We start from the raw sequence: 72089 nt of genomic DNA on the forward strand, positions 1-72089 counted from the left end.
CAGGTAGAGACAACTTTTTGAAAATACACAGCTAAAACTGTCCGTGCTTTGAATGCTAGACATGTTTTTCAGAATACACAGCTAAAACGGTCCCCGCTTTAAGTGCTAAAGCATTTAAAGCGGGGACCGTTTTAGCTGTGTATTTTGAAAAAGTTGTTTGCTCTTCAAAGAGAAAGCTACTTTTGCTGTGTCTTTGGGTTCGAGGGGAAATGGGAGTCCTCTTCAGTCAGCAGGGACGACACCTGAGTCCTTTGCAGTCCTCTTGTCTGCCTCTGAGGGTGAAATGAGAGTGGTCCCTGTCATCATGAGCCATGTCTGAAAGAATTATTCACATTCCCTACGAGAATAGACGGGTGAAATAGCAAAAGGTGTGTCTTCCTTTGGAGCATGGACGGGTTCAAAGACCACCTCATACCACTAAGTATTTTGCTGAACACGAGCAGTTGTGTGTGCGGCCTGTGTTTGGGTGATTTTTGTGTCATCTGTGTGTGTGTGAGTGTGTGTGTGTGTGTGTGTGTGTCTGTGTGTGTGTGTCTGTATTTCTGTCTCCATTCCTGAGCAGCAAATCTTTTTTCCTCTTTTAGCATGTTACTCACAACTGTGGATGAAGCCCAGCACTCCTGAAAACACAATCCATGTCTGGTTGAAGGAAATTTTCTTGGTGATGAGTGAGAGGTTGGTGACTGAAACCAGCTCATTTCCCATTGACCACTGAGGTCACATCTCTAAGGTGAGAAGCAAAGTGAGAATTTGAACCAGGCACATTCTCCTTAGAGACAATGGGCCAAAGACAGGTCCGATGGAATCGAATGTCTTTTCATGTTGACATCCATCCCGTCAAGCCCTCGTTAATCCATTGAAGTGTCACATTGGGCCTGGGGGAGGCGGTGCACCCTGTGAAATTACACGTCCGAAGATTTGGATTTGATTTCCAGCCCTCTGCCAGTCAGTCTGCCAGGCACTTTCATGTGACAAGACTTAGGCGAGTCCCTTTCTGTCTCTGATTCCCGATTCCTTCACAGGGATTTATGTGGGCCTTAACGCCCACTGGGAAAAGATCCCTCTGCCAGCTCAGTGCCTGCTTTCTTGGTTTGACTTGTCAATCTGGACTTGAATACACCTTTGGTTTTGGATTGACTCTATTACCTCTCCTAGAAATTAACACACAAAACTGACAGCTGATTGACAAGATGAGAAGCAGTTTTCCAAAATTCAAATTGAACTTAATCCTTTCTTCCTAAAAGAATGCTCAAATCAAGGGGACACAGCTCACTCGTTTTGACTTCATGAGCTATGGCAGGTAGAGACAACTTTTTGAAAATACACAGCTAAAACTGTCCGTGCTTTGAATGCTAGACATGTTTTTCAGAATACACAGATAAAACGGTCCCCGCTTTAAGTGCTTTTAAACGGGGTCCGTTTTAGCTGTGTATTTTGAAAATGTTGTGTGCTCTTCAAAGAGAAAGCTACTTTTGCTGTGTCTTTGGGTTCGAGGGGAAATGGGAGTCCTCTTCAGTCAGCAGGGACGACACCTGAGTCCTTTGCAGTCCTCTTGTCTGCCTCTGAGGGTGAAATGAGAGTGGTCCCTGTCATCATGAGCCATGTCTGAAAGAATTATTCACATTCCCTACGAGAATAGACGGGTGAAATAGCAAAAGGTGTGTCTTCCTTTGGAGCATGGACGGGTTCAAAGCCCACCTCATACCACTAAGTATTTTGCTGAACACGAGCAGTTGTGTGTGCGGCCTGTGTTTGGGTGATTTTTGTGTCGTGTGTGTGTGTGTGTTTGTGTGTGTGTGTGTGTGTCTGTGTGTGTGTGTCTGTATTTCTGTCTCCATTCCTGAGCAGCAAATCTTTTTTCCTCTTTTAGCATGTTACTCACAACTGTGGATGAAGCCCAGCACTCCTGAAAACACAATCCATGTATGGTTGAAGGAAATTTTCTTGGTGATGAGTGACAGGTTGGTGACTGAAACCAGCTCATTTCCCAGTCACCACTGAGGTCACATCTCTCAGGTGAGAAGCAAAGTGAGAATTTGAACCAGGCACTTTCTCCTTAGAGACAATGGGCCAAAGACAGGTCCGATGGAATCGAATGTCTTTTCATGTTGACATCCATCCCGTCAAGCCCTCGTTAAGCCGTTGAAGTGTCACATTGGGCCTGGGGGAGGCGGTGCACCCTGTGAAATTACACGTCCGAAGATTTGGATTTGATTTCCAGCACTCTGCCAGTCAGTCTGCCAGGCACTTTCATGTGACAAGCCTTAGGCGAGTCCCTTTCTGTCTCTGATTCCCGATTCCTTCACAGGGATTTATGTGGGCCTTAACGCCCACTGGGAAAAGATCCCTCTGCCAGCTCAGTGCCTGCTTTCTTGGTTTGACTTGTCAATCTGGACGTGAATACACCTTTGGTTTTGGATTGACTCTATTACCTCTCCTAGAAATTAACACACCAAACTGACAGCTGATTGACAAGATGAGAAGCAGTTTTCCAAAATTCAAATTGAACTTAATCCTTTCTTACTAAAAGAATGCTCAAATCAAGGGGACACAGCTCACTCGTTTTGACTTCATGAGCTATGGCAGGTAGAGACAACTTTTTGAAAATACACAGCTAAAACTGTCCGTGCTTTGAATTCTAGACATGTTTTTCAGAATACACAGCTAAAACGGTCCCCGCTTTAAGTGCTTTTAAACGGGGACCGTTTTAGCTGTGTATTTTGAAAATGTTGTGTGCTCTTCAAAGAGAAAGCTACTTTTGCTGTGTCTTTGGGTTCGAGGGGAAATGGGAGTCCTCTTCAGTCAGCAGGGACGACACCTGAGTCCTTTGCAGTCCTCTTGTCTGCCCCTGAGGGTGAAATGAGAGTGGTCCCTGTCATCATGAGCCATGTCTGAAAGAATTATTCACATTCCCTACGAGAATAGACGGGTGAAATTGCAAAAGGTGTGTCTTCCTTTGGAGCATGGACGGATTCAAAGCCCACCTCATACCACTAAGTATTTTCCTGAACACGAGCAGTTGTGTGTGCGGCCTGTGTTTGGGTGATTTTTGTGTCGTGTGTGTGTGTGTGTGTGTCTGTGTGTGTGTGTCTGTATTTCTGTCTCCATTCCTGAGCAGCAAATCTTTTTTCCTCTTTTAGCATGTTACTCACAACTGCGGATGAAGCCCAGCACTCCTGAAAACACAATCCATGTATGGTTGAAGGAAATTTTCTTGGTGATGAGTGAGAGGTTGGTGACTGAAACCAGCTCATTTCCCAGTCACCTCTGAGGTCACATCTCTCAGGTGAGAAGCAAAGTGAGAATTTGAACCAGGCACATTCTCCTTAGAGACAATGGGCCAAAGACAGGTCCGATGGAATCGAATGTCTTTTCATGTTGACATCCATCCCGTCAAGCCCTCGTTAAGCCGTTGAAGTGTCACATTGGGCCTGGGGGAGGCGGTGCACCCTGTGAAATTACACGTCCGAAGATTTGGATTTGATTTCCAGCACTCTGCCAGTCAGTCTGCCAGGCACTTTCATGTGACAAGCCTTAGGCGAGTCCCTTTCTGTCTCTGATTCCCGATTCCTTCACAGGGATTTATGTGGGCCTTAACGCCCACTGGGAAAAGATCCCTCTGCCAGCTCAGTGCCTGCTTTCTTGGTTTGACTTGTCAATCTGGACGTGAATACACCTTTGGTTTTGGATTGACTCTATTACCTCTCCTAGAAATTAACACACCAAACTGACAGCTGATTGACAAGATGAGAAGCAGTTTTCCAAAATTCAAATTGAACTTAATCCTTTCTTACTAAAAGAATGCTCAAATCAAGGGGACACAGCTCACTCGTTTTGACTTCATGAGCTATGGCAGGTAGAGACAACTTTTTGAAAATACACAGCTAAAACTGTCCGTGCTTTGAATGCTAGACATGTTTTTCAGAATACACAGCTAAAACGTCCCCCGCTTTAAGTGCTAAAGCACTTAAAGCGGGGACCGTTTTAGCTGTGTATTTTGAAAAAGTTGTGTGCTCTTCAAAGAGAAAGCTACTTTTGCTGTGTCTTTGGGTTCGAGGGGAAATGGGAGTCCTCTTCAGTCAGCAGGGACGACACCTGAGTCCTTTGCAGTCCTCTTCTCTGCCTCTGAGGGTGAAATGAGAGTGGTCCCTGTCATCATGAGCCATGTCTGAAAGAATTATTCACATTCCCTACGAGAATAGACGGGTGAAATAGCAAAAGGTGTGTCTTCCTTTGGAGCATGGACGGGTTCAAAGCCCACCTCATACCACTAAGTATTTTGCTGAACACGAGCTGTTGTGTGTGCGGCCTGTGTTTGGGTGATTTTTGTGTCGTGTGTGTGTGTGTGTGTGTGTGTGTGTGTGTGTGTCTGTGTGTGTGTGTCTGTATTTCTGTCTCCATTCCTGAGCAGCAAATCTTTTTTCCTCTTTTAGCATGTTACTCACAACTGTGGATGAAGCCCAGCACTTCTGAAAACACAATCCATGTATGGTTGAAGGAAATTTTCTTGGTGATGAGTGAGATGTTGGTGACTGAAACCAGCTCAATTCCCATTGACCACTGAGGTCACATCTCTCAGGTGAGAAGCAAAGTGAGAATTTGAACCAGGCACATTCTCCTTAGAGACAATGGGCCAAAGACAGGTCCGATGGATTCGAATGTCTTTTCATGTTGACATCCATCCCGTCAAGCCCTCGTTAAGCCATTGAAGTGTCACATTGGGCTTGGGGGAGGCGGTGCACCCTGTGAAATTACACGTCCGAAGATTTGGATTTGATTTCCAGCCCTCTGCCAGTCAGTCTGCCAGGCACTTTCATGTGACAAGCCTTAGGCGAGTCCCTTTCTGTCTCTGATTCCCGATTCCTTCACAGGGATTTATTTGGGCCTTAACGCCCACTGGGAAAAGATCCCTCTGCCAGCTCAGTGCCTGCTTTCTTGGTTTGACTTGTCAATCTGGACTTGAATACACCTTTGGTTTTGGATTGACTCTATTACCTCTCCTAGAAATTAACACACAAAACTGACAGCTGATCGACAAGATGAGAAGCAGTTTTCCAAAATTCAAATTGAACTTAATCCTTTCTTACTAAAAGAATGCTCAAATCAATGGGACACAGCTCACTCGTTTTGACTTCATGAGCTATGGCAGTTAGAGACAACTTTTTGAAAATACACAGCTAAAACTGTCCGTGCTTTGAATGCTAGTCATGTTTTTCAGAATACACAGCTAAAACGGTCCCCGCTTTAAGTGATAAAACACTTAAAGCGGGGACCGTTTTAGCTGTGTATTTTGAAAAAGTTGTGTGCTCTTCAAAGAGAAAGCTACTTTTGCTGTGTCTTTGGGTTCGAGGGGAAATGGGAGTCCTTTTCATTCAGCAGGGACGACACCTGAGTCCTTTGCAGTCCTCTTGTCTGCCTCTGAGGGTGAAATGAGAGTGGTCCCTGTCATCATGAGCCATGTCTGAAAGAATTATTCACATTCCCTACGAGAATAGACGGGTGAAATAGCAAAAGGTGTGTCTTCCTTTGGAGCATGGACGGGTTCAAAGCCCACCTCATACCACTAAGTATTTTGCTGAAGACGAGCAGTTGTGTGTGCGGCCTGTGTTTGGGTGATTTTTGTGTCGTGTGTGTGTGTGTGTGTGTGTGTGTGTCTGTGTGTGTGTGTCTGTATTTCTGTCTCCATTCCTGAGCAGCAAATCTTTTTTTCCTCTTTTAGCATGTTACTCACAACTGTGGATGAAGCCCAGCACTTCTGAAAACACAATCCATGTATGGTTGAAGGAAATTTTCTTGGTGATGAGTGAGAGGTTGGTGACTGAAACCAGCTCATTTCCCATTGACCACTGAAGTCACATCTCTCAGGTGAGAAGCAAAGTGAGAATTTGAACCAGGCACAGTCTCCTTAGAGACAATGGGCCAAAGACAAGTCCGGTGGATTCGAATGTCTTTTCATGTTGACATCCATCCCGTCAAGCCCTCGTTAAGCCATTGAAGTGTCACATTGGGCCTGGGGGAGGCGGTGCACCCTGTGAAATTACACGTCCGAAGATTTGGATTTGATTTCCAGCCCTCTGCCAGTCAGTCTGCCAGGCATTTTCATGTGACAAGCCTTAGGCTAGTCCCTTTCTGTCTCTGATTCCCAATTCCTTCACAGGGATTTATGTGGGCCTTAACGCCCACTGGGAAAAGATCCCTCTGCCAGCTCAGTGCCTGCTTTCTTGGTTTGACTTGTCAATCTGGACTTGAATACACCTTTGGTTTTGGATTGACTCTATTACCTCTCCTAGAAATTAACACACAAAACTGACAGCTGATCGACAAGATGAGAAGCAGTTTTCCAAAATTCAAATTGAACTTAATCCTTTCTTACTAAAAGAATGCTCAAATCAAGGGGACACAGCTCACTCGTTTTGACTTCATGAGCTATGGCTGGTAGAGTCAACTTTTTGAAAATACACAGCTAAAACTGTCCGTGCTTTGAATGCTAGACATGTTTTTCAGAATACACAGCTAAAACGGTCCCCGCTTTAAGTGCTTTTAAACGGGGACCGTTTTAGCTGTGTATTTTGAAAATGTTGTGTGCTCTTCAAAGAGAAAGCTACTTTTGCTGTGTCTTTGGTTTCGAGGGGAAATGGGAGTCCTCTTCAGTCAGCAGGTACGACACCTGAGTCCTTTGCAGACCTCTTGTCTGCCTCTGAGGGTGAAATGAGAGTGGTCCCTGTCATCATGAGCCATGTCTGAAAGAATTATTCACATTCCCTACGAGAATAGACGGGTGAAATAGCAAAAGGTGTGTCTTCCTTTGGAGCATGGACGGGTTCAAAGCCCACCTCATACCACTAAGTGTTTTGCTGAACACGAGCAGTTGTGTGTGCGGCCTGTGTTTGGGTGATTTTTTGTCGTGTCTGTGTGTGTGTGTGTGTGTGTGTGTGTGTGTGTGTGTGTGTGTGTGTCTGTATTTCTGTCTCCATTCCTGAGCAGCAAATCTTTTTTCCTCTTTTAGCATGTTACTCACAACTGTGGATGAAGCCCAGCACTCCTGAAAACACAACCCATGTATGGTTGAAGGAAATTTTCTTGGCGATGAGTGAGAGTTTGGTGACTGAAACCAGCTCATTTCCCATTGACCACTGAGGTCACATCTCTCAGGTGAGAAGCAAAGTGAGAATTTGAACCAGGCACATTCTCCTTAGAGACAATGGGCCAAAGACAGGTCCGATGGATTCGAATGTCTTTTCATGTTGACATCCATCCCGTCAAACCCTCGTTAAGCCATTGAAGTGTCACATTGGGCCTGGGGGAGGCGGTGCACCCTGTGAAATTACACGTCCGAAGATTTGGATTTGATTTCCAGCCCTCTGCCAGTCAGTCTGCCAGGCACTTTCATGTGACAAGCCTTAGGCGAGTCCCTTTCTGTCTCTGATTCCCGATTCCTTCACAGGGATTTATGTGGGCCTTAACGCCCACTGGGAAAAGATCCCTCTGCCAGCTCAGTGCCTGCTTTCTTGGTTTGACTTGTCAATCTGGACTTGAATACACCTTTGGTTTTGGATTGACTCTATTACCTCTCCTAGAAATTAACACACAAAACTGACAGCTGATCGACAAGATGAGAAGCAGTTTTCCAAAATTCAAATTGAACTTAATCCTTTCTTACTAAAAGAATGCTCAAATCAAGGGGACACAGCTCACTCGTTTTGACTTCATGAGCTATGGCAGTTAGAGACAACTTTTTGAAAATACACAGCTAAAACTGTCCGTGCTTTGAATGCTAGTCATGTTTTTCAGAATACACAGCTAAAACGGTCCCCGCTTTAAGTGATAAAGCACTTAAAGCGGGGACCGTTTTAGCTGTGTATTTTGAAAAAGTTGTGTGCTCTTCAAAGAGAAAGCTACTTTTGCTGTGTTTTTGGGTTCGAGGGGAAATGGGAGTCCTCTTCAGTCAGCAGGGACGACACCTGAGTCCTTTGCAGTCCTCTTGTCTGCCTCTGAGGGTGAAATGAGAGTGGTCCCTGTCATCATGAGCCATGTCTGAAAGAATTATTCACATTTTCTACGAGAATAGACGGGTGAAATAGAAAAAGGTGTGTCTTCCTTTGTAGCATGGACGGGTTCAAAGCCCACCTCATACCACTAAGTATTCTGCTGAACACGAGCAGTTGTGTGTGCGGCCTGTGTTTGGGTGATTTTGTGTCATGTTCGTGTGTGTGTGTGTATGTGTGTGTGTGTGTGTCTGTGTGTGTGTGTCTGTATTTCTGTCTCCATTCCTGAGCAGCAAATCTTTTTTCCTCTGTTAGCATTTTACTCACAACTGTGGATGAAGCCCAGCACTCCTGAAAACACAATCCATGTATGGTTGAAGGAAATTTTCTTGGTGATGAGTGAGAGTTTGGTGACTGAAACCAGCTCATTTCCCATTGACCACTGAGGTCACATCTCTCAGGTGAGAAGCAAAGTGAGAATTTGAACCAGGCACATTCTCCTTAGAGACAATGGGCCAAAGACAGGTCCGATGGATTCGAATGTCTTTTCATGTTGACATCCATCCCGTCAAGCCCTCGTTAAGCCATTGAAGTGTCACATTGGGCCTGGGGGAGGCGGTGCACCCTGTGAAATTACACGTCCGAAGATTTGGATTTGATTTCCAGCCCTCTGCCAGTCAGCCTGCCAGGCACTTTCATGTGACAAGCCTTAGGCGAGTCCCTTTCTGTCTCTGATTCCCGATTCCTTCACAGGGATTTATGTGGGCCTTAACGCCCACTGGGAAAAGATCCCTCTGCCAGCTCAGTGCCTGCTTTCTTGGTTTGACTTGTCAATCTGGACTTGAATACACCTTTGGTTTTGGATTGACTCTATTACCTCTCCTAGAAATTAACGCACAAAACTGACAGCTGATTGAGAAGATGAGAAGCCGTTTTCCAGAATTCAAATTGAACTTAATCCTTTCTTACTAAAAGAATGCTCAACTCAAGGGGGCACAGATCACTCGTTTTAACATCATGAGCTATGGCAGGTAGAGAGAACTTTTTGAAAATACACAGCTAAAACTGTCCGTGCTTTGAATGCTAGACAAGTTTTTCAGAATACTCAGCTAAAACGGTCTTTTTTTTTTTTTTTTTTTTTTTTTTATATATACTGAATCTTGCTCTGTTACCTAGGCTAGAGTGCAGTGGCATGATAGCTCACTGTAACCTCTGCCTCATTGGTTCAAGGGATTCTCCTGCCTCAGCCACCCAAGTATCTGCGATTACAGGCACCTGCCACCACACCCAGCTAATTTTTGTATTTTTCATAGAGATGGGGTTTCTTTTTTTCTTTTTCTTTGAGACGGAGTTTCTCTCTTGTTACCCAGGCTTGAGTGCAGTGTCATGATCTCAGCTCACCACAACCTCTGCCTCCTGGGTTCAGGCAATTGTCCTTCCTCTGCCTCCCGTGTAGCTGGGATTACAGGCATGCGCCACCATGCTTAGCTAATTTTTTGTATTTTTTGTAGAGACGGGGTTTCACCATGTTGTCCAGGATGGCCTCGATCTCTTGACTTTGTGATCCGCCCACCTCGGCCTCCCAAAGTGCTGGGATTACAGGCTTGAGCCACCGTGCCCGGCCCAGAGATGGTGTTTCACCATATTGGCCTGTCTGGTCTTGAACTGACCTAGTGATCTGCCCACCTTGGCCTCTGATAGTGCTTGGATTGCAGGCATGAGCCACCACGCCTTGTACCTAATTCCTATTCACTGGTCGTGGATGGGAGCTATGGAATCTCTTCCTACAAAACATCCTGGCCGCATCAGAATGTGAGAGTTAAGTTTTCTAAGAGATGGTTCCTCTGTTTGTGCTCCACACCCAAATAATCGATCTTACTTCACTTTCAGACAACTTCCAGTTATTACAGTGGCTGTAGTCTAGCTGGAAAAACGCTAAGTAGACCCCCGGGACTCTCTTGACTCAGCCACTAAAAACTTAGTGTGGCTCTGGGAAACAAAGAAGCTGGAGCAACCACGCCTGCAATCCCAGCACTTTGGGAGGTCGACGTGGGAGGATTGCTTGAGCCCAGGAGTTTGACAGCAGCCTGGGCAACACAGCAAGACCCCATCTCTACAAAAAAAAAATCAAAAAAATTATTGCAGTGTGGTGGTGTCACCCTGTAGTCCCAGCTATTCAGGAGGCTAAAGTGGGAGGATCACTTGAGTCCCAGAGGTCAAGACTGCAGTGAGCCAAGATCATGCCACTGCCCTCAAGCTTGGGCTTCAAAGTGAGACACTGTCTCAGGAGGGAAAAAACAAAACAAAACAAAACAAAAAAACTGGAGCTTTTGTTTTCTCATTTGTTAAAGGTGGATGATATTATCTCCTTCATGGAATTACTGTGAGGATGGAAGTACAATTTTTTTCCCCTTTCCTTTTAGAAATACAATGAGATAGGCATAGTGGCCAGGTGAGGTGGCTCATGCCTGTAATCCCAGCACTTTGGGAGCCTGAAGCAGGTGGATCACCTGAGGTCAGGAGTTCAAGACCATCCTGGCCACCATGGTGAAACCCTGACTCCACTAAAATTACAAAAATTAGCCTAGCGTGGTGGCACGTGCCTACAATCGCAGCTACTCAGGAAGCTGAGGCAGGAGAATGGCTTGAACCTGGGAGGTGGAGGGTGTAGTGAGCAGAGATCATCCCATGGCACTCCAGTCTGGACGACAGAGTGAGACTCCATCTCAAAAAAATAAAATGCCAGATGTGGTGGCTCATGCCTGTAAACCCAGCACTTTGGGAGGCAGAGGAAGGTGGATCACCTGAGGTCAGGAGTTCAAGACCAGCCTGACCAACATGCAGAAACCCCATCACTAATAAACATATAAAATTCGCCAAGCATGGTGGCACATGCCTGTAATCCCAACTATTTGGGAGGCTGAGGCAGGAGAATCGCTTGAACCTGGGAAGTGGAGGTTGCAGTGAGCCAAGATTGCACTCCTGCATGGACGAGAAGAAGGAAACTGTGTCTCAAAAACAATAATTAGATAGGCATAGTGCACAAGATAATGTCAGGTGACACGTGCACTACCACTTAGTACCACTGTGAGTCCGGACAGATGACATAGGTCTCCGTGCCTCAGTTTTTCCACCTGTCAAATAGGAACCATATGAGGATGTACTCGTAAGATGATGCTCAAGGCTAAATAATGTAATCCATGAACGTGCTTAGACCAGCACCTCCTGCATTTTAAATACTCTTCCCTTTTGGCTGCTGTTGCTACTATTTTACTAACTGGGTTGATTTCTAGCCTGCAAAAAAAAAGGATCACAAGTTTGTGAACAAGACCATTATTCCTTACCAAATGATTCATAACCCCAATTTTTCTTTTGCTTTTTTTGTTTGTTTGTTTGTTTGTGTTTTTGGAAACAGAGTCTCACTCCCACTCCCAGGCTCAAGTGATTCTCCTGCTCAGTCTCATGAGTAACTGGGATTAAAGGTACCCACAACTAGGCCCAGCTAATTTTTGTATTTTTAGTACAGATGGGGTTTCACCATGTTGGCCAGGCTGATCTCAGACTCCTGACCTCACGTAATCCATCCACCTCGGCCTCCCAAAGTGCTGGGATTATAGGCGTGTGCCACCCCACCAGCCTATAACCCCAGTTTCTTTTTACCAACTTAGATTATGGAACTTGGCATGATGCCCAGATTCCCATAATGCAAATTGTCCTCCCCAATTATAACTACCAGTTTTTTTCATCTAAGAAAAACAAAACAAAAATTGAAATGCTGGTCATTTTTGTGGACAAAAAGATAAGTATGGCCAGGGGTAGTGGCTCAGGCCTGTAATTCCAGCACTTTGAGAGGCTGAGGCGGGAACATCACTGGAAGCCAGAAGTTCGAGACCAGCCTGACCAACACGGTGAATCCCCCTCTCTACTAAAACTACAAAAATGAGCCACGTGGGCTGGTGTGCGCCTGCAGTCCCAGCTACTCAGGAGGCTGAGACAGGAGAATCACTTAACCCAGGAGGCAGAGGTTGCAGTGAAAAGAGATCATGCCACTGCAGTCCAGCTTGGGCAACAAGATCAGAACTCCATCTCAAAAAACAAACAAAAACAAGTAATGCGACTGCTATTTTCTGGTTATAATCACAGAGTTCATGTAGAAAAGCTAAGCAATATGAAAAAATACAGAGTTAAAGTTTTTAAAAATTACCCCAAATTGGATCAGCAAACTTTTTTTTTTTTTTTCCCTCTTGAGACAGACTAGGTCTTGCTGCTGCCCAAGCTGGTGTACAGTGACACAATCACAGATGACTGCAGCCTCGACCTCCTGGACTGGCTCTGTGCTCCTGCCTCCCAAGGAGCTGGGACTACAGGTGCATATTCCTATACCCAGCTAATTTTTTTTTAAATTGGTTTTGTAGAGGTGAAGTCTCACTATGTTGCTCAGGCTGGTCTCGAGCTCTGGCCTCAAGTAATCCTCCCGCTTCAGCCTTCCAAAGTGCTGGAATTACAAGCATGAACTTATTTGGAGACTGGGTCATTACAGAGGTCATCAAGTTAAAATGGGTCATGAATGTGGGGCCCTGATGCTATATAACTGTTGTCCTTACTAAAAGAAAACTTTGTTGCCTGTGAAAGAAAAAGAAAGAATAAAATATTTTTTCCTTGAGACAGGTCTTGTTCTGTCACCCAGGCTGGAGTGAAGTGGTGTGATCTCAGCTCACTGCAGCCTCATCCTCCCTGACTCAAGCAATCCTCCAGCCTCAGCCTCCTGAGTAGCTTGGGAACACAGGTACATGCAACCATACCTGGCTTTTTTTTTTTTTTCCCGAGATGGATTCTTGCTCTTTCCTCCAGTCTGGAGTGCAGTGGTGCAATCTCAGCTCACTGCAACCTCCACCTCTGGGTTCAAGCAGTTCTCCTGCCTCAGCCTCCTGAGTAGCTAGGATGGCAGGCGTGCACCACCACAGCCAGCTAATTTTTATATTTTTAGTAAAGATGGGGTTTCACCATGTTGGCTATGCTGGTCTCAAACTCCTGACCTCTTGATCTTCCAACCTCAGCCTCCCAAAGTGCTAGGATTACAGGTGTGAGCCACCACTCCCGGCTGTATTGTTTTTAGTACAGGTGGGGTTTCATCCTGTTGGCCTGGCTGGTATTGAACTCCTGACCTGAAGTTATCCTCTCACTCATGCTCCCAAAGTACAGGGATTACAGACATGAGCCACGGCATCTGGCCTGAGACAATAAATTTGTCTTATTCTAAGCCACTTAGTTGGTGGCACTTTGTTACAGCATCCCCAGCAAAGTTATATCCAACGAATAATCCATTTCATTGTTGTTGTTGTTGTTGTTGTTGTTGTTGTTGTGGTTGTGGTTGTGGTTGTTGTTGTTTTTGAGACGGAGTTTCGCTCTTGTTACCCAGGCTGGAGTGCAATGGCACGATCTCGGCTCACCGCAACCTCTGCCTCCTGGGTTCAGGCAATTATCCTGCCTCAGTCTCCTCAGTAGCTGGGATTACAGGCACGCACCACCATGCCCAGCTAATTTTTTGTATTTTTAGTAGAGAGGGGATTTCACCATGTTGACCAGGATGGTCTCGATCTCTTGACCTCGTGATCCACCCGCCTCAGCCTCCCAAAGTGCTGAGATTACAGGCTTGAGACACCACGCCCGGCCGTCGTTGTTGTTTTTAAGGAAAAAAAAAAGGAAAGAAAGAAAGAAAAAAGAATAATTAAAAAGAATGAAGGAGAGGAAGAAAGAGGAAGAGGGAGAGAGAACGGGAGTGTTGCTTTATTGCCCAGGCTAGAATGCAGTCTAAAAACGGGTATTGAAAACATCTTTTATGCCAGTAGTTTTGCTTAATAATGGAGACAGGAAAAAAATGAGGAAAGAAAATAACAAACAAGCAGCCAACCAATAATTCATTTAAACCTGTAAGTAGGTATGATGTGGTACTGATAAGAGTGTATATTTTTGTGTATTTAAAATGGAGAGTTCTATAAATGTTTATTAAGTTTACTTGTTCCGGATGTGAGTTCAAGTCCTGGATATCCTTGTTAATTTTCTGTCTCGTTGATCTGTCTAATATTGATGTTGAAGTCTCCCCCTATTATTGTGTGGGAGTCTGTCTCTTTATAAGTCTTACGTAATCTGGGTGTTCCTGTATTGGGTGCGTATATATTTAGGATCGTTAGCTCTTCTCGTTGCATTGATCCTTTGACCATTATGTAATGTCCTTCTTTGCCTCTTTTGATCTTTGTTGCTTTAAAGTTTATTTTATCAGAGGCGAGATTTGTAACTCCTGCTTTTTATTAATTAACTTATTTTTGCTCTCAAGTTGGTTGGTAAATCTTTCTCCATCCATTTATGTTGAGTCTTTGTGTATCCCTGCATGTGAGATGGGTCTGGATGCAGCATACCGATGGATTTTGCATTTCATTGTTAAAGGACACAGAAGCTCATGCTCTCTGTCATTCCCGAATGTGTAATTAGGTTTTGGCCAGGAGCAGAGGCTCATACCTGTAATCCCAGGACTTTGGAAGGCTGAGATGGGAGGATCACTTGAAGCTCAGAGTTTGAGGCCAGCCTGGCCAACATGGTGAGACCCCATCTCCACACACACACACACAAATATTAGTTGGGCATGGTAGCATTCACCTGTAATCCCAGCTACTCAGGAGGCTAAGGTGGGAGGACTGCTTGATCCTGGGAGTAAGAGGCTGCAGTGGGCTATGATTATACCACTGCACTGTAGGCTGAACAACACAGGAAGTCCCTATCTATCTCTTAAAAAAGAAAAAAAAAAAAAAAAAAAGGGCTGGAGTTTGAGTTTGTGTTTTTGTTGTTGTTACTGTTGTTGTTGTTGTCGTCTTTTTTTTAGTCGGAGTTTCACTCTTGTTACCCAGGCTGTAGTGCAATGGCACGATCTCGGCTCACTGCAACGTCCGCCTCCTGGGTTCAGGCAATTGTCCTGCCTCAGCCTCCTGAGTAGCTGGGATTACAGGCATGTGCCACCATGCCCAGCTATTTTTTTATATTTTTTATTAGAGACGGGGTTTCACCATGTTGACCAGGATGGTCTCAATCTCTTGACCTCGTGATCCACCCGCCTTGGCTTCCCAAAGTGCTGGGGTTACAGGCGTGAGCCACCGGGCCCAGCCTCGTTACTGTTGTTTTTTGAGATGGAGTGTCATGCTCTGCCCGGGCTGGAGTGCGGTGGTTCAATCTCAGCTCATTGCAACTCCACCTCCTGTGTTCAAGTGATTCTCCCACTTCAGCCTCCCAAGTAGCTGGGATTACAGGTGTGCACCCCCACACCTGGCTCATTTTTATATTTTCAGTAGAGATGGGATTTCACCATGTTGGCCAGGCTGGTCTCAAACTCCTGACCTCAGGAGATCCACCGGCCTCGGCCTCCCAAAGTGATGGGATTACAGGTGTGGGTCACTGCGTTCAGTCGATTTAGTGTTTTGGCTGGGTTGGGTCTGGCAGGTGTATGGTTAATAAACCAGGTCTAAATATTTCCAGGAAACTGGTGGGTCAGGCATGCACTGACAGCAATGTTGTGGATGGTGATACTGGCTGTGAACATGGAAGAAAACAAGGTCTGGTCTCCTTTTTTCACCCAGACGGTGTCGATGAGCTGACCTAGGAGATAACATGACAGGTACATGAGACCCCGTGTACATCCTGGGAAAGGCGGTGGCAACTGCTTGGGACCCCAGCCCACCTGGCCAGTGGCTCTTCCATGTTCCTTACAGCTTTTGAGAGGTTCGCTATTCAAAGGAGGATGAATCAAGGAAAGTACAGGGCTGGGGCACAATTTTGTTAAACATGACAAGGAATATGCCTTGGTTCAAGAAAACCCATGGCTCAGCACGGTGGTTTACACCTGTAATCTCAGCACTTTAGAAGGTGGAGGTGAGAAGATCACCAGAGGTCAGGAGTTCGAGGCCATCACGGCCAACATAGAAACCCCATCTCTACTAAAAATACAGAAATTAGCCAGGTGTGGTGGCACATGCCTGTAGTCCCAGCTACTCAAGAGGCTGAGGCCTGAGAATCCCGGGAGGTGGAGGTTGCAGTGAGCCGAGACCACACCATTGTACTCCAGCCTGGGTGACAGAGTGAGACTCCATCTAAGAAATAAAATGAGAAAATCCGATCCTTCTGCCACGCATGGGGGTGCATGCCTGTAATCCCAGCACTTTGGGAGGCTGAGGTGGGCACATCACTTGAGGTCAGGAGTTCAAGATCAGCCTGGCTAACATGGCAAAACCTTGGCTCTACTAAAAATACAAAAATGAACCGGGTATGGTTGCATGTGCCTGTAATCCCAGCTAATTGGGAGACCGAGGCAGGAGAATCACTTGAACCCTGAAGGTGGAGCTAGCAGTGAGCTTAGATCACGCCACTGCACTTAAGCCTGGGGCCAGAGAAGACTCCATCTCAAAAGAAAAAAGAAAAGGCAATGCAACCCCTACTAGTCTTCTCTATAAGCAGGCTCAGAGTGATGGCCGTGGAGTTTTTGGTCAGCCAGGGGATTGAACACAATGGAATGTCTTCTTTTTTTTTTTTTTTTTTTTTTTTTTTTGAGACGGAGTTTTCGCTCTTGTTTACCCAGGCTGGAGTGCAATGGCGCCATCTCAGCTCACCGCAACCTCTGCCTCCTGGGTTCAGGCAATTCTCCTGCCTCAGCCTCCTGAGTAGCTGGGATTACAGGCACGTGCCACCATGCCCAGCTAATTTTTTGTATTTTTTAGTAGAGACGGGGTTTCACCATGCTGACCAGAATGGTCTCGATCTCTTGACCTCGTGATCCACCCGCCTCAGCCTCCCAAAGTGCTGGGATTACAGGCTTGAGCCACTGCGCCCGGCTTGGAATGTCTTCTAATACAGGTAACTATTATAAGCAATAAAACAGGTTGGGTTTGGCAGCTCTCATCTGTAATCCCAGCACTTTGGGAGGCTGAGGCTGGAGGATCGTTTGAGTCCAGCTGTTTGAGATCAGCCCAGGCAGGAGGGTGAAAGCCCATCTCTACAAAAAATAAGTTAGTCTTACATGGTGGTGCACCTGTGGTCCCAGCTACTGGGAGACTGAAGCAGGAGGACTGCTTGAGCCTGAGAGGTGGAGGCTGCAGTGAGCCACAATTGCACCTGGATGCAGTGAGCCTGGATGACAGACTGAGACCCTGTCTTCAAAAAAGAAAAAAAAAAATTCGTTTGTAAGGATAATACAGACTGAGTACAGTGGCTCACCGCTGTAATATCCAGACTTCCAGACTTTGGGAGGCTAAGGCAGGGGGACTGCTTGAAGCCAGGTGTTTGAGACCAGCGTGCATAACATAGAGGGACCCAGTCTCTACAAAAAACACAAAAAAATTAGCCAGGCATGTTGGCATGTTCTTGTAGCCAGCTACTCACGAGGCTAAAGGGGGAGGATCGTTTGAATCCAGGGAAGGTGGAGGCTGCAGTGAGCCATTATGTCACTTCTGCACTCCAGCCTGGGTGCAGTAGTACAGTCAGAACTCAGCACAGCCTGCACCTCCACAGAGCGAGACCCTCTCTCAAAAAAAAAAAAAAAAAAAAAAAAAAAAAAAAAAAAAAAAGCTGGGGCTCATGCCTGTAATCCCATCACTTTGGGAGGCTGCGGTGGGCAGATCATGAGGTCAGGAGATCGAGACCATCCTCCCCAACATGGTGAAACTCCATCTCTACTAATAATACAAAAAAAAAAAAAAAGGTGGGCATGGTGGTACACACCTGTAGTCCTAGCTACTTGGGAGGCTGAGGCAGGAGAACTACTTGAACCCAGGAGGCAGAGATTGCAGTGAGCCAAGACTGAACCACTGCACTATAGTCTGGGATTACAGGTGTGTGCCACCAGGCCTGGCTAATTTTTGTATTTTAGTAGAGATGGGGTTTCACCATGTTAACCAGGCTGGTCTCCAACTCCTGATCTCAGGTGATCCTCCCACTTTAGCCTCCCAAAGTGCTGGGATTGCAGGTGTGAGCCACTGTGCCCAGTCTGATTTTTTTCAAGTATTTAAAAATATAAAACCAATAAACATTCTTGGGCAGCTCATGAGCTGTATAAAAACAGATGGTGAGCTGGGCGCAGTGGCTCAAGCCTGTAATCCCAGCACTTTGGGAGGCCGAGGTGGGTGGATCACGAGGTTGAGAGATCGAGACCATCCTGGTCAACATGGTGAAACCCTGTCTCTACTAAAAATACAAAAAATTAGCTGGGCATGGTGGCACATGCCTGTAATCCCAGCTACTGAGGAGGCTGAGGCAGGAGAATTGCCTGAACCCAGGAGGCGGAGGTTGCGGTGAGCCGAGACAGCGCCATTGCACTCCAGCCTGGGTAACAAGAGCGAAACTCCGTCTCAAAAAAAAAAAAAAAAAAAAAAAAAAAAAAAAAAAAAACAGATGGTGGGATCTCTATGTCTCCTGTGTAGATACTATATGCCATGGTTTCCAGAGCCCTGGCTAGATGTTTGTTTGTTTGAGACAGGGTCTCCCTCTGTTGGCCAGGCTGATGCAATGGTGTGATCTCAGCTCACTGCAACCTCCACCTCCAACGTTCAAGCAATTCATGTGCCTCAGCCTCCCTAGTAGCTGGGATTACAGGCACTACCACACCCAGATAATTTTTTTGTATTTTTAGTAGAGATGTGGTTTCAGTACGTTGGGCAGGTGCTCTCAAGCTCCTGGCCTCAGGTGATCATCCTACCTTGGCTTCCCAAAGTACTGGGATCACAGGTATAGGTGATTCTGGCTAAGTACATTTAAATACTAAGTACATTTAAGTACTAAGCCCTGGCTAGGTACCATTAAGGTATAATGGCATATGGAGGCTGAGGTGGGAGGATCACTGGATGCCAGGAGATCAAGGCTAGTCTGAGTAACATACCAACCAGAGAGATCTTATCTTTACAAAAAAAAAAAATTATATTAACTGGGCATGTTGGTTATAGTGTGCACCTATAGTACTAACTACTTGGGAGGCTGAGGCAGGAGGATCCCTTGAGCCCAGCAGTTCAAGGTTTCAGTGAACTGTGATCACGCCACTGAATTCCAGCTCTGAGACAGAGCAAGACACTCTTTCTAAAAATAGTAAAAAATGTTTTATTTTCTTGAGACAGAGTCTGGCTACATCACCCAGGCTGGAGTGCAGTGGTACAATCTCAGTTCACTGCAACCTCTGCCTCTTGGGTTCAAACAGTTCTCCAGTCTCGGCCCCCTGAGGAGCTGGGATTATAGGCGTGTGCCACTGGGTTTGGCTCATTTTTGTATTTTTAGTAGACACCAGGTTTCACCACGTCAGCCAGGCTGGCCTCCAACTCCTGACCTCAAATGATACACCCATCTTGGCCTCTCAAAGTGCTGAGATTACAGGTGTGAGCCACTGCGCCTGACCTTGTGAAAATGTTAGTGGCATTTTGATTATAATTGAATACTTTTTAAAATACGAAACTATGTTAAAAATAGGCTGCACCATTTTATATTCACATGTGGTATTTAAGTATGGTGATTTCTCTCTGACCTTGCTAACACTTGTTATTTTCTATTTATTTGGATTATAGCCTTTTGAGTGTGTGTTAAAGGAGTTTATCATTGTGGTTTCCATGTAGATTGCCATAATGAGAGTTATATTGATCATCCTGTTATGTGCTTGTTTTCCATTTGCATGTCATATTGTTGAAGTGTGTGTTCAGCTGTTTTTAGATTTTGTAATTTGGTTGCTTTTGTTGTTGAGTCAGACAAATTATACACTGTGGTTAACAGACTGTTGTTAGATATATAATGCACTGTGTGCTGTCTTTTCACTTTCTTTTTTTAATTTGAGATGGAGTCTTGCACTTTTACCCAGGCTAAAGTGCAGTGGTGCGATCTCGGCTCACTGCAACCTCCCACTCTTGGGTTCACATGACTCTTGTGTCTCACCTTTCGAGTAGCTGAGATTACAGGCTCCTGTTAACATGCCCAGCTAAGTTTTTGTATTTTTTTTTCTTTTGGAGATGGAGTCTCGCTCTGACACCCAGGCCTGGAGTGTAGTAGCACAATCGGCTTACTGCAACTTCCACCTCCCAAGTTCAAGTGATTCCTCAGGTGAGCACCACCACGCCCAGTTAATTTTTGTATTTTCAGTAGAGACGAGGTTTCTCTATGTTGGTAAGGCTGGTCTCAAACTCCCAACCTGAGGTACATGCTCGTCTCAGTCTGCCAAAGTGCTGGATTATAGGCGTGAGCCACTACACTCCTCCAGTCCCAGGCATTATGGTTTTCTTTTCTTTTCTTTCTTTTTCTTTCTTTCTTTCATTTTTTTTTTTTTTTTTTTTTTTTTTTTTTTTTGGTGCGATCTTGCCTCTCTGTTGGCCAGGCTGGAGTGCAGTGGCCTGATATCAGCTCACTGGAACCTCAGTCTCTTGGGTTCAAGCAATTCTCCTGCCTCAGCCTCCAAAGTAGCTGGGATTACAGGTGCATACCACCACACCCGGATAATTTTCATATTTTTAGTAGAGACCGGGTTTTGCCATGCTGGCCAAGGTGGTTTTTAACTGCTGACTTCAAGAGATCCTTCTGCCTCCACCCCTCAAAGTGCTGGGATTACAGGTGTGAGTCACCATGTTTGGCCTTTCCATTTTGAGATGAGGTCTTGTGCTGTCTCCTAGGCTGCAGTGCAGTGATGCAATCTCAGCTTACTGCAGCCTCCACATTCTGGGCTCACGCAATCCTCCTGTCTCAGCCTCCCATGTAGCTGGGACTACAGGTGTGTGCCACCATGCCTGGTTAATTTTTGTATTTCTAGTAGAGGTTGGGTTTTGCTGTGTCATCCTGGCTAGCTTTTAACTCCCGGGCTCATGTAATCCACCTGTCTCTGTCTCCCAGTGTGCTGTGATTATAGGCATTAGCTATCATGCCCGGCGTATTTTTAACTTTTTGAGGAATCAGCAAACTGTGTTAAAAATAGGCTGCAGTAGAGAAATGCAAATCAACACTACATTGAGATACCATCTCACGCCAGTTAGAATGGCCATCGTTAAAAAATCTAGAGATGACAGATGCTGGAGAGGATGTGGAGAAATAGGAACACTTTTACACTGTTGGTGGGAGTGCAAATTAGTTCAACCATTGTGGAAGACAGTGTGCCAATTCCTCAAGGACCTAGAAATAGAAATTCCATTTGACCTAGCAATCCCATTACTGAGTATATATCCAAAGGATTATAAATGGTTCTATTACAAGGACACGTGCACACGAATGTTCATTGCAGCATGGTTTACAATAGCAAAGACTTGGAACCAACCCAAATGCCCAACGATGATAGACTGGACAGGGAAAATGTGGCACATATACATAGAAAACGACGAGTTCGTGTCCTTTGTACGGACACGGATGAACCTGGAAAGCATCAATCTCGGCAAACTGACAGAGGAACAGAAAATCAAACACTGCATGTTCTCACTCATAGGCGGGTGTTAAACAGTGAGAACACATGGACAAAGGGAGGTGAGCATCACACACTGGGGTCTGTGTGGAGGGCATGTAGTGGGAGTTGGGGAGGGATATCATGGGGACAAATGCCAGATATAGGCGATAGGGAGAAAGGCAGCAAACCACATTGCCAAGTATGTACCTATGCGACAATCTTGAATATTCTTCAAATGTACCCCAAAACCTAAATCGCAGTAACATACATGTTTAAACAAAAAAGGCTGCACTATTTTATATTCCCCATACGGTATTTAAGGATGGTCATTTCTCTCAGACCTTGCTAACACTTGTTATTTTACATTTCTTTAGATTATAGCCTTTCTAGTGTGTGTCAAAGGTATATGCCATTGTGGTTTCGGTGTAGATGGTCGTAATGGTAATGATACTGATCATCTTGTTATGTGCCTGATGTCTGTTTGCATGTCTTATTAGTGCAGTGTGTGTTTAACTGTGTCTCTATTTTCCTTTGCAGATGAAGTCTTGCACTGTTGTCCAGGTTCGAGTGTAGTGGGGCGATCTCAGTTCACTGTAACCTTCATTACCTGGGTTCAAAAAAGTCCCCTGCCTCAGCCCCCTAAAGTAGTTGAGATTAGTCTCCTACTACCATGCCTAGCTATTTTTTTGTATTTTTCCTTTTTGAGACAGAGTGTAGCTCTGTTGCCAAAGGTGGAGAGCATTAGCACAATCTGTGCTCATTGCAACCTATACTTAACGTGGTTAGGCTCAGGGTTAGGGTTAGGGGTTAGGGATTAGGGGTGGGTTGGGGTTAGGGGCATGTGGTGCATCGTCCCAGCGCCGGCTTGCGTGTTGTGGCATTTAGGCCCTGGCGTGCATCACGCGGCATCCTGCCGGTCTGCGGGGTTGCAGTCTTCTCAGTATATGTCTGTTGGGAACCGTGAGTGTGGAGCTGCATGCTCCATGGCACAGGCCTAGCGGGCATAGCCTCGCTACAACTCTGGGCCACGTCTACAGTGAGTAAATTCCTTCCTGTTCGCAGCCCTTCAATGCTTAGGGTCAGAGACTGGTAAGATCTCGGTATGGAAAACTGGACACCGAAAGCTCCTCTGAATCCTTCGCACCTAGGTTCTCCCCGCCCGAGGCCCGGTGGCTGCAGTGCAAGTTTTAATAATCAACACTGACATATCAGTGCAAACGTAGAAACTAACGTATCGTTAGAGTTTAGGGTGAGGATTAGGGATAAGGGTTACGGTTAAAAGTTAGAATTTAGGGGTTAGAAGAATTTTAGGCAAATTTGAAGGAAGGAATGATGCTTGAATCGTGCCTGAAGCACCAGAGTGAGAAACAGGGCTTGGGTCTTCCAGCTCTCAGCGGTGGCTGCTGAGTGAGGTTTCTCATTGGCTCCAGTTGGGCGACCGCCGGTTGTGGGGATGGTTCCCTCAGCGTCAATAGTCATACAGCCAGCTGGCAGCTGGGTATTTTGTCATTGACTGGTTGGTTGGTTAACGTTTTTAAGTCAGTTCGCATGCCTCGAAGTTCGGTTTCGTTTGCTTAGGGAAGACCTCAGGCTAACAGCTTTCCCCTTTTTTGCTTTAACATGTCAAAACCATGATTCATATTCATTTTACTTTCCTGGCATTAATAGAAGAAAGTTTACATTTTTGTTGTCATTCAGAAAGTTGGTTTAATTGGCAGCCTATTTGTGATGTTGCATAAAATAATGTGTGTTAATTATTAGCATCTTAGATTAGGTGAAATATCTTAACTCTATTAAGCTTTGTTATTAAACCATAACAGGAGTTCAGTTGCTTTTTTTTTTTTTTTTTTTCCTCCTAGGCTTTAACCATTTAAAATACACTCAAGCGTCTCCTAACAATGTGGATACTTTCTAAGAAATGTGTCCTTAGTGATTTCATCTTTGTGCACACACCATCAAGTGTCCTTGTAAAACCTGGATGGTGTAAGTGATATGGTATAGCTTCTTGCTTTCAGGCTACATACCATACCTGTATAGCTCATCTCTGTACTGAATGCTGTAGTCAAATGTCACACCATGGTGATTGTGGATTGTGATCCCTAAATATCTGAGTCAGGTCTCAGTCAAGTAGAAAGCTTATTTTGCCAAGGTTATGGACATACCCATGACACAGCCTCAGGAGGTCCTGACAACATGGGCCCAAGGTGGTCAGGGTAGAGCTTGCTTTTATATATTTTAGAGAGACATGAGACACCAATCAATATGTGCAAGATGTAAAGTCATTCGGTTCAGTGAGGTGGAACAACTGGAGGTAGGAAGGCGGGGTGGGGGGTGGTTCTAGGTAAGAAGTAGATAAAACAAAAGTTACATTCTTTTGAATTTTTTGATCAGCCTTCCACTGAATACAATTTAGTCTGGTTCAGTGAATTTGCATTTTTACACATACAGTAGGGCAGAGGAATGGTGTGATCTTGGCCCAGCACACCCACCTCCTCCCTGGTTTAAGCGATTGTCTTGCCGCATCCTCCCCAGTAGCTGGGATTACAGGCATGCACCACCAAGCCTGGGTAATTTTTGTATTTTTAGTAGAGATGGGGTTTCTCCGTGTTTGTCAGGCGGGTCTCGATCTCCCTACCTCAGATTATCCACCTGCTTTGGCCCCTCAAAGTGTTGGGATTATAGTCATGAGCCACCGTGCCTGGTCAGGAAGCTTATTTTGATTCTGATATTGTCAACTGTATTTCAGGTATAACTTATTTTCCTTGGAGCGTTAAATACTGCATTGGTATTGTATTACAGAAATAAAACACAGATCCCTTTTTATCACCTTCATTGCTAGTGATATTGACAACTAAATTTAGATGCATTCCAGAGTCTGGGTTTCCAGTCATTCTTAGCAATCCTCTAAAGGTAAATTACTTTTTCTCACGAGACACAGTGACATCTAAAGTCGCATTGATTGTCCTGCCACTTTTGTTTCTCTAGTTTCATCGATTACTTCAAAGCATCTTTGGGGGGATAACTTTGAGTAACCCTTTTAACTTTTCAGTATTAGAAAGCATCATCATGAAACATTGAATAATTGTGCTCACAAATTCCCTTTACAGTCTTTCTTTGAATATTTTTTTCCAGTGGCAAATATTTGCTTTTGTTGTATTGTAGCTAAAAGGAATGCTGGGAAACAAAACAAAGACAGGCATTCATTATAATAAGTGATTCAGTCACTATCAATTGCTATTTTAATTTTTTTTAAGTTATACTTTTGAAAACGTCCTGCTGTAAATTGAAATAGTGTCCAAAATCTGAAGTCTTTCCTTGGTTCTAAGGTGACCAGATTTCCTAGAAAGTGAACCACACCACAAGAAAAAATATATGATAAATATGTTTACATGGATGTGTTATTTTAACATAAATCTTGTAAAATAGGCATTTCTTTGAAATTACATATGTTTGCATAAATTACTTTGCAGCATCATGAATGCCCTTGTTTTGAAAAGTAGGAGTAGTTAGTGTCAATTACTGCTTCTTATTAGTACAAATAAGTAAGGAGATATTTTTAAAAATTACAATTTTTAAATAAAGGTTTTATTTTAAATTAGTTTTAGAATCACACCGAAATTGGGAGGAAAATGCAGATTTCCTGTGTAGACCCGAACTAGTTTCCCCTCGTATAAACATATCAACATGTATGAGATGTGTTGTTAAATATATATATATATATATATATATATATATATATATATATATATATATATTTGAGATGGAGTCTTTCTTGCTCTGTAACCCAGGTTGGAGTGCAATGACACGATACTGGCTCATTGCACCCTCCACCTCCCATGTTTAAGCGATTCTCCTGCTTCAGCCTCCCAAGCAGCTGGGATTACAGGTGCCCACCAGCACACGTGGCTAATTTTTTGTATTTTTAGTAGAGACGGGTTTCGCCATGTTGGCCAGGCTGGTCTGGAACTCTGACCTCAGAATATTTACCCGTCTAAGCCTTCGAAAGATGTGGGGTGACAGGCATGAGCCACCATGTCCTGCCTGCTATCAGTATATTTGCTTCGGTTAGGTATCTGTTCAGATATTTACCCAGTTTTAAAATCACGTATGTGTTTTGTCATTATCTTCTCGCATCTCTCTTTTCTTTTTGTTCTCTGCATACAGTTTTGCACAGTAGAATACTTAGTTTTATGAAGTCCATTATCAATATTTTCATGAATTGGCATTTGATGTTTTGTGTTACAAGTCAACACCAAACTCAACGTCATATAGATTTTCTTTTAGATTTTTTATAGTTTTGCATTTAAAATTACAGTCTCTGGACTATTTTGAGTAGGTTTTTGTTTTTCTTAATTTGTGTATATATTCATTTGATTCTACATGGCTTCCAAAGTCTTCCATCACCGTCTTTGGGAAGGAATGGCTACAGTGGGCTTCATTTTGGTTTGAATTTCTAAAATTATTACATTGAGTAAACTCAATATTGAATTTTATAGGTATTTCAGGACAGCCAGGCGGGGGTGCACGTCTGCTGAGAAACTGAGCAAGAGTATCTGTGCTGAGCTCTGGTGCCACCAGAGGGCGCACGAACCCACCCCTGACCAACTTCCCTCTGAGGTGCCCGAAGACTTCCTCGGGGCAGCACGACGGTGGTGTCAACTAAGTCTTGTTCATTGGTGAGTAAAAAGCTTCCTTTCCACGGCCTTGAGTGCAGAGAAGAGAGTCTTTAGAGTACTCAGCAAAGGAAGAAATTCATCTAGAAAAATGAAATCCCCAAATCCCATCATTACGACTACATCCTGATATCATTGTCAATATCCAGACACAGTGGCTGCTAAGATATGTTCTCACAGTGGCCTCTAATATAATAATCACACCGTGCCCTAACATTACTATGATATCCATACCGTACCCTAACACCAACATAATATCCACACCAATATAATATTCTAACGCTAATCTGACATCCACACTGTTGCTTCCAATGCTAATGTAATACTATCCGTATGGTTCCCTGATGTTAATGTAATATCTGCACTGTTCTACAACACCAATATAATATGTACACTATGCCCTAACACTAATATCCACACTGTGCAGTAAAACTAATGTGTCCACACAGCAGCCTCTAATACTAGTAAGTATAATAATATCTACTAAGTGGAGTTGGTTGACATTGAGGCTTTTATAAGGGTTCACAGCTTTGGATGAAGAGTAGCCTCTGTAGTGGATTTTGGTGACGTCTCTGCTTTTCTGGCATAGTATTGATATGGTTGTTTTAAAAAGTAATTTACTTTTTAATAATGTCATACTTCTAGGAAACTTCCAGTAGCAGTGCAAAATATAACCTGTTTCTTTTCTTAGAGTCCCCACCAGTTATTGCTGTGCCAGATTTACAACATCCCACAAAATACTCCGGTATATTTTATCCAAAGTGTGGAAACTCTCCTAGGTTACCACCGCATAACCCCTAGATCAAGAAATCAGCATGGTTCCTACATGATAATTCAGTTCACAAACTCATTTACCTTTTACCTCTTGCCCCGCTTGGGAGTAAAATATGTTTTTTCATTCTGATCCAGTTTTCCTGACACTGTTTCCAAGACTTTCCTGCATATTTATGATCTTGACACATTTAAAGAGCATACAAGTTTTTGTTTGAACACCTGTTTTCAGGTCTTTGGGGCATATAGCTAGCAATGGAATCACTGAGTCATACGGTAAATCTACTTGCAACCATTTGAAGAAACTTCAAATTAGTTCCCAGGGCTCATCCCTCACTTCTATCACATTCACAGAGAAGGCTTCCCTGATTATCTTATCCGCCACCAACACCGCACCCCTGCTCATGCTAGTGTGCATTACACCCACATCTGATTTTGCTTTCCTTTCCTTTCCTTTCATTTTCTTTCTTCTTTCCTTTCGTTTCCTTTCTCCTTTCCTTTCCTTTCCTTTTTCTGGTGTTTTATTTTATAAGAACACCTTATTTTATAAGGACACTAATCTCATCAGGCCAGGGCCCAACCCTATGACTTCATTTAACTTGACTGACTTCCTTAGAGACCCCATCTCTAAATACAGACACACTGTGGGGTTAGGACTTGGACATATGAATTTGTGGGAGATACCAACATTCTATCTGTAGCACATGAAAACTTTTCAGAAATGTTAAATCTTGGGATTTACCATGAAACTACTGTGTCAGAAACCCTAGGATTTGGTCTCAAATATCTCTTTCAATCAGGCTTTTCGGTGTGTCTGAGTTTGAGACACAATAAGAGTCAATACAGGAAGTGGATGGAGGGGAGATGAAAGAAGTAGATTGTCAGCAGAACGTGGAGAACTTTGAGGCTCAAGAATGCAAAGGCTGCTCTTAGTCAGTGGGACACCTAGAAGGAGAGGAGCTAAATCATTTCTTTTGCCATCTGTTTGTGGAAGGAAGGGGAGGAAAGAAAGGAGGAGAGAAGGAAAAAAGGACGGAATTAAGAGAAAGGGAAGAAAGAGAGGGAGGGAATAAGAAAGGGACAGAAGAAGGCCTTTTGGAAAACAGTTTCCCATTTCCGGTGTTTACATTCTAAATACAGTAATGGAGAAATGGATAAATATGATATATATTATGAAAATCTATAGCTCATTCCAGGGTCAAGCCAGCAAAGGAGAAAGGGGAATCAGGGTAACTTGTAGATCTGTGCAACCTCCCACTGACAAAAATGTGGACGCTCAGATAGGAAGCTGATGTGAGGCACACATTCAGTTTTATTTATTTGTGCTGATGTTAACAGGAGGACATGTAAGTGACTGTGTTTACTAAGATAGAGATATAGCTAAGAGAGCAGTCAGTTCTGAAACTACCTTCAGAAGGTGATTACTGAATCTTGTGGATTCTCTGCAAGTTTGAGGAAGGGCACACAGTGAGAGAGGATAAATAAGGTCACAGAGAAAGCGACTGTTTCAAGGAAAGCAAAGACCCAGAATGAGGGTGAAGATGAGGGCAGGGTAAATCGCAACGACATTTAACTTATTTTGCCAGTTAGCACCTCAAAAGGCATCCCGGTCTGAGCTCTGCAGAAGGGACGTGTTTGCAACTCATTGTGAGTCCTCTGGGTGAATCACTGACTGTGTCTATGAACAGGACCAACTGGCCAAAACTGTGAATTGTGATGACCACCACTGTTGTTAGGCTGAACCCTTGTTAAACAGGATGGTGGTTTTCAGTACCAGCTAAAAGAATTTTAAAATGTTGACCATTTATATTATTTAAGTAATGTGCTACCATTTATAGTCATTTATATGACATTAATATACCATTTATATCACATATGCCATTAAGTAAAATAAAGTCAACATTTATATTACTGAAGCAATGTGCTACAGAAACCCTAAAGGGGTTTCTGTAACATTAAATTGATGGCTCTCTAGTGCAGTCCAGAATCACCTGTAGGGCATGTTGGGCCACAGATTGCTAGTTTCCACTCAGAGTCTCTTATTCAGTAGGTCTGGGTGGGGTCTGAGAATCTGCATTTATAATAAGTTCTCAGACACAACTGATGCTGCTGGTTCGGGAACCACAATATGAGAACTATGGTTAAGCCTCACGCCACAGCATTCCTATAGCAAGAGCCACCTGTGCTAATTCAGGGTAACTTGTTGGCTGCAAACTGTAACCATAGGCAACTTCTTTAGCAATATAAACCTCTAGATAAAAGAAACACTCGACAGTCATAGTAGAAACATATATGGTCAATGAAATATCTTTTTTCCAAATGGGAACATGTGTCTTACAGCCTCAAAAGAATATTTTCACCTAGACTGCACTAAAGTAACAAGATCAATCTGAAACTAAAACTTAAAACGGCCTTTATGAACAGAAACACTTTGACACCTCAGGTAAAGGGCTACATATTTCCCTCTCTATTTTCATATCTTAGCTTTAAGATGAAATGACATTGTCATTTTACTTATAATAGGAGAACCTACGAATAGGAGAACTTAAATAACATTGTCATTTGACTTAAAACAGGACAACCTAGAAACTTGATTCCCGCTTATTAGTGCAAACCAAAGGGGTTACTTCCAAATATTTTCAGTTTAGTTTTTGTTCATGTGTAATATAAATGATTTAAAAGCCAGGTTTCGGGGAAAGCTGCCATAAATGTGTTTAATAGTTGCTGCCTCAGCATCCATTTTCAGACCTGACCTAAGTTGTCTGAAGCCCAGTCTCACTGTATCCCCTCCGATCTGGGTAACCCTCCCCCTCCCTGAGTGGTCGTGATGCGGCCCATCCCGCTGAGTCAGAACCCACCCATCACACAGCTGCTGGTCATGATAAAACCTAATGGTCGACACCAGAGCCCTGTAAATAAGCCCAGCTCCACGTGTTCTCTTAAATCAGCAAAGCCACACCCTCACGGGAAAGCCCGAGAAGAAAGCTTCAGGCCCTCCCTCTGCTCTCTGGTTCCTCACGGCCTTCAGACTGCCCCTCGGGCTCCAGACGCTCCCCGACCTTCTCCACGATGTGTAAGTTAGAGATTTCTTCTGTTCCTGTGTTTTGGTGTTGCCTCCTCCTTGTGCCTTACCTGAATGACACCCCAGAGCCTTCCTTTCCTCCTGGCCAGGGCTCTCCTGGAGATGGGCTGGCTTCTGGCCTCCTTTAAAGAGAGACCTCAACCAAATTAGAGAGAAACCTAAATAAATAAATCACAACAGAAAGCTTGGTTTTTTACTTAAAATCCATATTTATAACATAAAATGTGTTTATGCTAGATTTAGAACACACTAGGCCTGTTCTAGCTCTAAATTGCACTGCTATCTTGTAGTATGCAGTTATTCTTCATTTTATTTTCCACTTGAAGTCATTGTATTTCCTCAGTTTATAAACACCTTGAATTCTTGAGCTGAAAAGACAGGGTAACTTGATAGGGCATCTCCCTTAGGAACCATAACCCCCAATGCAGAACAAATTAAATGTGCAAAACTGTGAGCACCATGTCCTATGTTATTAAAGATAGAATATAATGCTGAAAGGCAAGAAAGTCTTTATGAAGAAGTTTAAAGGAGTAGAAGAATGGACAGATGAACTGGAAATGGAAAGATCAGTTCTCCTTTCCTTTAGGAGTAAGCCCCTTTGGAAACTAGCTGGTAAATGTCAGTCCCTTTAGATGGCAAGGTTAGTGAATACTAAGAAAACACTAGGGTACAAGTGTTCATCACGCAAAGCACACCTGTAATATTTCATCTGGTCTCTCAGTGACCCTAGAAGAAACAAGAGATGTTTTCAGATGAGGAGATTGGGCTTCAGGGTGAAATTAGGAGACTGGTAAGACTCACAGAGAGAGTCAGTGGTGGAACGGAGTTCAGATCCACATTCTTCCAACTGCAAGCACAGGGCATTTTCCACTAATCAGTGCACTAACCCAAGAAATCTAATTTTTCCAAACATTTAAAATGATGCTATGGCCATCTGAGTAAAACCACTTTTGGCCTCTACTTCTGATTCCTCATTACCAGCCTACCATTGTTTATCTGATATGGGCAGCAGAATTAAGATGTAATGAAGTCTAACAGAACCCCTCATTACCTGTGTAGATACAGTAGTAACAGAGATGGTGATATCGTTTGAATGTTTGGGCCCTTCAAGTCTCATGTTGAAATGTGATCCCCAGTGTTGGAGGTAGGGCCTGCTGGGAGGGAGGTGTTGGCTCATCGGGCAGATCCTTCCTGAATGGCTTGGTTCCCTCCTCACAGTAATGGCTGAATTCCTGCTCTCTTCACTCACTGAGATCTGGTTGTTAAAGTGTGATACTGCCCCCGTCTCTCTCTTGCTTCCTCTCTCACTATGTTAGATGCCAGCTCCCCTTTGCCTTCTGCCATGGTTGTAAGCTCCCTGAGGTCTCACAAGAAGCAGATGCTGGTGCCATGCTTCTTGGACAGTCTGCACAACCATGAGTCTAATCACCCTTATTTCCCTATAAATTACCCAGCCTCAGGTATCCCTTTATTACAGCAATGCAAATTGGACTAAGACAGATGAAGAGATAAAGTATTAATTTAGAAGATGTTTATATACATATATATAAATATATATATATATATACATATACATATGCATATATATGTATATATGTATATATGTTTAACATTCTCACTGAGACTGGGAGGTGTTAGAGACACATAATTGAAAACGAAATCTCCCCCCAACCAAGAAAACTTCTCCACGAAGGTAGAAGAGAAAGAAATACTATTATTACACTTTAATTTCCGGGGTACATGTGCAGAACGTGCATTTTGTTACATAGGTATCCACACGTCTTGGTGCTTTGCTGCATCTGATCCTCCCATCAACTACACTAGGTATTTCTCGTGTTATCCCTTCCCAATCCCCCCACCCCTGCCTGTTCCTCCCCACCCCTCCCCCACCACCCACAAGCCCCAGTGTGTGATGTTCCCCTCCCTGTGTCCATGTGGTCTCATTGTTCACCATCCACTTATATTTTAGAAAAAAATATTATGTTTTAAGTTCTGCAATACATGTGGAGATCATGTAGGCTTGTTCAATAGGTATACACATGCCATGGTGGTTGTTACTTCATCCATTGCCCCGTCATCTACATTAGGTATTTCTCCTAATGCTATCCCTCCCCAATTCGCCCACACCCTGCTATTCCTCCCCTAGCCCCTCAGCCCCTGGGCCCCAGTGTGTGATGTTCCCCTACCTGTGTCTGTGTGTTCTCATTATTCAGCACCCACTTATGAGTGAGAACATGCAATGTTGGGTTTTCTGTTCTTGTGTCAGTTTGCTGAGAATGATGGTTTTCAGCTTCATCCATGTTCCAGCAAAGGACATGAAGTTATTTTGTATGGCTGCACAGTATTCCATGGTGTATGTGTGACATATTTTCCTTGTCCAGTCTATCTATGATGGGCATTTGGGTTAGTTCAGAGTCCTTGCTATGGTAAACAGTGCCACAATAAACATATGTGTACACGTGTCTTTATAATTGAAAGTGTTATAATCCCTTGGGTACATATCTAATAATGGGATTCCTGGGTCCAACAATATTTCTATTTCTAGATCCTGAAGGAATCACCACACTGTCTTCCACAATGGTTGAACAATTTACACTCTCAACAGCAGTGTAAAAGCATTCCTGTTTCTCCACATTGTCTCCAACATCTGTTGTCTCCAGATTTTTTAATGATTGCCATTCTAATTGGCATGAGATGGTACCTCAAAGTGGTTTTGATATGCATTTCTCTAGTTATCAGTGATGATGAGCTTTTTTTTTTTCATGTTTGTTGGCTGCATGAATGTCTTCTTTTGAAAAGTGTCTCTTCATCTCTGTCACAAAATTTTTTGCCCATTCTTTTGGTTGCCAGTTCACTCTAATGCTAATTTCTTTTGCTGTGCAGAAGTTCTTAAGTTTAGATCTCATTTGTCTGTTTTGGCTTCTGTTGCCATTGCTTTTGCTGTTTTAGTCATGAAGTCCTTGCCTATGCTTATGTCCAGAATGGTACTGCCTAGGTTTTTTACGGTGTTAGGTCTTATCTTTAAATCTTGAATCCATCCGGAGTTGATTTTTATATAAGGTGCAAGGAAGGGATCCAGTTTCAGCTTTCTGCATGTGGCTAGCCAGTTTTCCAACACCATTTGTTACCTAGGGTATCCTTTCCCCATGGCTTGTTTTTGTCAGGTTTGTCAAAGATCAGACAGTTGTAGCTGTGTGGTGTTACTTTCGAGGCCTCTGTTCTGTCCCGTATGGTCTACATTGGTACCAGTACCACGGTGTTTTTATTACTGTGGTCTTGTAGTACAGTTTGAAGTCAGGTAGTATGATGTCTCCATAATTGTGTGCTTAGGATTGTCTTGGCTATGTAGGTTCTCTTTTGGTTCCGTATAAAGCTTAAGGTGTTTATTTTCCAATTCTGTGAAGAAAGTCATTGGTAGCTTATGGGGATAGCATTGAATATGTAAATTATTTTGGGCAGTATGGTCATTTTCACAATATCGATTCCTCCTGACCATGCGTATGAAATGTTTTTATATCTGTTTCTGTCCTCTCTTATTTTCTTAAGCAGTGGTTTGTCCTTCTTTTGGAAGAGGTCCTTCACATGTTTTGTTAGTTGTATTTCTAGGTATTTTATTCTCTTTGTAGCAACTGTGAATGGGAGGTCACTCATGATTTGGCTCTCTGTGTGTCTGTTGCTGATGTACAGGAATGCTCATAATTTTTGCACATTGTTTTTGTATCCTGAGACTTTGCTGAAGTTGCTTATCAACTTAAGGAGATTTGGGCTGAGACAATGGGGTCTTTTAAATATACCATCATGTCATCTGCAAATAGAGACAATTTGACTTCCTCTTTTTCTAATTGAATAACCTTTATTTCTTTTAGCATGAAACCAAAGTGAGATGCACTTCTCAGGAAATCAGCTCAGCAGTTGCAAAGACAGAAAAAAAAAAAAAAAAAAAAAAAAAAAAAAAAAAAAAAAAAAAAACCTCTCACCTTTTTATATAAAAAGCAGATACAACCTTTAACATACAAATTCTCAAGGTAAGCAATAACTTGTCCTCAAGGGGACTTTACAGTCCCATTTGTCACACACCTTTCATTTTAAACGTTCTTAGCAATTGGGGTAACCGTCTCTGTTAGACAATTGGCTTTTCCAAAGAAAAAAATAAACTTCTTATGTCTTTATAAAAGGAGGTTGTCTTGCAACTTGGAGTAAGATACCTGCGGAACATACCCTCCCAGCCTCCTACTGAACCTGAGAAATGGAGGTGTTATCTTCCTTGATAATTTTCAAAGTGATGATTCCCAGGCTTTCAGAACAGCATCTTTGGGTCTTAAAATTAATAAGACTAAGTTATCTTTTAAGAATATTTACATACATTTCAATATGACAAAGATGTACAAGCTTTCTAAAATAAACGCCCTAAGCAAAAGGTGCTTCTTTTCTTATTTTTAACATGGAGAATATATGAGTCAGTTAGTAATTATAGGCTTCTAACAAAATACTACAGATTGGGTAAGTTAAACAACAGATATTTATTTCCTCACTGTTCTTGAGGCCGAAAGTCTAAGACGAAGGTGCCAGTGGGGTTGGCTTTTGGTGAGACTGCTCTTCCTATCTTGGAGACAGTTACCTTTTCACTCCCTCCCATGTGGCCTTTTCCCCATGCACAGGGAGAGAGATCTCTTGTGTCTCTTTCTCCTCTTAGAAGAACACCAGTCTTATCACACTGAAGCCCAATCCTTGTCATCTCATCTAACCTTAATTAACTCTTTAAAGGCCCTCTCTTCCAATAAAGTCACACTGGAGGGTAGGACTTCCACATGCAAATTTAGTGTGGGGCACAATTCAGTCCTTTACGTAGAGTCGAGCTTCTTATTTTTAGTTGGCCTTTGTCCTTATGGGAATAACAAGCCAGGCTGAGTCCTTCTCATCATGGGGCATGTATTGGAAGAAGAGATGATGAAAAGCAAGTGCATTTATCACTTGCAAGTAATAATCAAGGAAAGAAACAGTGATGAGTGAAGGCCCTTGGCTCAAGGATGAGAAGATACCTGTGAGCTCCTGGTTAGCCAGGTAGTAAATCAAGCATTCCTGATGATTTGGAAAGAATGGAGCTAGAAAAACCAATTCAGGAAAGCAGAATCATCTAGATAGTCAGTGATATAACTAAGTCGTATGTACTATTTAGGCCATCGATCAATAATTTATCAACATTCCACTTACATATTAGCTCATTTGTTTATGCACTTAACATTTAATCACCCCTAGATTCATTGTACACATCAGTATGGCTGAAAACTACCCAGATAATTTTTTCCTTCCTGCAATCACTTACTACCACTGTAGATTTTATGAAACTATTAATCAGGTTTGAACTTAGGTTTCAATTTCAAGCTGTTGTCATGTTGATTTTACACAAAGAATTATGAGGTGACATGTCAGAATTCTCTTCCTACCAGTACAGTTCACAAAACCCATGAAACATTTATATGGCTTGAAGCATCATATGTGCTCAGTTTATGGTGAGAAAACAGTTATCTGCATTTCTTCCCAGTTTTAAAAAAACAACCATCAACTAATTGAAAAAGCATAACTCACTCAAAATAACTGAAAGATGGTCTAAATAAATTTACAAGATTATGTAGTCTGATAACATCCACAGATAGATAGTAAACTTACATCGAAGGAGTTTGGGATGAGTCTTCACTCATGAAGTACTGAGTTTCAGAACTCAGTACTTCCCTATTCTCAATGTATGGCCATTCTGTTGGTAGGGTGGATTTTCATCACTGGAAGCAGATGTTACACTGCTCCTCCCCTCAGGCAATCTGGCTTAGAGGAAGGCAAGTGAAGGCCAGATGAGACTGAGCCTGCACCCAGCTCCCCATGCCCATCCAACCCTCTGATTCTCTACCCTGCGCATCTTGAAGTCAAGTTAGGTATGTTTTAATGACTGTCATAGTTTAAAGAGATGAAAGCGATGATGATTCATTGTGCATTTGTTAAACCAAGTTTCAGACATGATTAACGTGGGCCCTGGACACCAAGCATGGGTGAATTATTTTAGTCTCAGGAAGACAGGTTTTGTAATGTATTTTGTATTAGGCAGAATGAGAAAGTAGAGAGATTGGAGAGTCCTAGATAAGCTCATAGAGAATGGGTAGGACCCCACTGGCACCTTCTCACCCTTCTCCTGACCAGCAGACTGCTGGTTAATCACGGCTTTGTTCTCGCCTAGCTTCCTACGTGGTTCATCAGTGGCAGTGAGGCACAATGCATTATCTGCTGAAACACAAAGAAAATGCTGATGCATTTCACATTTATTTCCTCAAGTCAATTGAACTTTCCCCTAAAATACGGTCACATTATTAATTACTTTAAATCTTGTCTTTGCCACATATTATGTGTAACATTGAGTAAGCAATTTAACTTTTCTACGTCTCATTCCCTCATCTGTAAAATGAGGTTGACAATAGTGTCCCCTGAGGGTGGTTGGTGAGAATATTAAATAAATCAATATATGTAAACCTCTTAGAACCATGCCTAGTGCATAACAAATACTTCATAGAAAGATTCTTTGTTATTTTATTTTATTTTCCACAAGTTATTGGGGTGCAGCTGGTATTTGCTTACATGAGTAAATTCTTTAGTAATGTGTGAGATCCTAGTGCACCCATCGCCTGAGCAGTATACACGGCATTGTATTTGTTGCTTTTGTCCCTTGTGCCTCCCCCCCTCCACCAAGTCATCGAAGTCCACTGTGTCATTCTTAAGCCTTTGTGTTCTCATAGCTTAGTTCCCGCATATCAGTGAGAACATACAATATTTGGTTTTCCATTCTCGAGTCGCTTCACTTAGAATAAGTCACCAATCTCATCTAGGTTATGGCAAATGCTGCTAATTTATTCCTTTTTTGGCTGAGTAGTATTCCATCATGTATATGTATGCCAGTTTCTTTATCCACTCATATATTGATGGGTATTTGGGTTGGTCCCATGATTTTGCAGTTGTGAATTGTGTTGCTATAAACATGCATGTGCAAGTATCTTTTCTCAAATAATGACTTTTTTTCTGAGTAGATATCCAGTAGTGGTATTGCTTGATCAAATGGTAATTCTACTTTTAGTTCTTTAAGGAACTCCGCCCTGTTTTCCGTAGTGGCCGTACTAGTTTATATTTCTTCTAGCAGTGTAGAAGTGTTCCCTAATTGCCACAACCATGCCAACATCTACTGTTGTTGTTGTTGTTGTTGTTTTTTTTTACATTCTTTGATTATGACCATTCTTGCAGGAGTAAGGTGGTATTGCATTGTTGTTTTGATTTACATTTCCCACATCATTAGTGATGTTGAGCATTTATTAAATTATTTGCTAGCCATTTGTATGTCTTCTTTGGAGAATTGTCTATTCATGTCTTAGCCCACTTTTGGATGGGGTTGATTGATTTTTTTCTTACTGATTTGTTTGAGTTTGTTGTAGATTCTGGATATGAGTCCTTTGTCAGAAGTATATATTGTGAACATTTTCTCTCACTCTGTGAGTTAACTGTTTATTCTGCTGACTGTTATTTTTGCCATGCAAAAGCTCTTTAGTTATCTCTCAGCTATTTATCTTTGTTTATATTGCAATTGCTTTTGGGTTTTTAGTCATAAAATCTTTGCCTAAGCCAATGCCTAAAAGGGTTCTTCCAGTGTTATCTTCTGGAATTTTTATAGTTTCAGGTTTTAGGTTTAAGTCTTTAATCTGTCCTGAGTTGATTTTTGTATAAGGTGAGAGATGAGGATTCAGCTTTATTCTCCTACATGTGGCTGGCCAGTTATCTCAGCACCATTTGTTGAAAAGGGTGTCCTTTCTCCACTTGATGTTTTTGCTTGCTTTACTGAAGATCAGTTGGCTGTAAGTATTTGGTTTTATTTCTGGATTTTCTATTCTGTTCCCATTGATCTATGTGCCTGTTTTTATACCAGTACCATGCTGTTTTGGTGACCATGGCCTTATAGTTTGAAATCAGGAAGTGTGATGCTCCAGATTTGTTCCTTTTACTTAGTCGTGCTTTGGCTATGTTGGCTCTTGTTTGTTTCCATATGAATTTTAGAACTGCTTTTCTTGAACTCCCGACCTCAGGTGATCCACCCGCCTTGGCCTCCAAAATGCTCGGATTACAGGCATGAGCCACCACGCCCGGCCTTAGAACTATTTTTCTAACTCTGTGAAGAATGATGGTAAAATTTTGATGGGAATTGCATCGTGTTTATACATTGCATGTATTTGTACATTGCAGTATGCTCATTTTTACAATATTGATTCTACCCATCCAGGGCCATGTGATGTGTTTTCATTTCTTTGTGTCATCTATGTTTTCTTTCATCCGTGTTATGTAGTTTTCCTACTAGAGGTCTGTCCACCCTTTTGTTAGATATATTCCTAAGTATTTTTTTTTTCTTTTTTTTTTTCTTTTTTGGCGGCAATGGTGAAAGGGTTTGAGTTCTTGATTTGGTTCTCCATTTTGTCACTGTTGGTGTATAGAAGAGCTGATTTGTGTACATTAATCTCGTATTGGGAAATCTGCTAAATTATTTTATCAGTTCTGTGAGCTTTCTTGGGGAGTCCTTTGGGTTTTCAAGGTAGATGATCATATTGTTAGCAAACAGAGACAGTTTGACTTCCTCTTTATCTGTTTGGATGCCCTTTATTTCTTTCACTTGTCTGATTGCCCTGGCTAGGATTTCCAGTACTATGTGGAAGAGGAATGGTGAGAGTGGCCATCCGTGTCTTGTTTCCATTCTCAGGAGGAATGCTTTCAACTTTTCCCCATTCAGTATTCTGTTGGCTGTGGGTATGGCATAGATGGCCTTTATTACATTAAGGTATGTCCCTTGTGTACCGATTTTGCTGAAGGTTTTAATCAGAAAATGATGCTGGATTTTGTTAAATGCTTTTTCTGCATCTATTGAGATGATCATGTAATATTTGTCTTTAATTCTGTTAATGTGGTACAGCACATTTATTGACATGCTTATGTTACCCCATCCCTGCATCCCTGGTATGAGTCACTTGATCATGGTAGATTATCTGTTTGATATGTTGTTTGATTTGCTTAGCAAGTATTTTATTAAGAATTTTAGCATGTATCTTTATCAAGGACATTGCTCTGTAGTTTTCTTTTTAGTTGTCTCCTTTCCTGGCTTTGGTAATAGGGTGATGCTGGCTTCATAGAACGGATTAAGGAGGGTTCCTTCTTTCTCTGTCTTGTGGAATAGTGTCAAAAGGATTGCTGCCAATTCTTCTTTGAATATCTGGTAGGATTCTGTGGTGATTCCATCTGCTTCTGAACTTTTTATTGTTGGTAATTTTTAAATTACCATTTCAGTCTTGCTACTTGTTATTAGTTTGTTTGGGGCATCTAATTCTTTCTGATTGAAGCTAAGAGGGCTGTATTTTTCCAGGAATTCATCCATCTCTTCTAGCTTTTCTAGTTTATTTCTGTCAAGGTGTTCGTAATAGCCTTGAGTGATCTTTAGTATTTCAGTGGTGTGAGTTGTGATATCTTCCGTTGTGCTTCTCAGTGAGGTTATTGGGATGTTTCTCTCTTCTCTTGGGTAATTCTGCTAATGGTCTACCAGCTTTATTTATCTTTTCAAAGAACCAGCTTTTTGTTTCATTTATCTTTTGTATTTTTGTTCGTTTGTTTCTATTACATTTAGTCTGGTGCTGGCTATTTCCTTTCTTCTGGGTTTGGGTTTGGGTTTGGTTTATGTTTTTCCTCTCATTCCTTGAGGCACGACCTTAGATTGTCTGTTTGTGCTCTTTCAGACTTTTTGACGTAGGTGTTAAGGGCTATGCAGTTTTCTCTTAGCACCTCCTTAGTTGTAGCTCAGAGGTTTTGATAGGTTGTGTAATTTAAATATGTCATTGAGTTTGACAAATTTTTACATTTCTATCTCAATTTGCTTTGGGACCCAGTGCTCTTTCAGGAGCAGGTTATTTAATTTCCATGTATTTGTGTGGTGTTGAAGGTTCCTCTTTGAGTTTATTTCCAGTTTGATTCCACTGTTGGTATGATAGAGTGCTTGATATAATTTCAGTTGTCTGAAACTTCCTGAGGGTCGTTTTATGGCCTATCATATGGTCTATACTGGAGAAAGTTCCATGTATTGTTGAACAGAATGTGTATTCTGTGGTTGTTGGATGAAGCGTTCTGTATATATCTGTTAAGTCTATTTATTCCAAGGTATAGTTTAAATCCATTGTATCTTTCTTGACTTTCTGTCTTGATGACCTGTCTAGTGCTGTCAGTGGAGTATTGAAGTCCCCCGCTCTTATGGTGTTGCTGTCTACCTTATTTCTTAGGACCGTTCGTAATTGTTTTATAAATTTGGGAACTCCAGTGTTAGCCGCATATATGTTTAGGATCGTGGTATTTTCCTGTTGGACAAGGCCTTTTACCATTATGTACTATCTCTCTTTGTCTGTTTTAACTGCTGTTGCTTTAAAATTTGTTTTGTCTGATCTAAGAACAATTATCCCTGCTCAGTTTGGTGTCCTTTTGTATGAAATGCCTTTTTCCAGCCTTTTACTTTAAGTTTCTGTGAGTCCTCATGTGTCAGGCAAGACTCCTGAAGGCAGCAGATGGTTGGTTGGTGAGTTCTTACCCATTTTGCAGTTCCGCATCTTTTAAGTGGAGCATTTGGGCCATTTACATTCGATGTTAGTATTGAAATGTGAGGTATCATTGCAGTCATCATGCTCTTTGTTGCCTGCATAGTCTGTGTTGTTTTGTTTTCGCTTTTTACCTTGTAATTTTGTTTTATTGGTTTTGTGTGATTTATGCGTTAAAGAGATTCTGTTTGCGTGTGATTCCAGGATTTTGTTTCAAGATTTAGAGCTCCTTTTATAGCGGTTCTTGTAGTGGTGGTTTGGTAATGGTCAATTCTGTCAGTGTGTGTTTGTCTGAAAATGACTGTATCTTTCCTTCTTAAATAATGCTTAGTTTCACTGGATGCAAAATTCTTGGCCGCTAACTGTTTTGTTTGAGGAGGCTGAAGATAGGACACCAATCCCTTCTAGCTTGTAGGGTTTATGCAGGTAAATCTGCTTTTAATCGGGTGACTTTGGTTTTACAGGTTACCTGGTGCTTCTGTCTCACAGCTCTTAAGAGTCTTTCTTTCCTCTTAACTTTGGATAATTTGATGGCAATATGCCTAGGCAAAGACCTTTCTGTGATGAATTTCCCATGTCTTCTTCATGCTTCTTGTATTTACATGCCTAGGTCTCTATCTGGGCCAGGGAAGTTTTCCTCAGTTATTTCCCTAAATATGCTTTCCAAACTTTTAGAATTTTCTTCTTTCTCAGGAATACCAATTATTCTTAGGTTTAGTCATTTAACATAATCCCATAATTTGTGGAGGCTTTGTTCATAATTTCTTATTCTTTTTTCTTTGTCTTTGTTGGGTTGGGTTAATTCAAAGTCCTTATCTTTGAGCTCTGAATTTCTCTCTTCCACTTGTTCAATTCTATGGCTGAGACTTTCCAGAGCATTTTACATTTCTAAAAGTATGAACAAATTTTCCTGAATTTTGGATTTTTTTTTTTCCTTGAAGCTGTCTGTTTCCTTTAATATTTCTCCATTCACTTCTAGTATCATTTTTTGGATTTTTTTCCCCACCCCCACAGGGCTTTGCCTTTCTCTGGACCCTCCCTGAGTAGCTTAACTAACCTCCTGAATTCTTTTTCAGGGGAATCAGGGATGTCTTCCTGGGTTGAATCCATTGCTGGTGAACTAGTGTGATTTTTGTGGGGTGTTGACACGCCTTGTTTTGCCATATTACCAGGGTTGGTTTTCTGGTTCTTTCTCATTGGGCTAGGCTGTGTTAGAGGCAAAGTCTAGGGCTGAAGGCTGTTCTGATATTTTTTGTCCCATGGGGTGTTCCCGTGGTGTAGTGTTCTCCCTGTTCTCCTGTGGATGTGGCTTCCTGTGAGCTGACTGCAGTGATTGTTGTCTCTTCTGGATCCAGCCACCCAGTGAGTCTATCTGGTTCTGGGCTGGTACTGGGGATCGTTTGCACAGAGTCCTGTGATGTGAACCATCTATGGATCTCTCAGTTGTGGATACCAGTGCCTGTTCCGGAGGAGGTGGTGTAGGGTGCAGCAAACCCATGAGGGTTCTTAACTTTGTTGATTGAGAGGTCTATGTTTGTGCTGATTGGCCTCCTGCCAGGAGGTGGCACATCCCAGAAAGCATCAGCTGTGGTATTGTGGAGAGAAACCATTGGTGGGTTTCTCTCCCAAGATTATATGCCCTTTGTCTTTCCCTACCAGGGTAGGTAGGGAAGGACCGTCATGTAGGGCAGGGCCAGGTGTGTGTGAGTTCAGACTCTCCTTGGGCAGGTCTTGCTGTGGTTGCTGTGGTGGGTGGGGATGAGACTCCCAGGTCACTGGCATTGTGTACCTAGGATTATGGCTGCCTCTGCTGGATCTTGCAGGTTGTCAGGGAAGTGGGGGAAAGCTGGCAGTCACAGGCCTCACCCAGCTCCCAGGAAACCTGAAGGGCCAGTCTCACTCCCACGATGCCCCCTGCAGCATCCCTGAGTCTGTTTCCAGGTGAATGATGAATCAGGCTCGGAAGCTTGCCAGAGGGTTTCCTTCTTTCAGCTTCAGCTTCTCCATTGGGGACGTTTTCCACTTCCACAGCTGGGTCTCTCATAGTATTTGGGGTGTCTCTGGGGTCCTGAGGAAAGAGTCTGTTTCCTTCAGAGGGTCTGTCAGTCATCTCAGTATTGCTGGTTTGTTCTTGGAGTCAATCTGGAGCAAAAATTCACAGTGGAAGCCTCCACATGCTGCTCTGACTGGAGCTGCCACCTACTCCTGCCTCTCGTCTGCCTTGATCCATAAGTAGATTCCTAATTATGGAATTTGTGATTATTTTAAGTTATTTAAGGCAATTGTGTTCAGATCTTATTTTGCCACTAAAACTGCCTTGGAAATACGTTCTCTGCCACTCATGCTAACAGTGGTTATAGTGACACAATGGCATAACAGTTTCTCCAGAAATAATTCAGAATTCTCGGACAGTTTTTATTTGTGTCATTCTTTGGTTTATTTGGACAGATTCCGTTTTCCCGTGAATTACATTTGACCTTGTACAGAAATGTAACCAAATAATTGGAAAGTAATTTTCTATTCATTATACTAGTTATTTAATCTCTTAAATGATTATATAAAATAAATTTCTTCAGAGCATAAGAAATAGTGCCTATAAAAATGCCTTTAAGAACTTGAAAAAAAATGTTTTCCAGAGGAGTTTTGGTTGTCTGCTTTAGCTTGGTTTGTTTTTACTAAGCTCATCGGTAATTTCTGTCCAACACCCAGCATGACGGAGTCTAGTTGAGTTGGACAGGGTTTGTGTACTGAGTCTGAAGGTTAAAATCAAAAATACATGTTGACTTCCATCTCAGAGGAGGTTATATGAACCACAAAGTTGTATGTTTTTCATGGCGTATAATATGCTTGTCCCAAGTGTGGGTATTCTTTCTACCAAAAGCACTACATTAAAAAGGATCATTTCTATATCCCATGCCAAACATGCCTCCCTGTGAATTTTAGATGACTCATTTCCCACAAGGGAGGTGGCTATGGAGGCCAGCTTTGTTGTTTTTAGTTTCATGGGATTTTCTTCCAGGAACTGGAATGTAAAGAGTATGGCCATGATGCAAACTTAAATGACGATAAGTCCCAGGCTTGCTTTGAGGAGTTACCACTGATATGCATATGCACACACCCACGTGCAACAAAAACTTCAGAGGCCGAATGACAGCACCAGCAGCTTTATGTATGACCCTGATTGGAGGCACTGCACAGGTGTGAGAACTGGGGATATTGTTTGGATGTTTTGTCTTTTCTGACTCTCATGATGACACGTGATTCACCCAGTGTTGGAGGTGGGGTCTGGCGGGAGGTGTTTGTGTTATGGGAGCAGATCTCTCATGAATGACTTGATGCCCTCCCCAGGGAAATGAGTGATTTATTGCTCTATTAGTTTAGCTGGTTAAGAGTCTGGGACCTCCCTCTTCTCTTGCAATGTGAAACACCAGCTTCCCCTTTGCCTTCCACCACGAGTAAAAGCTCCCAGAGGTCTGACCACTAGTTGAGCAGGTGGTGGTGCCATGCTTGTATTGCCCGCAGAACTGTGAGCCAAAGAAACCTCTTTTCTGAATAAGTTACCCAGTCTCAGATATTCCTTTACAGCAATACAAAATGGACTAACACAACTGGGAAGTCCCATCCTTGGGAAGAGCTGTCCCTAATCTTTTTGACAACAGAGACTGGTTTCCGTCTTGGGCAGCTTTACCCCAAAAAACCAGTTGGGATGGTTTTTGGATGAAACTGATCCACTTCAGATCATCAGGCAATAGTTAGATTCTCATATGGAGTGCACAAGCTAGATCCCTCACATGTGCAGTTGACGACAGAGTTTACGCTCCTGTCAGAATCTAATGCTGGCTGATGTAACAGGAGGCAGGTCTCAGGTGGTAATGCTCACTTGCCTGCCACTGACCTCCTGCTGTACAGCCCAGTTCCTAGCAGGCAGCAGACCAGTCTCAGTCCACGGCCTGGGGAGTTAGGAACCCCTGCTCAGGAAGGTCAGAGCCAAAGGCAATTGTAGTGCCAGCAAAGAATTCTACCAGGTGCATCAGGAGATGGCTTAACACCTTTGGAATCCAGGGTCCTCTGGTAGAAGGACATTCTACCGAACCTGCAGGCCAACGTTTCTGTGCATGTAAGGGGCTTATTTTAGGTAGCCCAGGGGTTGTGGTCCTCCACTTATGAACCCCAAATATGTCTGGGGTAACATATGGAAGGAGAGGGAAGATTGTTGGGCGTGGAGAATTGCCTCTGAGATGCTACAGAAGAGGCAAGAGAGTCACCCCTGTGTAACACATAAAAATTACGATAAAGAATTGAATTTTGATCTTTTTCATGGACTGGTAATCTACACGACACATACTAAGAATGTAAAATATTTGAGTAAATTAATTAGTAAATACTGTATTAACATAATGTAAGAGATGAGGAGACTACTAACATTAATGATAATTTCAGGCGTTAAAAAGCAAGTATGTACGTATTTTATTCTGAGGGTCTAAAAATACATTATGTCCAGCTAATAATGTAAAAAATTTTCCAGTTCTACCTAATTTTGATGGAGGACAATAATGACTTTTTTTTTTCCAAAATTGAGGCATTAAATGTGTTCCAGAAATACGGACTTTGTCTTAATATTTTACCAATGATATAATCGTTTGGGCTACCTAATGAAAGACTATGATGCTTTTTTTTTTTTTTTTTTTTAGATGTTTACATAATAGAAGGGAGTCTAGCTTTTAGACAGGGCAAAATTGTCCATGAATATTTTGTAAGACTCCTAGAATGAGTGGAAGATTTTAACCTCTAAGGTCCTTTTGTAATTCTAAAATTCTATGATATTGAAGTGGGATTTAAAAGTTGAGTGAAAAGCTGTTCATGTACAGGGAGAGTTCGATGCTCTCCAGAGGCACATCCAGGCGCAGCACATATGATTTGGGTGGATTAAAGTTCTGTTGAATCAACCTGAGGGAAGCAACACTAGTAAGGGTTGAAGTTTTCTCAAAAGAATTCAATCGATATTGATTTAGTTCAAGCACCGTAAAATTTAAGTTGTAAAAACTGAGTCAATTTCTATTAATTTGATGTCATAACTTTTACTGAGCATTCTAAATTTTCTATCTTTTTAAAAGAAAACCTGGGCTCTTTCCATGTCAGAAAATAGTTTAAGCAAAAAGATTGAGCTCTGAGTGTTTATATGAAAATATTCATGCACTTGTTGTCTAGCCGGCACTCAGGAAATGTTAGCTGTATTGTACTGAGGCACAAACATGTATTTGACAAGAGTTTGCTTTCCTTCAGTCACTGCAGGAGTATTTGTTTTGTTTATTTCTCTACCCTGGAAACCTGGTACTCAACAAGTATTAAACGGAAAATCGGCCATTGTGCTGTGGTAAAATAATAATAATAGAGTAAAATACTATTCTAATCATATTCTACTTTCCCCACCAAATTTCCCATAATAATCATACATTTCAGTAATAGCTCACTTTACTTTAGCAAATATGTTCATATTCATGACAGCATCTGGTCGCACCTATATAGGTAGATAAGTATTCTCATTCTCATCTTATGAATGGCGGAAAAACAGAGGTTCAGGGAGATTAAATAATCCCATTAGTGACTAGGATACACATCCCTACTTCAAGATTCCCTGCTGAGGACATTTCTAATAAACATGAGGGTTTATGCCAGCTTCAGAGTACAGATCAAGAAAAGAGAAAGGCTGAACAATTTCTTCTCCATTTGATGACATTTTGCTTGCTTTTGCTTTGACTTTGTGTCTTCTATAAACCTGCAGTGTAATCTCTATTTCTTCAGTACCTACTTGCAATCATTGTTACATTTTTATGTTATTTGTGAATAAAAATGGTAAGAACGATTTCTTTCACTCCAGTAAGACTATCCAACTTTCTAAATGTAAGATATTTCCAAAGACACTTGTTCATGATGGATCTAGGGCAGGGGGAGGAGAGTCAAGAAAGCGATTGTTCCTATAGTAGTAAAATGTTCCAACGAATGGAAAGACATCGTTGTCTACGTGGTTTTTGAAATTTCCTTTAAGAAGCTTGCTTCAGTGGTTAGCTGTGCAGTGAAAAATTCTTCCCCACGTATAAACAGATTTTCTCTCAGTCTGTGTGAAGCCTATTACATCACATATTTCTGGTCTGTATGGAAACGAAGGACATCTGCTTCTTTGCTTCTTGAGTAGTACTTAGAACATTAAAAAATTGCATTCTCCTCACTCGTCTTTCCTCCGACCTCTTCCGAAGAATTGCACTTAAACTTGAAGAGAGTAGTCATTACCTAGGCCACTGAAATTAAAGATATTAGGAAGATTAAGCTCTTCTCTTGCTTTTGTAGTAATTGTTTTAAGTACTTTGTTTTTTTTAGGAAGAATTTTTTAAGGTCTAAAATAGCAAGTATATGACCATTTATTAACCTCTTATTCAACCAGGTGATTTGGAACAAAGAGAACAATGGACACCATTCTTCCTCCAGAATAGTTTATGATCTAATTTGGCAGGGCACAATAAACAAGTGTGGTACAGTGAGAGAGTCATTTCATGGTAATACATATTTGTGTGAGAACGTGGCAGGTCCGGGACTGTTTCTTGATCTTATCTAAGTGAGACCTCTCTCAATTCTGCAAGAATAGTATTGTCATCTAGGGAACACTGTGAGGAAAAGGTGTATCTAGGGAGGGATTTTAACGGAGGCATATGATTTAGGAATTAGAGGATTTTTCCATGAACATCAAAAGGTGTCACCAAAGGCAAAGACGTATGAATGAGCAAGCTGTATTCAGAGTGTAGGGAAGTGGGCCACATAAGCTGGAGTCGAAGGTCCAATTTGAGAACAAGATGAACTCAGCTAGCTTATGTTAGATTATAGGGGGCCTTTGAGATTCCTTTGCCCCTGTGGTACTGTCCTATTGCTAAATGCACACTAATTTTCAGATTTTAATGTTCCCTGTAACTCACTTTTTTGTACCTGATTTTTCAGATATTTATCGATCAATAACATGTCTGAATTATGTGCCAAATCAGTGTTTGGTTTCTATCTTTTCTATAAAAATTGTGCTTTACCTTTGAAAACAAGTCTTTTTTGCTCTGCATTGATCCCTATTTTATTTATTTATTAATTTTATTGTACTTTAAGTTCTGGGATACACGTACAGATCTTGCAGGATTGTTGTAAAGGTGCACACGTGCCATGGTGGTTTGCTGCCCCCATCCCCCCATCACCCACATCTGGCATTTCTCCCAATGTTATGCCTACCCAGCCTCCCCACTCCCTGCTGTCCCTCCCCTAACTCTGCACCCCCCAACAGAACCCAGTGTGTGATGTTCCCCTCCTGTGCCCATGTGTGCTTATTGTTCATCACTCACCTGTGAGTGAGAACATGGGGTGTTTGGTTTTCTGTTCTTGTGTCAGTTTGCTGAGAATGATGGTTTCCAGATTCATCCATGAACATATGTGTGCATGGGTATTTATAATAGAATGATTTATAATCCTTTGGGCATATACTCAATAATGGGATTGCTGGGTCAAAATGAATTTCGATTTCTAGATCCTTAAGGAATCGCCATACTGTTTTCTACAATGGTTGAACGAATTTACACTCCCACCAACAGTGTAAAAGTGTTCCTATTTCTCCACATCCTCTCCAGGATCTGTTGTCTCCAGATTTTTTAATGATCACCATTCTAACTGGCCTGAAATGGTATCTCAGTGTAGTTTTGATTTGCATTTCTCTAATGACCAGAGATGATAAGCATTTTTTCAGGTATTTATTAGTCTCATCTATGTCTTCTTTTGAAAGGTGTCTGTTTATATCCTTTGTCCACTTTTGAATAGGTTCGTTTTTTCTTGTAAACCTGTTTTAGTTCTTTGTAGATTCTGGATAGCAGTCCTTTGTCAGATGGGTAGGTTGCAAAATTCCTTTCCCATTCTGTTGGTTGCCAGTTCACCCTAGTGATTGTTTCTTTTGCTATGCAGAAACGCTTCAGTTTAATTAGATCCCATTTGTCTATTTTGGCTTTTGTTGCCAGTACTTCTGATGTCTTAGTCATGAAGTCCTTGCCTGTGCCTATGTCCTGAGTGGCTTTGCTTAGGCTTTCTTCTAGGGTTTTTATGATGTTAGGTCTTATGTTTAAATCTTTAATCTAACTGGAGTTAATTTTTGTATTAGGTGTAAGGAAGGGGTCCAGTTTCATTTTTCTGCACATGGCTAGCCAGTTTTCCCAACACCATTAAACATGGAATCCTTTCCCCATTGCTTGTTTTTGTCAAGTTTGTCAAAGATTAGATGGTTGTAGATGTGTGGCATTACTTCTGAGGTCTTGGTTCTGTTCCATTGCTCTATATCTCATTTTTGGTACCAGTACCATGCTGTTTTGATTACTGTAGCTTTGAGAATGGTTTGAAGTCAGGTAGCGTGATGCTTCCAGCTTTGTTTATTTTGCTTATGATTGTCGTTTTATGGGCTCTTTTTTTTGGTTATATATGAAGTTTAAAGTGTTTTTTTTTTTTTTTTTTTTTCCTAGTTCTGTGAAGAAGGTCAGTGGTAGATTGATGGGGATAGCACTGAATCTATAAATTACTTTGGAAAGCAGGGCCATTTTAACCATACCGATTTTTCCTGACCATAAGCATGGAATGTTTTTCCATCTGTTTGTGTCCTCCCTTATTTCCTTGAGTAGTGGTTTGTAATCCTCCTTGAAGAGGTCCTTCACAGCCTTTGCTAGTTGTATTCCTAGGCATTTTATTTTCTTTGTGGCAATCGTAAATGGGAATTTACTCATTATTTGGCTCTCTGTCTTTTACTGGTGTATAGGAATGCTTGTGATTTTTGCACATCGATTTTGTATTGTGAGACTTTGCTGAAGTTGCTTAGCAGCTTAAGGAGATTTTGGGCCGAGACAATGGGATCTTCTAAATATACAATCATGTCATCTGCAAATAGAGACAATTTAACTTCTTTTTTTCCTAATCGAATACCCTTTATGACGTTTTCTTGCCTGATTGCTCTAGCTAGAACTTCCAATACTATGTTGAATAGAAAGGGTGAGATAGAGCACCTTTGTCTAGTGCCAGTTTTCAAAGGGAATGCTTCCAGTTTTTGCTCATTAAGTTAGATGTTGGCTGTGGGTTTGTCATAAATAGCTTTTTTTAATTTTGAAATGTGTTCCATTGATACCTAGTTTATTGAGAGTTTTTTTTTTAATTTTTTTTTATTTTTTTATTTTTATTTATTTATTTTTTTTTTTAGCATCAAGGGCTGTAGAAGTTTGTTGAAGGCCTTCTCTGCATCCTTTGAGATGATGTGTTTTTTTTTTCTTTGTTTATGTGATGGATTACATTTATAGATTTATGTATGCTGAACCAGGCTTGCATCCCCGCGGTGAAGCCTACTTGATTGTGATGGATAAGCGTCTTGATGTGCTGTTGGATTCAGTTTGCCAGTATTTTATTGAAGATTTTTGCATCAATGTTCATCATGGCTATTGGCCTGAATTTTTTTCTTTTAGTTGTATGTCTGCCAGGTTTTGTCTGAGGATGATGATGGTCTCGTAAAATATGTTAGGGAGTATTCCTTCTTTTTGTATTGTTTCGAAGCGTTTTAGAAGGAGTGATATGAACTCCTCTTTGTACATCTGGTAGAATTCTGCTGTAAATCCATCTGGGCCTGGAATATCTTGGTTGGTAGGCTATTAATTACTGCCTCAACGTCAGTCCTTATTGTTGGTCTATTAAGGGATTAACTCCTTCTTGATTTAGTCTTGGGAAGGTGTAAGTGTCCAGGAGTTTATCCATTTCTTCCAGATTTACTGGTTTATATGCATAGAGTTGTTTGTAGTAATCTCTGATGGTAGTTTGTATTTCTTTGGAATTGGTGGTGATACCCTTTTTATCATTTTGTATTGCATCCATTTGAGTCTTCTCTCTTTTCTATGTCATTAGTATGGCTATCTTGTCTATTTTGTTGACCTTTTCAAAAAACCAGCTGCTTGATTTACCGATTTCTTGAAGAGTTTTTCTTTGCCTCTATCTCCACTTCTGCTCTCATCTTAGTTACTTCCTGTCTTCTGCTAGGTTTTGAACTTTTTTTGATCTTGCATCTCTAGCTCTTTCCATTTTGATGATAGGGTGACGATTTTACATCTTTCCTCACTTCCAATGTGGGCATTTATTGCTATAATTTTTCTCGTAGTCACTGCTTTAAATGTGTCTCAGAAATTTTGGTATGTCGTGTCTTTGTTCTCATTGGTTTCGAAGAACATCTTTATTTCTGCCTTCATTTCATTGTTTATCCTGTTGCTGTTCTGGAGCAAATTGTCCCGGTTCCACGTACTCGTGTCGTTTTGAGTGACTTTCTTAATCCTGAGTTCTAATTTGATTTCACAGTGTTCTGAGAGATTGTTAGGATTTTCGTTCTTTTGCATTTGCTGAGGAGCGACTTACTTCCAATTATGTGGTCAGTTTTAGACTAGGTATCATGCAGTGCTGAGAGGAATATATATTCTGTGGATTTGGGGTGGAGATTTCTGTAGATGTCTGTTAGGTCCACTTGGTCCAGATCTGCGTTCAAGTCCCGGATATCCTTGTTGATTTTCTGTCTTGTTGATCTGTCAAATAGTGACAGTGGAATGTTAGTCTCCCACTATTATTGTTTGGGAGTCTAAGTCTCTCTGTGGGTCTTTGAAAACACCGCATGTTCTCACGCATAGGCGGGTGTTGAACAGTGAGAACACATGGACACAGGGAGGGGAGCACTACGCACTGAGGTCTGTCGGGGAGAAACAGGGGAGGGACAGCAGGCGGTGGGTAGTTGGGGAGAGATAGCATGGGGAGAAATGCCAGATACAGGTGAAGGGGAAGAAGGCAGCAAATCACACTGCCATATTGTAGCTATGCAACAATCTTGCATGTTCTTCACATGTACCCCAAAACCTAAAATGCAATTTAAAAAAAGGGAGTATTCCTTCTTTTTGTATTGTTTCAAAGAGTTTTAGAAGGAGTGATATGCTTTACGTATCTGGGTGCTTCTGTATTGGGTGCATACATATTTAGGATACTTAGCTCTTCTTGCATTGATCCTTTTACCGTTATGTAAAAGACCTTGTCTCTTTTGATCTTTGTTGGTTGAAAGTCCATTTTATCAGACCAGGATTGCAACCCCTGCTTCTTTTTGCTCTCCATTTGCTTGGTAAATCTTCTTCCATCCCTTTATTTTGAGTCCATGTGTGTATTTGCACATGAGATGGGTCTCCTGAATACAGAACAACAAAGGATCTTGACTTTTTATCCAGTTTGTCTGTGTCTTTCAATGGGTGCATTTAGACCATTTATATGTAACATTAATATTGATACGTGCCAATTTTATCCTGCCATTTTGTCACTGGTTGGTGGTTTTGCCCGTTAGTCGATGCAGTTTATTCGTTATGTCCTCGGTCTTTACCTTTTGATACGTTTTTGTAGTCGCTGGTAGTGGTTGTTCCTTTCCGTGTTTAGTGCGTCTTTCAGGAACTCTTGTAAGGCAGGTCTGGTGGTGATAAAATCTCTCAGCAGTCGCTTGTCTGTAAAGGATTTTATTTCTCCTTCACTTATGAAGCTTAGTTTGACTGGATATGAAATTCTGTGTTGAAAGTTCTTTTCTTTAAGGGTGTTGAATATTGACCCCCACTCTCTTCCGGCCTGTAGGGTTTCTGCTGAGAGATCCACTGTAAGTCTAATGGGCTTCCGTTTGTTGATGACCCAACCTTTCTCTTTCTAGCTGCCCTTAACATTTTTTCTTTCATTTCAACCCCGGTCAGTCTGATGATTATGTGCCTTGGGGTTGCACTTTTTGAGAAATATCTTTGTGGTGTTCTCTGTATTTCCAGAATTTGAATGTCAGCTTGCCTTGCGAGGTTAGGGAAGTTCTCTTGGGTAATATTCTGAAGTGTGTTTTCCAGCTCGGATTCATTCTCCCTGTCACATTCAGGTACGTCGATCGTGCATAGATTTGGTTTCTTCACATAATCCCATAGGTCTTGTAGTCTTTATTCATTTTTGTTCACTCTTTTTTTTCCTCTAATGTGGCCTTCTCATTTTATTTCATAGAGTTGATCTTCAATTTCTGATATTCCTCCTTCCACTTAATTGATTAAACTACTAAAATTGGCGTGTGCTTTGTGAAGTTCTCCTGCTGTGTTTTTCAGCTCCATTAAGTCGTTTATGTTCTTCTCTAAGCTGGTTATTCTAGTCAGAATTTTGTCTAACCACATTTCAAGCTCAGCGCCTGGATTGTTGAGTAAATTTATCAATCGGAACTTTCATAAACCTACGGTTTTGAACTAATTTTATTACCTGAACTGGAAATTGACACACAAAATTGACAGTGCATGGAAAAGATGATAAGCAGTTTTCTAGAATTAAAATAGAACGTGATCTTTACTTAATCAAAGAATGCTCAACTCAAGGGGACAGAGATCACTCGTTTTGACTGCATGAGCTACGGGAGGTAGAGACAACTTTTTGAAAATACAGAGCTAAAACTGTCCGTGCTTTGAATGCTAGACAAGATTTTCAGAATACACAGCTAAAACGGTCCCCGCTTTAGCTCTGTATTTTGAAAAAGTTGTGTGCTCTTCAAAGAGAAAGCTACATTTGCTGTGACTTTGGCTTTGAGGGGAAATGGGATGATGAGTGAGAGGGTGGTCACTGAAACCAGCTCATTTCACACTGACCACTGAGGCCACATCTCTCAGGTGAGAAGCAAAGTGAGAATTTGAACCAGGCACATTCTCCTTAGAGACAATGAGCCAAAGACAGGTCCGATGGAATCTAATGTCTTTTCATGATGACATCAAACACATCAAGCTCTCGTTAAGCCATTGAAGTGTCACATTGGGTCTAGGGGAGGCGGTGCACACTGTGGAATTACACGTCCGAAGATTTGGATTTGATTTCCAGCCCTCTGCCAGTCAGTCTGCCAGGAACTTTCAAGCGACAAGCCTTAGAAGAGGCCATTTCTGTCTCTGATTCCAAATTCTTTCACAGGGATTTATGTGGGCCTTAAGGCCCACTAAAAAAAGATCCCTCTTACGGCTTAGTGCCTACTTTCTTGATTTGATTTGTCAATCTGGACTGAATACAACTTTGGTTTTGGATTGACTCTATTACCTCTCCTAGAAATTAACACACAAAACTGACAGCTGATTGACAAGATGAGAAGCAGTTTTCCAGAATTCAAATTGAACTTAATCCTTTCTTAATAAAAGAATGCTCAATTCAAGGGGACAGAGATCACTAGTTTTGACTTCATGAGCTATGGCAGGTAGAGACAACTTTTTGAAAATTCACAGCTAAAACTGTCCGTACTTTGAATGCTAGACAAGTTTTTCAGAATACTGCTGTGTATTTTTAAAAGTGGCGTGCTCTTCAAAGAGAAAGCTACTTTTTCTGTGACTTTGGGTTCGAGGGGAAATGGCAGTCCTCTTCAGTCAGCAGGGACGACACCTGAGTCCTTTGCAGTCCTTTTGTCTGCCTCTGAGGGTGAAATGAGAGTGGTCACTGTCATCATGAGCCGTGTCTGAAAGAATTATTCACATTTCCTACGAGAATAGACGGCTGAAATAGAGAAAGGCGTGTGTTTTTTTGGAGCATGGACTGGTTCAAAGCCCACCTCAAAACACTAAGTATTTTGCTGAACACGAGAAGTGGTGTGTGCGGCCTGTGTTTGGGTGTTTTTTGTGTCACTGTGTGTGTGTGTGTGTGTGTGTGTGTGTGTGTGTGTGTGTGTGTCTGTCTGAGGGTCTGTGTGTCTGTGTTTCTGTCTCCATTCCTGAGCAGCAAATCTTTTTTCCTCTTTTAGCATGTTACTCAGAATTGTGGATGAAGCCCAGCACTCCTGAAAACACTATACATGTATGGTTGAAGGAAATTTTCTTGATGATGAGTGAGAGGGTGGTGACTGAAATCAGCTCATTTCCCATTGACCACTGAGGCCACATCTCTCAGGTGAGAAGCAAAGTGAGAATTTGAACCAGGCACATTCTCCTTAGAGACAATGAGCCAAAGACAGGTCCGATGGAATCCAATGTATCTTCATGTTGACATCCATCACTTCAAGCTCTCCTTAAGCCATTGAAGTGTCACATTGGGCCTGGGGGAGGCGGTGCACCCTGTGGAATTACACGTCCGAAGATTTGGATTTGATTTCAAGCCCTCTGCCAGTCAGTCTGCCAGGCCCTTTCAAGTGACAAGCCTTAGGCGAGTCCCTTTCTGTCTCTTTCCCGATTCCTTCACAGGGATTTATGTGGGCCTTAAGGCCTACTGGGAAAAGATACCTCTTCTGACTCAGTGCCTGCTTTCTTGATTTGACTTGTCAATCTGGAGTTGAATACACCTTTGATTTTGGATTGATTCTATTACCTCTCCTGGAAGTTAACACACAAAACTGACAGTTGATTGACAGGATGAGAAGCAGTTTTCCAGAATTCAAATAGAACTTAATCCTTTCTTACGAAAACAATGCTGAACTCAAGGGGACACAGATCACTCGTTTTGACTTCAAGAGCTATGGCATGTAGAGACAACTTTTTGAAAATACACAGCTAAAACTGTCCGTGCTTTGAATGCTAGACAAGTTCAGAATACACAGGTAAAACGGTCCCCGAATTAAGTGATTTAGTATTTGTATTTTTGAAAATATCACAGCTTAGGGGTTTATTTGTATTATATTCAAAAAAACAACTAAGAGTCGTATTTGTATTTTTGAAAATAACACAACTTGGGGGTGAATTTGTATTATATTCAAAATAAAACTAAGAGTTGTATTTGTATTTTTGGAAATAACACAGCTTGCGGGTGTATGTGTATTATTTTCCAAGATACAGCTAATTGTTGTATTTGTATTTTGGACAATAACACAGCTTGGGGGTGTGTTTGTATTATTTTCAAGATAGAGCTAAGGTTTGTATTTGTATTTTTGAAAACAACAGAGCTTGGGTGTGTATTTGTATGGTTTTCCAAGAGACAGCTAATGGTTGTATTTGTATTTTTGACAATAACACAGCTTGGGGGTGTATTTGTATTATTTTCCAAGATACAGCTAAGGGTTGTATTTGTATTTTTGACAATAACACAGTTTGGGGGTGTATTTATGTTATTTTCAAAGATACAGCTAAAGGTTCTATTTGTATTTTTGAAAATAACACAGCGTGGGGGTGTATTGTATTATTTTCCAAGATACATCTAAGGGTTGTATTTGTATTTTTGACAATAACACAGATTGTTGGTGTATTTGTATTATATTCAAAGATACAGCTAAGTGTTGCATTTGTATTTTTGACAATAACTCAGCTTGTGTGTGTTTTTGTGTTATTTTCAAATATACAGCTAAGAATTCTATTTGTATTTATGACAATATCACAGCTTGGGGGTGTATTTATATTATTTTCAAAGATACAGCTAAGGGTTGTATTTGTATTTTTGACAATAAAACAGCTTGGGGGTGTATTTGTATTATTTTCCAAGATAAAGCTAAGCGTTGTATTTGTATTTTTGACTATAACACAGCTTGGGGGTGTATTTATGTTATTTTCAAAGATACAGCTAAGAGTTCTATTTGTATTTTTGAAAATAACACAGCTTGGGGGTGTATTGTACTATTTTCCAAGATACAGCAAAGGGTTGTATTTGTATTTTTGAAAATAACACAGCTTGCAGGTGTATTTGTATTATATTCCAAGATACAGCTAAGGGTTGTATTTGTATTTTTGACAATAACACAGCTTGGGTGTGTATTGGTATTATATTCCAAGATACAGCTAAGCGTTGTATTTGTATTTTTGACAATGACACATCTTGGGTGTGTATCTATGTTATTTTCAAAGATACAGCTGAGGTTTCTATTTGTATTTTTGAAAATAACACAGCTTGTGGGTGTTTTGTATTATTTTCCAAGATACAGCTAAGGGTTGTATTTGTATTTTTGAAAATAACACAGCTTGGGGGTGTATTTGTATCATTTTCCAAGATACTGCTAAGGGTTGTATTTGTATTTTTGAAAATAACAGAGCTTGGGGTTGTATTTGTATTATTTTCAAAGATACACGTAAGGGTTGTATTTGTATTTTTGAAAATAACACAGCTTTCGTGTGTTTTGTTTTATTTTCCAAGATACAGCTAAGGGTTGTATTTGTGTTTTTGAAAATAACACAGCTTGGTGGTGTATTTGTATTATTTTCCGAGTTAAAGCTCAGGGTTGTACATGTACTTTTGAAAATAACACAGCTGGGGTGTATATTTGTATTATTTTCCGAGATACAGCTAATTATTGTATTTGTATTTTTGAAAATAACAGACCTTGGGGGTGTATCTGTATTATTTTCCAAGATACAGATAAGGGTTGTATTTGTATTTTTGAAAATAACACATCTTGGGGGTGTATTTGTATTATTTTCCGAGATCCAGGTCAGGGTTGTATTTGTATTTTTTAAAATAACACAGCTTTCGTGTGTTTTGTTTTATTTTCCAAGATACAGCTAAGGGTTGTATTTGTGTTTTTGAAAATAACACAGCTTGGGGGTGTATTTGTATTATTTTCCGAGATACTGCTAACGGTTGTATTTGTATTATTGAAAATAACAGAGCTTTCGGGTGTATTTGTATTATTTTCCGAGATACAGCTAAGGGTTTTATTTGTATTTTTGAAAATAACACAGTTTGGGGGTGTTTTTGTATTATTTTCCGATATACAGCTCAGAGTTGTATTTGTATTTTTTTAAATAACACAGCTTGGGGGTGTGTTTGTATTATTTTCCCAGTTACAGATCGGGGTTGTATACGTATTTTTGAAAATAACACAGCATGGGGGTATATTTGTATAATTTTCCAAGATACAGCTAAGGAATATATTTGTATTTTTGAAAATAACACAGCTTGGGGGTGTATTTGTATCATTTTCCGAGATACAGCTGAGGGTTGTATTTGTATTTTTGAAAATAACACAGCTCGGTGGTGTATTTGTATTATTTTCCAAGATACAGCTATGGGTGTTATTTGTATTTTTGAAAATAACACAGCTTGGGGGTGTATTTGTATTATTTTCAAAGACACAGCTAAGGGTTGTATTTGCATTTTTGAAAATAACATATCTTGTGGGTGTACTTGTATTATTTTCCGAGATACAGCTATCGGTTGTTTTTGTATTTTTGAAAATAACACAGCTTTGGGGTGTATTTGTATTATTTTCCGAGATACAGCTGAGGGTTGTATTTGTGTTTTTGAAAACAACACAGCTTGGGGGTGTATTTCTATTATTATCCGAGATAAAGCTCCGGGTTGTATTTGTATTTTTGAAAATAACACAGCTTGGGGGTGTATTTGTATTATTTTCCGAAATACAGCTAAGGATTGTATTTGTATTTTTGAAAACAACACAGCTTGGGGGTGTATTTGTATTATTTTCCGAGATACAGCTATTGGTTGTATTTGTATTTTTAAAAATAACACAGTTAGGGGTGTATTTCTATTATTATCCGAGATACAGCTCAGGGTTGTATTTGTATTTTTGAAAATAACACAGCTTGGGGGTGTATTTGTATTATTTTCCGAGATACAGCTGTGGGTTGTATTTGTATTTTTTAAAATAACCGAGCTTGGTGGTGTATTTGTATTATTTTCCGAGATACAGCTAAGGGCTGTATTTGTATTTTTGAAAATAACACAGCTTGAGGGTGTATATGTATTATTTTTCGAGATACAGCTAAGGGTTGTATTTGTATTTTTGAAAATAACACAGCTTGGGGGTGTATTTGTATTATTTTCCGAGATAAAGCTAAGGGCTGTATTTGTATTTTTGAAAATTACACAACTGGGGGGTGTATTTGAATTATTTTCCGAGATACAGCTAACGGTTGTATTTCTATTTTTGAAAATAACACAGCTTGGGGGTGTATTTGTATTATTTTCCGAGACACAGCTAAGGGTTGTATTTGTATTTTTGAGAATGACACAGCTTTTTGGTGTATTTGTATTACTTTCCGAGATACAGCTCAGTGTTGTATTTGTATTTTTGAAAATAATAGAGCTTCGGGGTGTATTTGTATAATTTTCCGAGATAGAGCTAAGTGTTGTATTTGTATTTTTGAAAATAACACAGCTTGGGTGGGTTTTTGTATTATTTTCTGAGATACAGCTCACGGTTGTATTTGTAATTTTGAAAATAACACAGCTTGGGGGTGTATTTGTATTATTTTCCGAGTTACAACTCAGGGTTGTATTTGTATTTTTGAAAATAACACAGGTTGGGGGTGTATTTCTATTATTTTCCGAGATACAACTAACGGTTGTATTTGTATTTTTGAAAATAACACAGCCTGGGTGTGTATTTATATTATTTTCCGAGACACAGTTAAGGGTTGTATTTGTATTTTTGAAAATAACACAGCATGGGGTGTATTTGTATTATTTTCCGAGATACAGCTAAGGGTTGTATTTTATTTTTGAAAATAACACAGGTTGGGGGTGTATTTGTATTATTTTCGGAAGTACAGCTAAGGGTTGTATTTGTATTATTGAAAATAATAGAGCTTGGGGGTGTATGTGTATTATTTTCTGAGATACAGTTAAGGGTTGTATTTGTGTTTTAGAAAATAACACAGCTTGGGGGTGTATTTCTATTATTTTCCCAGATACAGCTATGGTTTATATTTGTATTATTGAAAATAACACAGCTTGGGCGTGTATTTGTATTATTTTCCGAGATTCTGCTATGGGTTGTATATGTATTTTTGAAAATAACACATCTTGTGAGAGTATTTGTATTATTTTCCGAGATACAGCTCATGGTTGTATTTGTATTTTTGAAAATAACACACCTTGGGGGTGTATTTGTATTATTTTCGAGATACAGCTCAGGGTTGTATTTGTATTTTGGAAAATAACACAGCTTGGGGGTGTATTTTTATTATTTTCTGAGATACTGCTAAGGGTTGTTTTTGAATTTTTGAAAATAAACGAGTTTAAGTGTGTATTTGTATTATTTTCCAAGATACAGCTAAGGGCTGTATTTGTATTTTTGAAAATAACACACATTGGTGGTGTATTTGTATTATTTTCCGAGATACAGCCGTGGGTTTTTTTTGTATTTTTGAAAATAACAGAGCTTGTGGGAGTGTCCGTATTATTTTCCAAGATAGAGATAAGGGTTGTATTTGTATTTTTGAAAATAACACAGCTTGTGCGTGTATTTGTATTATTTTCCGCGATTCTGCTATGGGTTGTATTTGTATTTTTGAAAATAACACAGCTTGGGGGTGTATTTGTATTATTTTCCGAGATACAGCTCATGGTTGTATTAGTATTTTTGAAAATAACACACCTTGGGGGTGTATTTGTATTATTTTCGAGATACAGCTCAGGGTTGTATTTGTATTTTGGAAAATAACACAGCTTGGTGTGTATTTGTATTATTTTCCGAAATACAGCTAACGGTTGTATTTGTATTTTTGAAAATAACACAGATTTGGGGTTTATTTGTATTATTTTCCGAGATAGAGCTAGGGGTTGTATTTGTATTACTGAAAATAACAGACCTTGGGGATGTATTTGTATTATTTTCCGAGATACAGCTAAGGGTTTTATTTGTATTTTTGAAAATAAGGCAGTTGGGGGTGTTTTTGTATTATTTTCCGAGATACAGCTCAGGGTTGTATTTGTATTTTTGAAAATAACACAGCTTGGGGGTGTATTTGTATTATTTTCCGAGTTACATCTCAGGGTTGTATTTGTATTTTTGAATATAACACAGCTTGGGGGTGTTTTTGTATTATTTTCCGAGATACAGCTCAGGGTTGTATTTGTATTTTTGAAAATAACACAGCTTGGGCGTGTATTTATATTATTTTCCGAGATACAGCTATGGGTTGTATTTGTATTTTGAAAATAACACAGCTTCGTGGTGTATTTCTATTATTATCCTTGATACAGCTAAGGGTTGTATTTTATATTTTTGAAAATAACACATCTTGGGCGTGTATTTGTATTATTTTCCGAGATTCAGCTAAGGGTTGTATTTGTATTTTTGAAAATAACACAGCTTGGGGGTGTTTTTGTATTATTTTCCGAGATACAGCTAAGGGTTGTATTTCTATTTTTGAAAATAACACAGATTGTGGGTGTATTTGTATTATTTTCCGAGATACAGCTAAGGGTTGTATTTGTATTTTTGAAAATAACACAGCTTTGGGGTGTATTTGTATTATTTTCCGAGATACTGCTATGGGTTGTATTTGTATTTTTGAAAATAACACAGCTTGGGGGTGTATTTGTATTATTTTCCGAGATACAGCTCAGGGTTGTATTTGTATTTTTGAAAATAACACAGCTTGGGCGTGTATTTGTATTATTTTCCGCGATTCTGCTATGGGTTGTATTTGTATTTTTGAAAATAACACAGCTTGGGGGTGTATTTGTATTATTTTCCGAGATACAGCTAAAAGTTATGTTTGTATTTTTGAAAATAACACAGCTTGGTGGTGTATTTGTATTATTTTCCGAGATACAGCTATTGGTTGTATTTGTATTATTGAAAATAACAGAGCTTTGGGGTGTATTTGTATTATTTTCTGAGATACAGCTAAGGGTTGTATTTGTATTTTTGAAAATAACACAGATTTGGGGTGTATTTGTATTATTTTCCGAGATAGAGCTAAGGGTTGTATTTGTATTATTGAAAATAACAGACCTTGGGGGTGTATTTGTATTATTTTCCGAGATACAGCTAAGGGTTGTATTTCTATTTTTGAAAATAACACAGATTGTGGGTGTATTTGTATTTTTCCGAGATACAGCTAAGGGTTGTATTTGTATTTTTGAAAATAACACAGCTTTGGGGTGTATTTGTATTATTTTCCGAGATACTGCTATGGGTTGTATTTGTATTTTTGAAAATAACACAGCTTGGGGGTGTATTTGTATTATTTTCCGAGATACAGCTCAAGGTTGTATTTGTATTTTTGAAAATAACACAGCTTGGGCGTGTATTTGTATTATTTTCCGCGATTCTGCTATGGGTTGTATTTGTATTTTGGAAAATAACACAGCTTGGGGGTGTATTTGTATTATTTTCTGAGATACAGCTAAAAGTTATATTTGTATTTTTGAAAATAACACAGCTTGGTGGTGTATTTGTATTATTTTCCGAGATACAGCTATTGGTTGTATTTGTATTATTGAAAATAACAGAGCTTTGGGGTGTATTTGTATTATTTTCTGAGATACAGCTAAGGGTTGTATTTGTATTTTTGAAAATAACACAGATTTGGGGTGTATTTGTATTATTTTCCGAGATAGAGCTAAGGGTTGTATTTGTATTATTGAAAATAACAGACCTTGGGGGTGTATTTGTATTATTTTCCGAGATACAGCTAAGGGTTGTATTTGTATTTTTGAAAATAACACAGCTTGAGGGTGAATTTGTATTATTTTCCGAGATACAGCTAAGGGTTTTATTTGTATTTTTGAAAATAAGACAGTTGGGGGTGTTTTTGTATTATTTTCCGAGATACAGCTCAGGGTTGTATTTGTATTTTTGAAAATAACACAGCTTGGGGGTGTATTTGTATTATTTTCCGAGTTACATCTCAGGGTTGTATTTGTATTTTTGAATATAACACAGCTTGGGGGTGTTTTTGTATTATTTTCTGAGATACAGCTCAGGGTTGTATTTGTATTTTTGAAAATAACACAGCTTGGGCGTGTATTTGTATTATTTTCCGAGATACAGCTATGGGTTGTATTTGTATTTTGAAAATAACACAGCTTGTGTGTGTATTTCTATTATTATTCGAGATACAGCTCAGGGTTGTATTTGTGTTTTTGAAAATAACGCAGCTTTGGGGTGTATTTTTATTATTTTCCAAGATACAGCTATGGGTTTTATTTGTATTTTTGAAAATAACACAGCTTGGCGGTGTATTTGTATTATTTTCCGAGATACAGCTCAGGGTTGTATTTGTGTTTTGGAAAATAACACAGCTTGGGGGTGTATTGGTATTATTTTCCGAGATACAGCTAAGGGTTGTATTTGTATTTTGGAAAATAACACAGCTTGGGGGTGTATTTGTATTATTTTCCGAGATACAGCTATGGGTTGTATTTGTATTTTTGAAAATAACACAGCTTGAGGGTGTATTTCTATTATTATCCGAGATGCAGCTCAGAGTTTTATTTGTATTTTGGAAAATAACACAGCTTGTGTGTGTATTTGTATTATTTGCCGAGATACACCAAAAGTTGTATTTGTATTTTTGAGAATAAAGCAGCTTGGGGGTGTATTTGTATTATTTTCCAAGTTACAACTCAGGGATATATTTGTATTTTTGAAAATAACACAGCTTGGTGGTGTATTTGTATTATTTTTCGAGATACAGCTAAGGATTGTATTTGTATTTTTGAAAATAACACAGCTTGGGGGTGTATTTGTATTATTTTTTGAGATACAGCTATGGGTTGTATTTGGATTTTGAAAATAACACAGCTTGGGTGTGTATTTCTGTTATTATCCGAGATACAGCTCAGGGTTGTATTTGTATTTTTGAAAATAACATACCTTGGGGGTATATTTTTATTATTTTTCAAGATAGAGCTAAGGGTTGTATTTGTATTTTTGAAAATAACAGGGCTTGGGGGTGTATTTGTATTATTTTCCGAGATACAGCTCAGGGTTGTATTTGTATTTTTGAAAATAACACAGCTTCGGGGTGTATTTGTATTATTTTCCGAGATACAGCTATGGGTGGTATTTGTATTTTTGAAAATACCACAGCTTTGGGGTGTATTTCTTTTATTATCAGAGATACAGCTCAGAGTTTCATTTGTATTTTGGAAAATAACACAGCTTGGGGGTGTATTTGTATTATATTCTGAGATACAGCTAAGAGTTGTATTTGTATTTTTGAAAATTACACAGCCTGGGGGTGTATTTCTATTATTTTCGGAGATACAGCTAAGGGTTGTATTTGTATTTTTGAAAATAACACAGCTTTGGGGTGTATTTGTATTATTTTCCGAGATACTGCTCTGGGTTCTATTTGTATTTTTGAAAATAACACAGCTTGGGTGTGTATTTGTATTATTTTCCGAGACACACCTAAGGGTTGTATTTGTATTATTGAAAATAACAGAGCTTTTGGGTGTATTTGTATTATTTTCCGAGATACCGCTGAGGATTGTATTTGTATTTTTGAAAATAACACACCTTGGGGGTGTATTTCTCTTATTATCTGAGATACAGCTCAGGGTTGTATTTGATTTTTAAAAATAACACAGCTCGGGGGTGTACTTGTATTATTTTCCGAGATACAGCTAAGGATTGTATTTGTATTTTTGAAAATAACACAGCTTGTGGGTGTATTTGTATTATTTTCCGATATACAGCTAAGGGTTGTATTTGTATTTTTGAAAATAACACAGTTTTGGGGTGTATTTGTATTATTTTCCGAGATACAGCTATTGGTTGTATTTGTTTTTTTGAAAGTAATACAGCTTGGGGCTGTATTTCTATTATTATCCGAGATACACCTCAGGGTTGTATTTGTATTTTTGAAAATAACACAGCTTGGGGTTGTGTTTGTATTATTTTCCAAGATACAGCTATAGGTTTTATTTGTATTTTTGAAAATAACAGAGCTTTGTGGTGTATTTGTATTATTTTCCGAGACACAGCTAAAAGTTATATTTGTATTTTTGAAAATAACACAGCTTGGTGGTGTATTTGTATTATTTTCCGAGATACAGCTATTGGTTGTATTTGTATTATTGAAAATAACAGAGCTTTGGGGTGTATTTGTATTATTTTCTGAGATACAGCTAAGGGTTGTATTTGTATTTTTGAAAATAACACATCTTGGGGGTGTATTTCTATTATTTTCCGAGATACAGCTATGGGTTGTATTTGTATTTTTTAAAATAACACAGCTTGGGCGTGTATTTGTATTATTTTTGGAGATTCTGCTATGGGATGTATTTGTATTTTTGAAAATAACACAGCATTGGAGTGTATTTGTATTATTTTCCGAGATACAGCTCATGGTTGTATTTGTATTTTTGAAAATAACACAACTTGGGGGTGCTTTTGTATTATTTTCGAGATACAGCTCAGGGTTTTATATGTATTTTGGAAAATAACATAGCTTGGGGGTGTATTTTTATTATTTTCCGAAATACAGCTAAAGGTTGTATTTGAATTTTTGAAAATAAACGAGTTTGGGGGTGTATTTGTATTATTTTCCAAGATACAGCTAAGGGCTTTATTTGTATTTTTGAAAATAACACAGCTTGGTGGTGTATTTGTATTATTTTCGAGATACAGCTGTGGTTTTTATTTGTATTTTTGAAAATACCAGAGCTTGTGGGTGTATCCGTATTATTTTCCAAGATACAGTTAAGGGTTCTATTTGTATTTTTGAAAATAACACATCTTGGGGGTGTATTTGTATTATTTTCCGAGATACAGCTAAGGGTTGTATTTTTATTTTTGAAAACAACACAGATTGGGGGTGTTTTTGTATTTTTTTCCGAGATACAGCTATGGGTTGTATTTGTATTTTTGAAAATAACACAGCTTGGGGGTGTATTTCTATTATTATCCGAGATGCAGCTCAGAGTTTTATTTGTATTTTGGAAAATAACACAGCTTGTGGGTTTATTTGTATTATTTTCCGAGATACACCAAAAGTTGTATTTGTATTTTTGAAAATAAAACAGCTTGGGGGTGTATTTGTATTATTTTCCAAGTTACAACTCAGGGATGTATTTGTATTTTTGAAAATAACACAGCTTGGGGGTGTATTTTTATTATTTTTTGAGATACAGCTAAGGATTGTATTTGTATTTTTGAAAATAACACAGCTTGGGGGTGTATTTGTATTATTTTCCGAGATACAGCTATGGGTTGTATTTGGATTTTGAAAATAACACAGCTTGCGTGTGTATTTCTGTTATTATCCGATTTACAGCTAGGGTTGTATTTGTATTTTTGAAAATAACACACCTTGGGGGTGTATTTATATTATTTTCCATGATACAGCTATGGGTTATATTTGTATTTTTGAAAATAACAGGGCTTGGGGGTGTATTTGTATCATTTTCCGAGATACAGCTCAGGGTTGTATTTGTATTTTGGAAAATAACACAGTTTGGGGGTGTATTTGTATTATTTTTTGTTATACAGCTAAGGGTTGTATTTGTATTTTTGAAAATAACACAGCTTTTTGGTGTATTTGTATTATTTTCCGAGATACAGCTATGGGTTTTATTTGTATTTTTGAAAATACCACAGCTTGTGGGTGTATTACTATTATTATTCGGGATACAGCTCAGAATTTTATTTGTATTTTGGAAAATAACACAGCTTTGGGGTGTATTTGTATTATTTTCTTAGATACAGCTAAGAATTTTTTTGTATTTTTATAAATAACACAGCTTGGGGGTGAATTTGTATTATTTTCCGAGATACAGCTAAGGGTTGTATTTGTATTTTTGAAAATAACACAGCTTTGGGGTGTATTTGTATTATTTTCCGAGATACAGCTGAGGATTGTATTTGTATTTTTGAAAATAACACAGCTTGGGGGTGTATTTCTATTATTATCCGAGATACACCTCAGGGTTGTATTTGTATTTTTGAAAATAACACAGTTTGGGGTTGTGTTTGTATTATTTCCCAAGATACAGCTATGGGTTTTATTTGCATTTTTGAAAATAACCCAGCTTGGTGGTGTATTTGTATTATTTTCCGCGATAGATCTCAGGGTTGTATTGGTATTTTTGAAAATAACTCAGCTTAGGGGTGTATTTGTATTATTTTCTGAGATACAGCTAAGGGTTGTATTTGTATTTTTGAAAATAACACAGCTTGGGGGTGTATTTGTATTATTTTCCGAGATACAGCTAAGGGTTGTATTTGTATTATTGCAAATAACAGAGCTTTGGAGGGTATTTGTATTATTTTCCGAGATACAGCTAAGGGTTGTACTTGTATTTTTGAAAATAACACAGCTTGGTTTTTTTTTTTTTTATTATTATTTTCCGAGATACAGCTCAGGGATGTATTTGTATTTTTGAAAATAACACAGCTTGGGGGTGTATTTGTATTATTTTCCGATTTACAGCTCAGGGTTTTATATGTATTTTTGAAAACATCACAGCTTGGGGGTGTATTTCTATTATTATCCGAGATACAGCTCAGGGTTGTATTTGCATTTTTGAAAATAACACGGTTTGGGGTTGTGTTTGTATTATTTTCCAAGATACAGCTATGGGTTTTATTTGTATTTTTAAAAATAACACTGCTTGGGGTGTATTTCTATTATTTTCCGCGATACAGCTCAGGGTTGTATAGGTATTTTGGAAAATAACACAGCTTGAGGGTGTATTTGTATTATTTTCCGAGATTCACCTAAGGGTTTTGTTTGTATTTTTGAAAATAACACAGCTTGGGGGTGTATTTGTATTATTTTCAGAGATACAGCTAAGGGTTATATTTGTATTTTTGAAAATAACAAAGCTTGTGGGTGTATTTGTATTATTTTCCGAGATTCTGCTATGGGTTGTATTTGTATTTTTGAAAATAACACAGCTTGGTGGTGTATTTGTATTATTTTCCGAGATACAGCTCAGGGTTGTATTTGTATTTTTGAAAATAACACAGCTTGGGGGTGTATTTGTATTATTTTCCAAGATAGAGCTATGGGTTCTATTTGAATTTTTGAAAATAACACAGCTTGGGGGTGTATTTGTATTAATTTCTGAGATACAGCTCAGGATTGTATTTGGATTTTGGAAAATAGCACAGTTTGGGGGTGTATTTTTATTATTTTCTGAGATACAGCTAAGGGATTTATATGTATTTTTGAAAATAAACGAGCTTGGGGGTGTATTTGTATTATTTTCCAAGATACAGCTAAGGGCTGTGTTTGTATTTTTGAAAATAACACCGCTTGGTGGTGTATTTGTATTATTTTCCGAGATACAGCTGTGGGTTTTATTTGTATTTTTCAAAATAACAGAGCTTGGGGGTGTATCTGTATTATTTTCCAAGTTACAGCTAAGGGTTGTATTTGTATTTTTGAAAATAACACATCTTGGAGGTGTATTTGTATTATTTTCCGAGATACAGCTAAGGGTTGTATTTGTATTTTTGAAAGTAACACATCTTGGGGGTGTTTTTGTATTATTTTCCGAGATACAGCTAAGGTTTTTATTTCTATTTTTGAAAATAACACAGATTTTGGGTGTATTTGTAGTATTTTCTGAGATACAGCTAAGGGTTGTATTTGTATTATTGAAAAAAACAGAGCTTTAGGGTGTATTTTTATTATTTTCTGAGATACAGCTAAGGGTTGTATTTGTATTTTTGAAAATAACACAGCTTCGCGGTGCATTTGTATTATTTTCCGAGATACAGCTAAGGGTTGTATTTTTATTTTTGAAAATAACACAGATTGGGGGTGAATTTGTATTATTTTCGGAGTTCCAGCTAAGAGTTGTATTTGCATTTTTGAAAATAACATATCTTGTGGGTGTACTTGTATTATTTTCCAAGATACAGCTATCGGTTATATTTGTATTTTTGAAAATAACACAGCTTGAGGGTGTATTTGTTTTATTTTCCGAGACAAAGCTAAGGGTTATATTTGTATTTTTGAAAATAACACAGCTTGGGGGTGTATATGTATTATTTTCCGAGATACACCTCAGGGTTGTATTTGTATTTTTGAAAATAACACAGTTTGGGGTTGTGTTTGTATTATTTCCCAAGATACAGCTATGGGTTTTATTTGCATTTTTGAAAATAACCCAGCTTGGTGGTGTATTTGTATTATTTTCCGCGATAGATCTCAGGGTTGTATTGGTATTTTTGAAAATAACTCAGCTTAGGGGTGTATTTGTATTATTTTCTGAGATACAGCTAAGGGTTGTATTTGTATTTTTGAAAATAACACAGCTTGGGGGTGTATTTGTATTATTTTCCGAGATACAGCTAAGGGTTGTATTTGTATTATTGAAAATAACAGAGCTTTGGAGGGTATTTGTATTATTTTCCGAGATACAGCTAAGGGTTGTACTTGTATTTTTGAAAATAACACAGCTTGTTTTTTTTTTTTTTTATTATTATTTTCCGAGATACAGCTCAGGGATGTATTTGTATTTTTGAAAATAACACAGCTTGGGGGTGTATTTGTATTATTTTCCGATTTACAGCTCAGGGTTTTATATGTATTTTTGAAAACATCACAGCTTGGGGGTGTATTTCTATTATTATCCGAGATACAGCTCAGGGTTGTATTTGCATTTTTGAAAATAACACGGTTTGGGGTTGTGTTTGTATTATTTTCCAAGATACAGCTATGGGTTTTATTTGTATTTTTAAAAATAACACTGCTTGGGGTGTATTTCTATTATTTTCCGCGATACAGCTCAGGGTTGTATAGGTATTTTGGAAAATAACACAGCTTGAGGGTGTATTTGTATTATTTTCCGAGATTCACCTAAGGGTTTTATTTGTATTTTTGAAAATAACACAGCTTGGGGGTGTATTTGTATTATTTTCAGAGATACAGCTAAGGGTTATATTTGTATTTTTGAAAATAACAAAGCTTGTGGGTGTATTTGTATTATTTTCCGAGATTCTGCTATGGGTTGTATTTGTATTTTTGAAAATAACACAGCTTGGTGGTGTATTTGTATTATTTTCCGAGATACAGCTCAGGGTTGTATTTGTATTTTTGAAAATAACACAGCTTGGGGGTGTATTTGTATTATTTTCCAAGATAGAGCTATGGGTTCTATTTGAATTTTTGAAAATAACACAGCTTGGGGGTGTATTTGTATTAATTTCTGAGATACAGCTCAGGATTGTATTTGGATTTTGGAAAATAGCACAGTTTGGGGGTGTATTTTTATTATTTTCTGAGATACAGCTAAGGGATTTATATGTATTTTTGAAAATAAACGAGCTTGGGGGTGTATTTGTATTATTTTCCAAGATACAGCTAAGGGCTGTGTTTGTATTTTTGAAAATAACACCGCTTGGTGGTGTATTTGTATTATTTTCCGAGATACAGCTGTGGGTTTTATTTGTATTTTTCAAAATAACAGAGCTTGGGGGTGTATCTGTATTATTTTCCAAGTTACAGCTAAGGGTTGTATTTGTATTTTTGAAAATAACACATCTTGGAGGTGTATTTGTATTATTTTCCGAGATACAGCTAAGGGTTGTATTTGTATTTTTGAAAGTAACACATCTTGGGGGTGTTTTTGTATTATTTTCCGAGATACAGCTAAGGTTTTTATTTCTATTTTTGAAAATAACACAGATTTTGGGTGTATTTGTAGTATTTTCTGAGATACAGCTAAGGGTTGTATTTGTATTATTGAAAAAAACAGAGCTTTAGGGTGTATTTTTATTATTTTCTGAGATACAGCTAAGGGTTGTATTTGTATTTTTGAAAATAACACAGCTTCGCGGTGCATTTGTATTATTTTCCGAGATACAGCTAAGGGTTGTATTTTTATTTTTGAAAATAACACAGATTGGGGGTGAATTTGTATTATTTTCGGAGTTCCAGCTAAGAGTTGTATTTGCATTTTTGAAAATAACATATCTTGTGGGTGTACTTGTATTATTTTCCAAGATACAGCTATCGGTTATATTTGTATTTTTGAAAATAACACAGCTTGGGGGTGTATTTGTTTTATTTTCCGAGACAAAGCTAAGGGTTATATTTGTATTTTTGAAAATAACACAGCTTGGGGGTGTATATGTATTATTTTCCGAGATACAGCTAAGGGTTGTATTGTATTTTTGAAAATTACGCAACTTGGCGATGTATTTGTATTATTTTCCTCGATACAGCTAACGGTAGTATATGTATTTTTGAAAATAACACAGCTTGTGGGTGTACTTGTATTATTTTCCGAGACACAGCTATGGGTTGTATTTGTATTTTTGAAAATAACACAGCTTGTGGGTGTATTTGCATTATTTTCCGAGATACAGCTAAGGGTTGTATTTTATTTTTGAAAATAACACAGGTTGGGGGTTTATTTGTATTATTTTCGGAGGTACAGCTAAGGGTTGTATTTGTATTATTCAAAATAATAGAGCTTGGGGGTGTATGTGTCTTATTTTCCGAGAAACAGCCAAGGATTGTATTTGTATTTTTGAAAATAACACAGCTTGGGGGTGTTTTTGTTTTATTTTCCGAGATACAGCTCAGGGTTGTATTTGTATTTTTGAAAATAACACAGCTTTGGGGTGTATTTGTATTATTTTCCGAGTTACAGCTCAGGTTGTATTTGTATTTTTGAAAATAGCACCGCTTGGGGGTGTATTTATATTATTTTCCGAGATACAGCTAAGGATTTTATTTGTATTTTTGAAAATAACACAGCTTGGGGTTGTATTAGTATTATTTGCCGAGATACAGCTAAGGGTTTTATTTCTATTTTTGAAAATAACACAGCTTGTGGGTGTATTTGTATCATTTTCCGATATACAGCTAAGGGTTGTATTTGTTTTATTGAAAATTACAGAGCTTGGGGGTGTATTTGTATTATTTTCCGAGATACAGCTAAGGGTTGTATTTGTATTTTTGAAAATAATACAACTTGGGGGTGTTTTTGTATTAGTTTCCGAGATACAGCTCAGGGATTTCCATGTATTTTTGAAAATAACACAGCTTCGGGGTGTCTTTGTATAATTTTCCGAGTTAGAGCTCACGGTTGTATTTGTATTTTTGAAAATAACACAGCTTGTGGGTGTATTTGTATTATTTTTCGAGATACAGCTAATGGTTGTATTTGTATTTTTGAAAATAACACAGATTGGGGGTGCATTTGTATTATTTTCCGAGATACAGTTATGGGTTGTATTTGTATTTTTGAAAATAACACAGCTTGGGGTTGTATTTGCATTATTTTCCGAGATACAGCTAAGGGTTGTATTTTATTTTTGAAAATAACACAGGTTGGGGGTTTATTTGTATTATTTTCGGAGGTACAGCTAAGGGTTGTATTTGTATTATTCAAAATAATAGAGCTTGGGGTTGTATGTGTATTATTTTCCGAGATACAGCTAAGGGTTGTATTTGTGTTTTTGAAAATAACACAGCTTGGGGGTGTTTTTGTTTTATTTTCCGAGATACAGCTCAAGGTTGTGTTTGTATTTTTGAAAATAACACAGCTTCGGTGTGTATTTGTATTATTTTCCTAGTTACAGCTCAGGCTTGTATTTGTATTTTTGAAAATAACACAGCTTGTGTGTGTATTTGTATTATTTTCCGAGATACAACTAAGGGTTGTATTTGTATTTTTGAAAATAACACCGCTTGGGGGTGTATTTATATTATTTTCCGAGATACAGCTAAGGATTGTATTTGTATTTTTGGAAATAACACAGCTTTGGGTTGTATTTGTATTATTTGCCGAGATACAGCTAAGTGTTTTATTTCTATTTTT

The 72089-nt window shown here is 39.7% G+C and overlaps 1 long non-coding RNA gene across 2 annotated transcripts; it reads left to right on the plus strand.

Moving 5' to 3' along the window:
- Nucleotides 1-25937: 25937 nt before the first annotated feature.
- On the plus strand, nt 25938-55187 carry LOC141580434 (uncharacterized). Of its 2 annotated transcripts, XR_012512633.1 has the most exons (4): nt 25938-26093; nt 33810-33968; nt 35706-35870; nt 54433-55187. It is a non-coding gene; the product is annotated as an uncharacterized LOC141580434 (long non-coding RNA). The 2 variants fall into 2 exon arrangements; XR_012512632.1 differs by lacking the exon at nt 35706-35870.
- The last annotated feature ends 16902 nt before the right edge of the window (nt 55188-72089 follow it).

The sequence above is a fragment of the Saimiri boliviensis genome, chromosome 11, assembly GCF_048565385.1.
Source record: "Saimiri boliviensis isolate mSaiBol1 chromosome 11, mSaiBol1.pri, whole genome shotgun sequence".
NCBI classification, from domain to species: Eukaryota; Metazoa; Chordata; class Mammalia; order Primates; family Cebidae; genus Saimiri; species Saimiri boliviensis.